The sequence below is a fragment of the Tenrec ecaudatus genome, chromosome 12, assembly GCF_050624435.1.
Source record: "Tenrec ecaudatus isolate mTenEca1 chromosome 12, mTenEca1.hap1, whole genome shotgun sequence".
Taxonomy (NCBI): domain Eukaryota; kingdom Metazoa; phylum Chordata; class Mammalia; order Afrosoricida; family Tenrecidae; genus Tenrec; species Tenrec ecaudatus.
Window position 1 is genome coordinate 20,326,308 of NC_134541.1, and position 72,089 is coordinate 20,398,396.

Here is a 72,089-nt window from a genome sequence, read left to right on the forward strand (position 1 = left end):
AAACAGCAGCTCATGGAAAATTCTTACCCTGAAGACAACAAGGATTCATTCTGGGTGGAGAAGAGACATGGTTAAAGTTTAGGGAAACCTTACTTCATCTACCCTACAGCTCTGATTTCCTTTTGTTCCCAAACTCAAAGAACATTTCAGAGGAACACAATTTGGGTCCTTCGAGGGTGCCCGGACTGCTGCTTTGACATGACTCAAATCAAAGAGCGTAGCATCCTTGGGAAAAGGTCAGCGAGATGGAAACCCTGCCTTCCGAAGGGTATAGACCTAGAGGGAACCAATAGCCTCACATTTTGACAATACTGTTTAACCAAGGTTTCCACGCTTAATAGCAATACATTTTAGTTACCTTGGTGTATTATACATTGGTCCAGAATTAAACACACAGTAGTCAAAAACCAAGAAGCCCCACTGCCCTGTTGGAGTGAGTGAATATTATCTTAGGCGCTTTACTTTTCTTTTTCCTCACATTCTAGACGTCTTTATTTTCACTGCTGCTTCTTATAAGCCATGCTGCTGGCAAAAGGGTGAGGTTGAGTTCAAAAGTGCCTCAAGGAGAATGGAAGTCTCCTGTTGTGTGGCGATGGGGCAAATAAGGAAGCATTTGGGTTGGTTTCTGCCAGTATTGATAAATCAATTTCTCATTTTTAGTTTGCAATAAAAAATACACCTGCAGGAATAAAAATAAATAAACCTTTTTATTGATATTTCTGGAAAAAGAGAAAGGGGGGGGGGACTTCTCGTGGGTCTGAAACTCTCTAACTCCAACCGACACTTTTGTCACATGGAAATAATGGTTTCATAATACGATATTTAAAATGCAGTCTTTCTAATCGTATGCCTATGTTGTACTCGCAAAAACTGAAAAAAGAAATTGGGACAAGTATATGTCACATACAAAAAAATAAGTGATTTGGAAAAGGTTGATTTTTTTCCCCATCGTAGGTAGGTTCCTTTTTACTTGTTAAAAAAATTTAAATAATGCTATCCTAATAACTGCAAAAACTTCAATAAAATAAATTCTGATCATTAATATTTTCTTATGACTAATTTGGAACTTGGAAGACTCTAGGAAACCAGGGCTTGGGTAGAAAATATTGGGGAGAGGGGGAAGAAGAGCCTGTTGTCTTTTGAGTAGAAATACCATAAACCTATTCCAAACTCATCTTGGCACTAATGGAATTTATTGGGGAAATGAAGGGGTGCCCCCTGTAACCGTGGGAATGAGGGACACTCAGTAGAGTGTGTGTTGGAAGCTGCTGGCACCATCATCCTCGCCAGTTTTTCCCCTTTTCTTTCAATGCAGCTGATTCTGCTTGGAATCTGGAGGCAGAAACCGGGGTTGTCCCACTACAAGCCAAGGCCTCCCCTCAGGAAGTTGGAAGCAGATCAAGGCTGGAGGCATGCACAAATTCAGGCCTTTGAGACAGGAAGCCAGTACACTTGAGAGGACCCCAATCTAGGCCAGGTGGGCTTAATTCAGGCCAATGGGGTCAACCAGTACTGTTGACCACGCCTCCCAGTGGAGGGTCCTGAAAAGACAGGCTCCAAGCCCATCACCCCCTCTATTCCAGCTGTTCCTTAGCCAGCTGTGGTTTCTCTGGCCTCACGTGTGGGTGTGACGTGCCCTGAGGGTGCTTGTGTAAAACCTGAAACTGTTTCTCTCTTTTATAAAACTCACTTGGATCACAGACCAGGCTTCAGTGTGAATTCTTTCTCCTGTAAAGCCAAGGATCCAGGTATTTCCACCTGAGAAATCTAACAATTCACTCTGTCTTCCTCATGGTAAGGAGCTTGCTCAGCTGTAATTTCTGAACCCCATCCCATGGCTCCCACAATCCAAAGGGGGCTTGCTACAGTCCGGTACTTAAAAGTAAATAAATCCAGAAGAGACTCAACGAGCTGTAGGCAAGGAAGCAGGCTCCCAGAGAATGACTGCAGCCAGTGGGGGCTCAGCAAGGTGTGTTGGGGGGATTTCTGGAAAAGGGGAGGAAGCAATGAGAAGGAATGACCTTCGGGAAAGGAGCAGACCCCAAGCAGCTTTCCAGGGCATCCATGTGAATTTTCACGGAGCAGCCACTGACCACAGTAACGAAACTCCTCCAGAGGGCAGGAAAGATCATGCAAGAGATTATCTGCTCTGTTTGCAAATGGGCAGAACGAAATACCCAAAACAGAAGTGGGTGGGAGAAAAAAAAAACAACCTTAGGCCATGTTTGCATACTACTATAGTTTCAAAATAATGATAGCATCAAATATAACAAAATGAATGCGTGAAAAGCAAGAAAGGTATTGCTTTTCAAGAGCAGAGGGCTGTTCACTAAGATTTAACTATGACCTGTTTCCTAGTTTAGAAATAATAGTTGGAGAAGAAAGAAAAATGGGAGAAAGAGAAGAAGGGGGAAAGAAGAAGAAAAAGTAGGAAAATATATGTACAGTTACTGAAAATAATGCAAGTTTCTGATTAGGAAGCTCCAGAGAATCAGCTGTAAATGATCCTAACTTATTAAGCTCACTCAGTAAGTTTGGTGGTTACTAAATCAATATTTAAAATATAATAAACAAGTATAGTAACTTCCCATTTAAAAAAAATGCTATCAATTCCAACTCATCGTGACCCTATAGGGCAGAGTACATCAGCCTTATACAGGAGCTGACTGCCGCATCTTCATCCTGCAGAGGGGCCCCTGGCTTTAAATGGCCAACCGTTTGGTTTACAGCTGAGCGCTTAACCTCTGAGCCACCAGGGATCTTTGTATAAACCTATCCATGAGAAAAGAGAGGAAGCAATCCCATCCACAATCATACAAAATATGAAATATCGGAGAGTAAATTTCCCTAAGAACAAATACAATCTTTACGAGAAAAACACCAAAATTGTACTGAGGTCATTAAATACGATCCTGTTCTCCCTAATCCAAGCCAAACCCACTCCTATCAAGTCAATTCCAATTCGTAGCAACCATGTAAAACAGAATAAAGCCGCCCTTGGCGTTAGGTTTCTCAGGAGGGTAATATCTGGGTTCTTGGCTTCCCACGAGAAGGAATTCAGCCGAAGCCTGGTTCGTAATCCAAGTGAGTTTTATGAAGCACAGGAGAAGTTTCCTGTTTTGCAGTCCCAGAAGAGTACAAGCTATTTCAAGGTAGCATGCCAAACCTTGAGTAAGCTGTGCTGGGGCTCACAACTACGCACAAGCAACCTCGTGGGGCTGCACACAAACACGTGGTGAACTGAGACAGACCACCGCACAGTCGAGGGTGCGCAGGAGCAGGGTAAAAGAGAGGAACGAATCCTCTCTGAGCTAGTTAGTTTATTGTGCCAACCTGGCCGATAAACACAGGTGGGTTAATTGAAGGGCGGAGGGATAAATGGCTCAGTGAGCCTCACCTTTCTAGTTCTCGGGTCTCTTGCTCTCTGATGGTTGGTCCAGGGTGCAGCTGCCTTAGCCAGTTCCCTGCTTTAGCTGGCAAGGCTCACTTCCTGCAAGATATCCCTGAGGAGAAGCCACATGGACCTAACCCGATGCAGTCCTGGGTGCTGGACCAGCCGTGTGGAAACTCCTGCCAGCACTGAGATGCTTACACGTTCACTGATTCGGCGTCCCTCCTGCAGTCGGCGTCATTGCGTGTGTTTTGTGAGATGGAGGAGGACTTTGTGGATTGGTGTCGGACATATGGGCTAATGGGTTAATGTTGGACTTGTGGGCTTGGGCAGCACTGGGTTAGGGTGTTTTCTTGATGCACACTTAACCTTTATATAAAACTCTCTCTTCTAAATGAGTTTCTGTGGATTTGTTTCTTTAAAGTACCCAGACTAACACACTCTCCGGCCTGCCACTGACCAGGAGTTGAGGTCAAAGAGCCCACCTTCCCTCTGCCAGAGTATTTTAAACCACTGGCTGGAGAGGTGTGATGGAAGGTATTGTGCATGGGTAGCTAATGCTTGCCTGATTCCTTCCCAACCTCCTTCATGGGGGCCTGTGCAGGCCTGGGAGGAACACAGCCCTCCATCCCTATCCTGGCTACCTACCATTTGCGCTTCCAAGACTGTACATTGTTAGAGAAGCAGAAAGTCTCATCTTTCATCCCTGGAAAAGTTAGTAGGTTCAAGGTGTCGACTGACCTTGTGATTAACAACAAGATATACAATGTTTCTGAGTGGCAAGCCTCAATCGTATAAATATATATGAATTATCCCAAATCAATTTTAAATTTCAAGCTGTTGATTTAATTCCAAAAGCTAGTCTCAAGTTTAACTGCTGCAATGGGCACCTGAAAGAAGTCACTACAACATTTCAAGAAGGAAGGGTAATTGGAGAAAGGAAATATTGCCAAAAAGCAAAACAGTATATAAAGTTTCTATTATAAAACCACTTGGGTACGGTACAAGATTAGACAGGCAGATCAATAAGCACAGTAAAATGCCTTAAGTGTAAATATTTAGCGTATGATAATGGAGCATTTTAAATCAATAGGAAAGAACTGGGTTTAATAAGCATTACTCAAGTTATTTCACTATAGGAAAAGAGAAAGTTCAGTCTCATACCAATTACATACCAAAATGCATCCTTGATGTCTTAAAGATTTAAATGTAGGAAACATAACTATTTAGGTGTTAAAAAGAAAATATAGGTAGAGATTTATATAAGTCTGAGATCTAATCGTAATACCAAAGGAAGAAAAATAACAAGTAAAATATTGATCTAATGCTATAAAAAATGTAATATTTCAATATGTCAAGATACATTTGGAAGAAAATTGGAAACCAAAGGATAAATGAGAAAATTACTTGCGATGTGCATGCCAGACAAAGGGTTAATAACCTTACTATTTAAGGACTTCTTACATATTAGCAAGAAAAGGGGGGATGAAGTAGAAAATTGAGTGCAATACACAAATAGAAATAAACAAACGGGGAATCGATATATGTTTTTTAAAGAGGGTGGTGCAACTTGCCTGGCCTTTTACTCACCGATGCCGTTTCAATTTTTTTAAAAACTCATTTTTCATAGCAAATCTCCATGATTGTCCTGTGCCCTTGGATAAAATCTATCCAGATTACCCTTTAGGGATCCCTAACAACACAATCCCCATGAATACAGTGAGGAAATTGCAATGGATGGGAGAAAATGTACACATTCAAATGTATATGGATTGTTCAATGTAAAACTGATGATCCGCCCTGTAAACCCATTCACAATCAAATGTTTTAAGACTCAGACTGCCACCATTACTTTCAGCGCTAACCACTCTGTCATGAATGTTAATGAGCAGCCCAGCATATGCCCTCAGGAACCACTGTTTTGATTGGACCTCATTTTGAAAAGTACCCTAATAAGACTAAGGCAAGTATATTAATATGAGAATTTATCTGCAGGTATCCACTGATCATGCTTTGTTTGAAATAAACCCATGCATTTATGAATTGGAACCCTACTACCAATACTTCCTGACTTACCCTCATGTAGTAGAGAACGCAATGGACAAAGTTATGAAAACTTCTTAGCCACAGCCCAGCACCTTGAAAGAATCAGTACCTGGGTCTGGGGGATCAGAACCATAGTCTAGGGAGGATACAAAGGTTAATTAGCATAACATTGTCCACAATGGTCTACCCTACTTTGGTGAGTAGCTACTGGACTCTTCAAAGCTTGTGAGCAGCCATCTGAGGTGCATCTAATGATCTCTCCCCATCCAGAGCAAAAAGGGGTGAAGAAAACAAGAGATGTAAGGAAATAGCCCAAAGGACTAGCAAGACCATGTGAATCCCAGTCTCCACAACCCTGAGATTGCACTACAAATAACAGCACTGAAGATACAGCCCAGGGAACGTGGTAGGTCTGCCCTGATCACACAGGAGCAACTAAGACGGAGGGAGGGAGGAAAGAATGGAGAGAGAAAGAACCACATCTTAGTCCACCAAGTGCCGAGGATGGCACTCCTGCTCAGAGCAGTCCAAGCACAGAGAGGACCATAGGTCCGCCCTTACCACAGGACATGGCATCCCCCTCACTGACCCACAGCGCTGCACGGGACAGCACTGGAAATAGAGTTTGAGAATTGTGCCCGGTCTGACACCCACCCTCCTTCCCCGCCCGCCCCCCCCCGCCCTCACACACACACATACACTAGGACGTAACATAAAGGGAATACAACAGAGCAGTAGGGGTACAAAGCCATTAAGTCACCAAAGAACCCCAAAAATAGACTTCAGACTCAGAGAAAGGGCTTGACTTGGAACTATTTATAGCCCTGCCCTTTTTTTCTTCTTTTTTTCAAGTCTATATAAGATAGGCAAGATAAAACAATCCTGAAGTACAAGAGGAAAGTAAAAAGAAATAGAGGAAAGAACTAGGAGGCAAAGGGCATTTATAGAGGTCTAAATATAGGTATGTACATATGTAAATATAATTACAATGATGGGGAAATAGATATGTGTGCATATATTTATAGGTTGAGTATTAAGGTTGCAGATAGACATTGGGCCGCTACTCAAGTAGAAGCCCTCAATGCAAGAACACTTTATTCTATTAAACTGGCATTCCATGATGCTCGCCTTCCTGACACGATCACTGAAGACAAAGCAGGTGCATGAGCAAATGTGGTGAAGAAAGCTGATGGTGCCTGGTTATCAAAAGATATAGCATCTGGAATCTTAAAGGATTGAAGTAAACAAGTGCCCATCTAGCTGAGAAGCAACAAAGCCCCCATGGAAGAAGCACACAAGCCTGTGAGGTCATGAGGTGTCGATAGGATCAGGTGTCAAAGAACAAAAAATCATATCATTGTAAATGAGGGAGAGTGTGGAGTGGAGACCCAAAGCCCATCTGTAAGCAACTGGAAATTCCCTTACAGAGGGGTTGCGGGGAGGAGATGAGCCAGTTAGGGTGTAGTATAGCACCGATTAAACATACAACTTTCCTCTAGTTTTTAATGCTTACTTCCTCCCACTATCATGATCCCAATTCCACCTTACAAATCTGGCTAGTAGACCAGAGGATATACACTGGTACAGATAGGAACTGAAAATACAGGGGATCCAGGATAGATAAACTCCTCGGAGCCAATAATAAGAGTAGCAATACCAGGAGGGGAAGGGGAAGGTGGGGAAGAAAGGGGGAACTGATCACAATGATCTACATATAACCCCCTCCCTGGGGGACAGACAACAGAAAAGTGGGTTAAGGCAGACATTGGAAGTGTAAGACATGAAAATATAATAATAATTTATAAATTATCAAGGGTTCTTGAGGGAGGGAAGAAGGGAGGGTGAGGGAGGGAGGGGGGAATGAGGAGCTGATACCAAGGGCTCAAGTAGAAATAAAATGTTTTGAAAATGAAGATGGCAACAAATATAAAAATGACACAATGGATATGTGTATGGATTGTGATAAGAGTTGTATGAGCCCCCAATAAAAATTATTTTTCTTAAATCCTGAAAACAATGGGACCAACAGTTACAGGGGGACAGGAGAGAGGAGCAGGTGGGGGGAAAGGAGAGAGGAGCCAACAAATCCAGGGACAAGGGAACAACAAGTGATCTAAAATCAATGGCAAGGAGGGCATAGAATGCCTGTTGGGGGTTGATCAAGTGTAGTATAGCCAAGAGGAATTACTGAGCCAGATGAAGAATTAATATGATAGTGGGACAGGAAGAAATTAAAAGTATATAGAGGAAAGAACTAGGAGGCAAAAGACATTTATAGAGATATAAATATAAGCATGTACACATATAAATATATTAATATATAATGATAGGAATATAGCCCTATGTACATATATTTATATGTTACATATTAAGGAAGCAGATGGATATTGGGCCTCTACTCAAGTACTCCCTCAACTCAAGAACACTTTGTTCTAATAACCCAGCATTCTGTGATGCTCACTTTCCTGACCTAGTCACTAAAGACAAAATGGGTGCATAAGCAAATGTGGTGAAGAAAGCTGATGGTGCCTGGCTATCAAAAGGTGAAGTGTCTGGGATCTTAAAAGCTTGAGGTAAACAAGCGGCCATCTAGCTGTGAAACAGCAAAGGCCACATGGAAGAAGCACACCAGCCTGAGTGGTCATGAAGTGTCAATGGGATCAGATATCAGGCATCAAAGACCCAGAACAAAAACCATATTGATGTGAATGAGGGGGAAATTGGAGTGGAGACCCAAAGGCCATCTGTAGACAATCTGACATCCCATTAAAAGGAAAAGAGGAGCCAGTCAGGGTGCAGTATAACACGGAAGAAACATATAACTTTCCTCTAGTCCTTTAATGCTTCCCCCCCACCCACCCCACTATCATGATCCCAATTCTACCTTACAAACCTGGCTAGATCGGATCATATACACTGGTACAGATAAGCACTCAGAACACATGGAATCCAGGACAGATAAACACCTCAGGACCAATAGTGAGAGTAGTGATATCAAGTGGGGGAAGGGGAGCGGGGGAAGGGGGGAAAGGGGGGGGAAATTATCACAATGATCAACATATAACCACCCTCCCAGGAAGACAGACAACAGAAACATGGGTGAAGGGAGACAGTCGTGGGTGTAAGACATGAAAAAATAATAATGTATTAATTATCAAGGGTTCGTAAAGGAGGGGGTAGTGGGTGAGGGGGGGAATGAGCCGATACTAAGGGCTCAAGTAGAAAGAAAATATCTTGAAAATGATGATGTCAACAAATGTACAAAGGTGCTTGATACAATGGATTGATGGATGGATTGTGATAATAGCTGTAAGGCCCCCCCAAATAAAATTATTCTTTTCAAAGCAAACAAAAATAACAAAGAAAAGATATTGCATCTGGGTTCTTAAAGGCTTGAAGTTAAACAAGCAGCCGCCTAGCAGGGAAGCAACAAAGCCCACATGGAAGAAGCACACCAGCCTGTTGCGATCATGAGGTGTTGACAGGATCAGGTAAAGAATCAAAAGACCCAAAACAATCATACTGATGTGACACTAGTACTGATGTGCTCCATGCAATTGATGTATGGATTGTTAGAAGAGCTGATAGAGCCCCCCATAAAATGATTTATAAATTTTTAAAGGAATTTGCAAAGGATGTCCAGAGAGATTTAAGAAGAGATAATGAGTGATGATGATGAATACAATAAGGACTCTAGGTGGAATGTTAATGTTGTTTTCAAACGCAAGAAATTCCTGTCACTTATCTCCATATAATCTGTGACTCCAAATGTTTAGCTAAAAGGTGAACGCTCTTGTCCTATGGGCAGAGATCACAAGAGGCTCCATCACCAACATGGTCCTATGGGCCATGCATTAAGCACTTGCAACATCAATCCAGTAGGTCACATGTTCATCTTCCTTTAACATTTGGAAAACGGCCCTAAAACTTAGCGCCACCGAGAAAAGAGAATGACGATTCTAATCCTAGTGAGACTCTCCTCAGCCCTGCCCGTCCTTTGGCCTTCAGTAGCTCAGGAGGGAGCAGGAGAAGAAAGTCCTGGGGCGGGGGGCGGGGAACCTTCTCCCTCAAGGCAGGTCACAGCCAAGTACCAGACTGTCGTTCTAACAACCTTGGTTCCCCGGGCTGGTGCACGGAAAGTGAACAGGTAGCTATTCAAAACGGCAAATGAGACCTGTGAAACAGAAGGAAAATGCTCAGACCATACAATAAAGCAGGGTCCAGTTAGCCAGTCTGAGGCACCATCAGCCTTGGCCAAGCAGATATTTTTAAGGGTGGAAGGCCATGAAAAGGCTGAGTTCTTTTTCTAGGAAAAGGTCAGAAGGAGCAGATGCATCACAGGAGCTTCCAATCTTCTGGGAATCCTTCGAGGAGAAATGGGTCCTGAGAGAGCCACTTTGTTCCTCTTCTGGGCTCTCTCTCTCCACCTTGGCTCCTGTCCAGGAACTTCAGTCGGTGGTACTGGGCTTCATTCGATCAGTCGCTGTGCAGAGCATGCCAAGGGTAACACCTCTGTGTCGCAGTGAGACCTTCAGCCACCCTGTGCCTGTAAGCTGGATGACTTGCCTCCACCAGGAACAGCCAGAACAGGATGAGCTGTTACTCATTAGAATCTTGGGGGAAACAGGAGTTTTAAACAGCTTGGGGGCACATCACATGGGGTCTTTGGATTTCTCCCAAGAGAATGGCTTGAGGGGCATGGGACTTCCACAGAAAAGCTGGACCACCAGGTGGACAGCCAGAATGGGAAGCGATTCCGTCAGTGAGAGCAACATTCAGCTCTGAAGAGGTGCCGAGCTCAGGCATCAGGAGCATGGGTCAAGACAATCTCCTCCCAGCGAGACCTTTTCTGGACCATAACTCTCCCTTTCCTCTTTTCCCAAACCCCAGCCCTGAAGGAGTCACCCCAGAGGTGTGGCTGCTGGGATTGAGGAAAAGGAGGAGGAAATGGGATGGGGAGCAGAGATAAAGAAGAAAGGACCACCTCTTGATTCTGTAGGTTTCAAACTTGAGGGAACCAGCTGACGGGAGAGAGAAGCTTTCATTTCTCTCTGCCCAATGACTATGGTGCGGAATGTCTCTGCCAAAACGACGCCCTCTCTGGGATTCTGAACACCAAGGAGCTGCCGCGAACCTGCAGAGACAGGGGAGCGTGCAGCCTCAGCAGCAGAGATCTCATTAGGAGCCAGCCAGGCAGTAATCAGCTGTCGTTTCCTTCCAGAATGTCTGTGGGCCCTGCCGCCCAGCGCCTGTCTCCTTCTCGACCTTCCAAGTTCTCTCTGTGAACTACCTGATAACCCACCAATCAATTCCTTTACTGCTTCAACTCTCCAGGATTGATTTCCGTTGCTTGCAACTAAAACCGCTTCTCTTATCTACCCAAGTGTAGTATTTTCCTCTTGTGGATTCTTCTCAGAGAAGCAGAGCAACTTGTGACTACAATAGTCAAGGTCCCAGCAGGAATCAGAGGGCGCTTCTGGGTCATCCTTCTGGGATATAAAGCACGGGGAAGGGTGAAGAGTAAGCGTCGCTACCAGGAAGGTATTTGGAAGACATTTGTCACAAGCATCTAAGGCAGTGGTTCTCAACCTTCCTAATGCCACGACCCTTGAATATAGTTCGTCATGTGTGGTGACCCCAACCATAAAATTATTTTCATTTCTACTTCATAACTATCATTTTGCTACTGTTGTGAATCATAATGTAAATATCTGATATGCAGGATGTATTTTCATTGTTACAAATTGAACATAATTAAAGCATAGTGATTAATCACAAAAATAATATGTAATTATATATTATGAAATATTTATTTCTAGTGATAAATAAATGAAATTTTGTCTTGAAGCATGGTGTGACATGGATAACAGTCTTAATATAACAACAGTAAACTACATTGCTAAATTTTGCGATAGTATGCATAAAAAGCCAAGGTCAGTGCAATGGTTGAGATAGCTTCTTTCTCACCAGATCAGAAGTTCTCGGGGCAGTCCTTGCCAGAGCACAATGAAGATCATCTTCCACAACAAGTCTACTTCTGTATTTAGACTTGATAACCAACAAGCTGGAAAACCCTGTTTCACAAAGATAGGTGTTGGAAATGGAAGGAGGAGGAGGAACACAGTCTCAGACAGAACAGATCTGACTGCAAACACTTGATCCAGAATTTTGTAACTGGCATTGTAGAGGAGTCAGTTCCCACTGCATCACTGTTAATAAGTTCAATGTTATCTTCTTGTGCTGTCTCAGGGACATGTTCAACTTTGAAGGTGAATGGGCTTCTGGCAGGTGCAAATGGGGTGTCAGGTAGATTTGGAAAGTACGATGAAATTTCGTCTGCAAGCATGTGCAAGTGTTCTTTCACAGAAACTATCATCGTAATTCTTTCATCTGGTTTAATGTCATGTTCCTCAAAGTAAGCAGCTAAGGTAGGCAACATGTAAATTTTATTTTCATACAATTTTTTTTTTTGCCAAAGCTAAAGTTTCATTCGGAATGATCAGATCTTTTCAGACAAATTGAGGCATGTTTCATTTGGTCCTTGCAGTGATCAATTTAACTCATTCAAGATGGCAAAGATATCAACCAAGTAAGCTATTTTCTGAAGTTCACTTTTATCACTGAAAAGTACTTCACACTATGGTCTTGCTTTCTGATTAAAAAATGTTTTGAGTTCATCACAAAGCTCAAAAACACATTGTAAAACTTTTCCTCTGGACAACCATCTCACTCCAGTGTGAAATAGCAGAGCATTATTCAGTGCATCCAAGTCATTGCACAGTTGCGATAATAGTCGACTGTTTAAAGTGCTCACCTTTACAAAATGGACAGAACTTATGGCGCTTTCCATTACCTCTTATAACTCTTGTGGCAGCATCTTCATTGCTAATATTTGCTGATGAATCATACAGTGAGTTCTGATGACTTTTGGTGACTTATTCAGTACCAAATGTTGAAATCCAGATTGACATCCAAGCATAGCTGGAGCACCATCTGTGCAAACACCACAAACCTTTTTCCAAGAGATCTTATGCTCTTTCAGAAATGAACCAACTGTTTCAAATACATCACATGCAGTAGTTGCCATTTCAAGAGGTTTGCAAAAAAGAAACTCATCTTTAAAGGCACCATCATTAATATACCTCACATAAACCAGTAACTGAACAGTTTGCAATGTCTGTTGATTCATCAACCTGGATGTTAAATATTGGAAGGGAAGCAGATTTAATTTCCTGGATTACCTGATCAATAATATCAGCAGACATTTCATCTACTCTGTGGACAGTATCATTAGATAAGGAAATTGCACTCACTTTCATAACAAATCCATCTCTGATCATAACTCGAACAATGTTGGCCGCTGGCAACAGTAAATCCTCAGCAATGGTGTGAGGTTTCATAGCTCTGACGATTCTGAGTGCCACCAAATAAGAAGCTTCAATGGCTGCTACGTTTTGTTTGTGGTATTTGCCACCAGTGTCAAGTCTGGCTTTCTTGAGCCCATCAGCTTTGCTTCTAAAATAGTTGGTATCTTTGCCGGCAAAGCTCAGATGCTTGCTATCAAAATGGCATTTTAGTTTGGTCAGCTTCATAGATTCAGTTGATAGAACTTCACAACAAATAACACAATGCAGTTTCTCAATTCCTGCTCTAATTATTATAATAAAACCATACTGTAAAATATCCTTGCTAAGGGTGTGAGGGACGATGCTGGGAGAGTGGAGGGTGAGTGGGTTGGAAAGGGGGAACTGATTACAAGGATCCACATGTGACCTCTTCCCTGGGAGAGGGACAGCAGAGAAGGGGGGAAGGGAGACTCCGGATAGGGCAAGATATGACAAAATAACGATGTATAAATTACCAAGGGCACATGAGGGAGGGGGGAATGGGGAGGGAGGGGGAAAAAAAAAGAGGACCTGATGCAAGGGGCTTAAGTGGAGAGCAAATGCCTTGAGAATGATTGGGGCAGGGAATGTATGGATGTGCTTTATACAATTGATGTATGTATATGTATGGATTGTGGTAAGAGTTGTATGAGTCCCTAATAAAATGTAAAAGAAGAAAAGAAAAAAATGATTAGGGCAAAGACTGTACAGATGTGCTTTATACAATTGATGTATGTATATGTATGAACTGTGAAAAGAATTGTATGAGCCCCAATAAATTGTTAAAATAAATTAAAATATATATATATCCTTGCTAATATTTTCTTTTCTTTTTTAACTCATTTTATTGGGGGCTCATACAACTCTTATCACAATCCATACATACATTTGTACATTCGTTGCCCTCATCATTCTCAAAATATTTACTCTCCACTTAAGCCCTTGGTATCAGCTCATTTTCCCCTCCCTCCCTGCTGTCCCCCCTCTCATGAACCCCTGATAATTTATAAATTATTATTTTGTCATGTCTTACACTGTCCAATGTCTCCCTTCACCCACTTTTCTGTTGTCTATCCCCCAGGGAGGAGGTTATATGTAGATCCTTATAATCAGTTCTCCCTTTCTACCCCACCTTCCTTCCACCCTCTAGTATAGCCACTCTCAACACTGGTCCTGAATGGATCATCTGTCCTGGCTTCCCTGTGTTTCCAGTTCCTATCTGTACCAGTGTACATCTTCTGGTCTAGTCATATTTGTAAGGTAGAATTGGGATCATGATCATGGGGGGGGTGAGGAAACATTAAAAAATTAGAGGAAACTTGTATGTTTCATCATTGTTACACTTCACCTTTACTGGCTCATCTCCTCCCCACGACTCTTCTGTAAGGGGGTGTCCCATTACCTACACATGGGCTTTGGGTTTCCACTCTGCACTCCCCCTCATTTACAATGATATGATTTTTGTTCTTTGAGGACACTACTAGAGGTCAACAAACAGACCTTGAACTGTTTTTTATTATTTACTTATTTTGGTCTTGGTTTACTTTGTTGTCATCATTGTGTTCTCTTTTGTCACTTTGTCTTGCTATGCTTTGGTGTGTGTGTGTGTGTGTGTGTGTGTGTGTGTGTGTGTGTGTGTGTGTGTGTGTGTGATTATCTCTACAGGTCTATCTAGATAAGAGAGGCTGGATTAACAGTCTGGAGGAGAAAACAATGGGACAGATGGCTCCAGGGGGACATGGGAGAGGGGGAGGTGGTGTTGACCAACCCAAGGACAAGGGAACAACAAATGATCCAAAATTAGTGGTAAAGAGGGTGTGAGAGGCCTGGAAGGGATTCAGCAAGGACAATGTAACCAAGAGAAATTGCTGAAACCCAAATGAAAGCTGAGCATGATAGTGGGACAAGAGGAAAGTAAAAGGAAATAGAGGAAAGAACTAGGAGGCAAAGGGCATTTATAGAGGTCTAAATATAGGTATGTACATATGTAAATATATTTACATAGGATGATGGGGAAATAGATCTGCATGCATATATTTATAGGTTTAGTATTAAGGCAGCAGATGGACATTGGACCTCCACTTAAGTACTTCCCCAATGCAAGAACACTTTGTTCTATTAAATTGGCATTCCATGATGCACGCCTTCCCAACACCATCACTGAAGACAAATGTGTGCATAAGCAAATGTGGTGAAGAAAGCTGATGGTGCCTAGCTATCAAAAGATATAGTGTCTTGGGTCTTAAAAGTTTGCAGGTAAATAAGCGGCCATCTAGCTCAGAACTAACAAAGCCCACACCAGCCTGTGTGACCATGAAGTATTGAAGGGATCAGGTATTGGGTATCAAAGAACAAAAAAAATCATATCACTATGTACCCACCTCCCGATATGATCACTGAAGACAAATCTGCACATAAGCAAATGTGGTGAAGAAAGCTGATGGTGCCAGGTTATCAAAATATATAGCATCTGGGGTCTTGAGGACTTGAAGGTAAACAAGCGTCCATGTAGCTCAGAAGCAACAAAGTCCACAAGGAAGAAGCACTCCAGCCTGTATTTTCTTTCCTTAATGTTCTTCTCTACACGATCGTTGTCCTGGAATGGTTTGCTAATGAAAATAATACATAGCAATAGCTTTAATAATACAAAAGATGATACATGGCATAGTTCAGTCAGTACAGTTCATTAAAGTTTCCTATGACTTACCATTCTCTGTGTTTTGGGTTTTTCATTTTTAATATACCCATTACTATCACAAAGTATTCACATCAACCACAGCTGTATATAAAAAGTATTCACATCAACCACAGCGGAATATAAAAAGACCAATCAGCATCCAGATTAATTTCCCAATGCACAGATATATTTTTTGTTGTTGTAGTCATTGATGATTTTACAGTACATGATTTTACATTTACCCGGTAATTATACTTCTGAAGTGTCATTTTACCTCCAATGCTGCTGCTTTCAATGCAGTAGCTGCTTTTAACTGAGCAGCTACAGTCAACACAGCAGCTGCTTTCTACAAAGTAGCTGCTCTCTAAACATGTGTGAATGGTCCGAATAAGTACATTATGGCACCAACCCTGTCACATACACATGCATTTGTACATGGTGTATGTGATGGGGTTGGCACAATTATGTCATCACGCCATGTACTCGTATGGGGGCATATCTGCATGTGGGCAGACCCGCCTGGAGACAGATAGGGGAGCGGTGTCTCGGTTCCTAAGACCATTGGAAACAGGTATTTTCAGATGACCTTAGGCGACCTTTGTGAAAGGGTCATTCAATCCCCAGAGGGGTCATGATCCACAGGTGGAGAACTGCTGATCTAAGATGTAAAAGAGCTGCAGGTGGTCTCCACACAGGAATTCACCCAACCTAAGTTCCATCATTCCAGACATTTCCCAGACAACTCCAGGTCAAAACCCCATGGAGATGTAGGAACATACTTACAAAGCAATGGGGTGCTTTGCCTCAGCTTCCTTTCTCTCTTCCGGGATGACTTTGCAAGAGCCCCTCCTGCTGCCCTGACATCTACATTACAGGACTTCCTTCTGTCCTTCCCACCCATTCCATGTTCCTGACTTTGGTGACCGCAGGAAAAATTCCTGAACACAGAACAGAGACTGTTTCAGCTAAAGAAAAACCCAGAAGTTAGCTTCTGTCCCCAAAGCCAGGGACTGTAAAACCACAGAGGGTCTCAGACAGCTGAACAACACAAGCCTCAGATCACAGAACACTCAGATCCAAGGCATGGAACAGGGAGACAAAGCATGAAAGCCATTGGCCATTTCTCTATTCCACTGTCTGCAGGCATTTCACTAAAGATATTAGAGGAATACAAGCTTGCCTTTAGAACCCAGTTCAGCAAAAGCCTACACTTGGCAGTATGAAGACTGTAAGCAAGTGCAGATGGAGATATGGAGAATTCTTTCAACAGAAGTACCACAGGCTCAAATACAAGGAAACATCTAGCATGTGTCATCGTGTGATACAACATCTAATGAACATGGACCTAAGATTCTTTCATTCAACATTGTACAAATATTTATTGGGTACTGACTATGTCTAGGGTGATAAAAGATCATTTTAATGGCCCAAATCACCCAAAGAGACACTTCTCTTTGCTATATCTGATTGACTCTCTTCCTCCATCTCAGGTGCCCTCAAACTTTTTAAATAGGGGGACAGTTCACTGTCCCTCAGACCCGTTGGAGGGCTGGACTATAGTTTTAAAAAACCATGAACAAATTCCTATGTACACTGCAAATATCTTATTATTTTGAGAGGTGAAGGCAACAAGGAGTTACTCAGACCCCCATCCAGAGAGGTGCTCACTCACAAAGCAACACCAAACCCAACGCCAGGGGTGCATTTGGACTCACTGTGACCCCACATAAGGTCCTGAGACGCTCCGTATGGGAAAACCGCCCATCCTTCTCCTGCTCTCTTGGCGGTAGACCTGCATTACGTAGACTCGTGGAAACAGGGTGAGATCACACAGGCTGAGTTTCTCATTCAAAATGAGAACGCCAATGACGCTGAGGTGGGCTGCTTGCACCCACCCAACCGGTGCCTTCTTTCCTTGCACACGGTGGGGGGGGGGGGCTGGAGAGGGGGATTTGGAGGGGGAAGCCAGGATTTTCTGGAGACATGGGTCAGAACCTAAGAAACAACAAAAGCAGCCTCCCACGGAGGCATGCTTCTGAAACGTGGCGGGACCTGGGGCCTCGCTGGCCTCGCTGACAACCATCCTTATTGCTGAGGCCACAGGGGGTGCCAAGTCAGAGCCTGTCCATGTGGGAGACACAGCACCCCCAGGCACACTGGCGGGCCCATGGGTTTGAGAAAGCGATGCCGGCAGTGTGCAGAGCAGAACCCCCTCACTGCCCTGGCCCCAGCCACTGTCGGGGGTGGGTTGGCAGGTCAGAAAGGGGAGAGGTGAGTGGAGCAGCAGGGTGGGCTCAACACGGGGTCGGAATCAGTCATGCCCCTGCTCTGGGCCCAGGATGCGCTGTGATTCTGGAGCCCTGGCCCATCCATTTGTCCTGTGTGGGGCAGCACATCCGAGGTGGGTGCAGGTTGAGTGGGAGGCAGAGGCCACGCTTCATCCGAATGTGCCAGGCCTCCGTCCTCCCTCCCACCCTCTCAGGCAGCCCCTCTCTAGGGAGAGGGTCAGAGGGGCCAGGCAGTGCTGAGCTCCTTCTCCAGGCCCTGGACGAACTGGTCACTGAGGAAGAGCAGCTGACCATGGGGCAGGAAGCGGGGGAGGGTGGTCTCAATGCGGTCCGCCCGTAGCCGAAGGTTGGTGCCAGGGGCCAGCAGGCGGAGGTGGTCAGAGAGGAGGTGTGCTAGCTATCAAAGGGTGCTCTCAGCCAGTAGCAGTTTCTCATGGGCATCCAGGACCAGCACGAAGCCTAAGGAGAGCACCCCCAGCCACCCCACGGTCCGGGGCTCCAGGAAAGGGTCCCCTGCTGCCAGGCGGAAGGCCCATGTGGGGCATCGTGCAGAGTCGTTGGTTCATCTGAGGAAGACGGAGGTTACAGGTCCACCAATGAACAGCCGGACGCTTGCTGCTGCAGCTGCCACATAAGACTCCGCCTGTCTGACAACGGCCAAGATCTGCTCCTTGCGGAGGAGTCTGTCCCTCTCGGCCCCGTTTGGCCTTGGGTCATCGGACACTTCTCGACACCAGAGACACAGGAGTAGAGCACTCGGCAGAAGCCTGTGTCCTCGTCACTCGGGGCCCGCAGGGTGTGGCTGAGGACGGCACGGACTTCCAGCAACAGGCCGCTCCCCTTGGCGGCGGAGTGAGCAATGGCTGCTGCGCCGCCCTTTGGCGCCTGCGCACGCTGGTGTGGGCACGGGCACGCTGGTGTGGGCGCGCGCACGCTGGTGTAGGCACGCTGGTGTGGGCACGCGTACACTGGTGTAGGCACGCTGGTGTGGGCACGCTGGTGTGGGCACGCACACGCTGGTGTAGGCACGCTGGTGTAGGCACGCTGGTGTAGGCACGCTGGTGTAGGCACGCTGGTGTAGGCACGCTGGTGTAGGCACGCTGGTGTGGGCACGCGCACGCTGGTGTGCGCACGCGCACGCGCACGCGCACGAGTCTGGGTGCACACAGTGAGTGGGACGGTCCAGTCTGGGTGGTGGCAGGTGGTTGCGTCGAACCTATAGTCCGGGGGCAACGTTCACCTTCCAATCGCAGACCCCAGCCCCGAGCCCCGTGGGGTGGGGCCACGCTGGTCACTTGCAGGAAGGGAACACTCGAAGTCGTCGCTGACTCTCGGCGCCTGGGAGGGGGCCCATCAGCCCGACGACGGCAGTCCCGCGCAGGCGCATTGCGGAACTTTCCGCCCAGTGGCGGTGGATTGGCGGAGATGCCTCCAGCCTTGTGGGCCTGCGGGGAGACACTGGGCACGAGGAGCGCCAGCAGCTCTCCAGGGTGTCGGGCTGAGTTTGCCAGCCAGCCAGTTAGTAGGTGGATCTTTGCTCTTTGCCCTTAGGCTCCAGTGAAGGTCTGGAGAGTTAGTAACACGTATCTTATTTTGAAGTAAAAAGCAAATTGGGGCAAAAACACCCGGGCGGGCCGCATGTGGCCCACGGGCCGTAGTTTGAGGACCCCTGCTCCATCTCCTTGGGGAAAAGGAAAGGGAGCAACAGAGCCACAACAGCAGTTATGTTGTTGGTGGTGTTGGTGTTGTTGTTACACTCCATCTACTTGATTAAAGTTAGTCTTAATGGGTACAGATCACTAGATCTCTTCCCCCATCTAATGGCTAGTGGGTTCCAACCACCAACTTGTTTGTGAATAGCCAAGCACTTCAATCGTCCCAACAGCATCATTTACTAGACCTTGTGCCGAGCTTTTCCCGTGGATTCCCCTCTACCGTGTAGCTCTGTAGACAGATAGGATACTTATCCCCAGTTTTCACGAAGAGAGCACAGAAGGCAGGTAGCTGGCCACAGTTACACGGAAGCCCAGGCAGAAAAGATGAGACAGGGAGATACTATTAGACCCAGGACCACAAGGAACCGCATTTCATTGGATACACATGATGGCGTCTGGGTGATGCACAACATCAACCTGCTCGGCTACTTGCTCAAACGGGAAAAGGTCCAAGTCCCACGACAGGTGCCTCAAAAGAAAAGCCTGATGATCTCATTCTAAAAGACCAGCTATTGAAAATGCAACGATCTTGCCATGAATCAGAATCAATAGACAGCAACTAGTTTGATGACAATCCATTACATAATACGTATTTTTTAATACATATTCAAAATGCTGTGAAGAGCTGGAGGAGCCCTGGTGGCCTAGGGGTTACTCGCTGGGCTACTACCCACAAGGGCAGCAGTTTGAAACCATCAGCAACTCTGTGGGAAGAGGATGAGGCTTTCTACTCCCATGAAGCTTACAGTCTTGGAAACCCATGGGTGCAGTTCTACCCTGTCCTATCAGGTTGCCATGCGTCAGAAGCGATTCTTTGATAGCGCGTTTGGTTTTTGGTTCATGGAGATCTGGCAGTGGAAGTAGACATGCAAGCTAGTCATAAACACTTATTCCTGGGGTTCAACTAAACTTTCCATGCTCATTGATTCCTGCTTCTGCATTTTTTTTTCACTCTCGATTAACCAAACCTCTGCCATGAGATACACTGACAATGTTTTGTCAGAGAATATTGACGGGTAGACGTTTAAATCAATTAATGCCTCCTTTTCAATTGCTTCATCTGTCAGGAATACCAAGTGCTCTTGCCAAAGTAAGTACAGAGAAAGAAGAAACATGGAGTATTTATAATTTGTTGACATAATGAGCTAATTATCTCTAAAAAAATTTTGAGAAATCCAGGAGAGTCTTATAGGGACTCCTGACTCAGACCCACTGAGGCTCAACATCCCAAATCCAACTCATCTTAGCTCGAGTCCCCAATCTCTCTGGACCTCGTGATACTTTTTGGGGGTGCCATTGGCTTGATTCAAATTCCTAGTGATTCATGGTGCTTCTTGACCAGGTTTTTCTCCAAAGAGCAATCAAGGAAGTTCGAACCAAAGCCAACAACCTTTCGGTTAGCAGCCAAGTGCTCCTTCTGAACCTCATAGAATCAGTAATACATTGGTGTAAGATCTTAATTTAAACCAACATTTCTCTCCATGAGACTAGCTGACTGAAGCCCAGGAGCCTTGCATGTCCAGGGTCAGTACGTTATTGCCATGCAAGCACATTCACTTCTGCTTCTAAGAGTTGGTTCCAAGCCTATCTTTGTCAGTTACCTTTACTACTATAATCACAAACACTGGAATAATTCAATGCTGTACAAATGTGCTAGACACAATGGATGGACGGATGAATGGATAGTGATCAGAGCTCAGCTTTAAAGCCTGTTAATAGTGGGACAATAATGATAACATCTCTAAGACAATGACCTCAGAAAATACCCACAAACCAGTGTTGTCCAATGGATCTGACTCATGGAAACCCTATAGAACTCCTCCACAGAATTCCCAAAGCTGCTCCGTGGAATTCCCAAAGCTGCTCCGTGGAATTCCCAAAGCTGTACAACAACGAACTACTACACTTTTCTCCTATGGTCTAACTGGCTTGGGTTTGAACCACCAACCTTATAGTTAACAACTGAGCCCAAGGCTCCTGGGAATATGCCCACTAAATATTACCTAAGGAGCCCTGGTGGTATAGTGGTTGCATATTGGTCTGTGATCGGCATGGTTGGGAGTTCGAAACCACCAGCAGCAGTTCCATGGTAGAAAGACTACTTTCTACTCCTGTAAACAGTTACAGTCGTGGAAAACCACAGGGGGTCCCTGTGGGTCAGCATTGGCTCGATGGCAGTGAGTAGAATAGTTACATTACCCGTTGGGATTGGTAATGGTAATTACAGCCCTGTTCTGTCACTAACTAGGAACGCCCATCAAGTTATTCTTTTATCAATAGTATATGGAAGTATTTGGATTCGAATAAGTGGTACTCAAACTTGAGCCAACATCAGAATTACCTGCAGGTTTTGTAAACTAAAAGCTGACTGTGAATCAGTGGGTTGTGTGCAGCCAGCAACGCTGCCTTGATAACAAGCTCCTGGTCAATGCTAATGCTTCTCTCTGTGGACCACCCCTTGAATATCAACCAGGACTTTAAACTGATCCATTCTGGTTCAACTTTCTGCAGAGATTTCACATATCCAAGATATATTCACTCAGAATCTACAGTTTAACAAGATCCTCAAGTGGTTCTTAAAAGATCCTGAGTTGGTTTGTGTCTAGCATTAAGAATCCCCTAGGGATCTTGTTAAAATGTAGATTCTGATTCTCTGCTTTAGTCTAGAGGGTGGAAATGTAAATTCTCATCAAGGGATAAAACTGAAATGAACCTGTTCAAAGCCCTGGTATCAAGTACCTATCATGTAATTCATCCAATTTAATGTGCATCAGAAAACTTGGTAAATGTGCATACATTTATGGAACTAGGGTAACTAGGGTAGAATTAAATGTTTGATACAAGGATCACCGGGAAAGCCTTGTAACAACATAGATTGCTGGGCCCTACCCAGGGGTTTCGGATACCTTGGGTTCTGGTGGAGCCCTTTAATTTGTCATTCTGCCCAGGGCCCAGGTAAGGCGGATGCTGCTGGTCTGGGACCAGGTTTTGCGAATCACTGACATATCTGATCTCTAAGTACTCTTTCAACTGGAAGCAGAGACTGATAATAGTACCTGACCATTTCAAACCAAGCAAAGTACTGTTGTGTCAAAGATGGAGGAAAGCAAGCCAGCTCTCCGCCTTCATCATACGGCCAGAGGCCGTATCTGGAACCAGAAAGAGGCAAGCCCAATTTCCACCTTTCACCATCCTTGTGTGAGTCACCTTGCCTCTCTCTGAACCATCATTTCCCCCTCAGTCAAGAAGGCTCCTTTTCCCAATCCTTCTTTACTATTTTCCCCCAGCCTCCTCCTTTCCTCAAGAAGTTCACGAGAAATTCTTTGAGTGGGGGTAGAAACAGAACTTCAGCTTTAATCCTAGTGTCTTGACAAGCTCAGAGATGCAAACATCACTTAACTTGACAAGCAAACCCTCAATGCAGAGAGAAAACACGGGTAGTCAGGTAAAGAGATAATGCACATAGAGCATGCTGAGCAAATAACAGCCCTTTGTGAATCAGTATTAGCATAATTACTGAACATCGGTAATTGCTGAAATTATGTTCACTAGGATCATTTGTAATTCTTAGTGAGAGGCTTCTTGCGTATATTCTCTCAGCAGGGAGGTGAAGGTGGCTCGCCAGCGGATGTTAGACACTCAAGAGAGCCCTAGCTACCACCCAAGAGGCATCCTAAGGCAAGGCTTTACAGGCTGTTACCCTGACTCTCTGTGAAGGTCCCTGCCTGTGCACCTTGATTCTGCGCATGCTATGCCTTTCCTCTGGAATTTTACCTTTTGCCACTCAATGCATCCAGCATTGCCTGGGGAGCAAGACAAGGCTAGATGGGTAAAAATTTATAGAAAGCAGGGTTCGATTATGGCACTGAACATGTCCAGTGGAATCTGGAAGGGTCAGGTTGCACCCGGAACTGCCTCCTGCTACTTTCTGCAGAATATGAGGCCTTCCATTGGAGGAAAAGAGAAAGGGGCTATGTGATTATGACTTCCTTAAACCCCAGCATCATGTGAAGCTGTGCCATACTGGGGCCATCCAGGCTGAACAAATAAAGACTCTGTATAAAGAGTAACCTTTGAGAACTAAGGTGTTAGAAACCCAGAATAGGGTCCAGAGCCTCACAGAAGAGAAGAGGGATTGGAGTTGACCAGGCAAGAAGTTACTCCTATCTGTCATTATCTGTTGAGATGGTCCCAACCATGGTGACCCATACTCGAGAGAACAAAACACTGCTCTGCCCATGACATCCATATGACCTATTGTGTATCAATCGACTATGATAGGGTTTCGTTGGCTGGTTCTTAGAAATAGACCACCAGGTCTTTCTTCCTGGTCTGGCTTAGTCTGAAAGCTTTGCTGAAACCTGTTCATCATTATAGCAGCGCTAAAGTCACAACGGATGGATGGATGGATGGACGGATACCTAGAGGCAAGAATTCTACCAAGGTCATCAAACTCCCATCATGGAGCAAATAGCACACCATCCCTTGGGGCAGGAAACTTGGAAATCATGCTTTTTACTCCCTCTCCCTCGCCTGCATTTACCTCCCAACAGCATTGTAAGGCACAGAAGCACATATTTTGCTTGTTTTGTCTACTGTTCTATCTCAGATCCCTGAGCAGTTAACTTAATGAACAGAATGAATAAATCTGCAAGTTGGAAGACCCCTAAAGCATGACTTGAGAAGAGCTGCCTCTTCGAAGCAGAATCAAACTTACTGATGCAGATGGAGGGAAAACTTCAAGGATTTTCATTTACAGATGGGGCATGACACCTAATAATCGCAGCATGGAACATACAAAGTATGAATCTTGGAAAATTGGAAGTTGTCGAAAAGATCGATATCTTAGGAATGAGTGAGCTGAAATGGGCTAATATTGACCATTTTGCATTAGACAACTTTATAGTTTACTATATCAGATATGTCAGAAATTAAAAAGGAATAGTGTCACATTCATCATCAAAAAGAACACATCAAGATCTATCTTGAAGTACAATACTGCCTGTGATAGAATAATATCGATATGCCTTTAAGGAAGACTAATTAATATTCATAATTCAATGACTATTATTCAAATGTACACACAACCACTAATGCCAGTGATTAAAAAATTGAGGAATTCTACCACCTCCTTCACTGAAATTGATCAAACATGCACTCAAGATGCGTTGATAATTACTGGTGATTAGAAGGGAGAAGTTGGAAAGAAAGAGGCGAGACCAGTAGTTGGAAAATATGGTCTTGTCCTTGGTGATAGAAACAAAGCTGGAGATCACAGGGTAGAATTGTGCAAGACCTATGACCTATGATTACAACTACCTTTTGTCAACAGCGTAAATAGTGACTATACACAGGGATCTGTCATCAGAGATAATGGAGAAGTACATATCAACACCCAGACAAGGCTAGGGACCAACTGTGGAACAGATCATCAATTGCTCATGAGAAAGCTCAGGGAGAAGCTGACTAAAGTTAAAACAAACCCATGAGAGTCAGCATACAACTTTTGTTCTATTCCACCTAAAGTTAGAGACCATCTCAACAAGCCTGATGGTTGCAACCTAATGGCTGAAGACTAGACTTAGGTGTTGGATAATATTAATTTTTTTTAAAAAAACAGTATATGAAGAAAGCAAAAGGTCATTAAAGAGATATGAAAGGGGAAAAAAGTGGATGTCAGAAGACACTCTGGCACGTGCTCTTGAATGAAGAGTTGCTAAAGTTAATGAAAGAAATGGAGGGAAATCCAAAAAGAAAATCCCAAGAATTTTTTTAGGAAACAATGTAAATGATAGTGAAGTATGCAAAAACCTGGAGTTGGAAAACCAAAAGGGAAGCACATGATCCACTTTACAAGCTGAAATTGCTGGAGGAAGAAACATTGAATGATGCAAGAAACATCAAAAGAAGGTGGAATCATCTGCGCATTTGAGCTGCTGGGCTCAGATACCAGCTGCAGATAGCTCCTCTGCACCCATATTCCCCTTCAGGATAGAAGGAAATAATTTTCCAAGCTCTGATTGCACAATGGGTTGATCAACTGGTCAACCTACTGTTCCACCAGGTAGCAGCTGCCAGTCTCCTCTGCTGAAAAGCCCTGCCTCCTCCATGCTTGCATGCCCCTCCCGGGGCAGCCTGTAACTTCTGACTGATCAATGTATGGGTACTGGGGCTTCCTCAGATAAACTGCCTCCTCAGTCCATTTGGGGACTCCTATCCAACTCCAGAATTCCTCATGAGGTCCAACTGAGGCCTCAATGTGTCTGCACCACAGCCCATTCTTTCCTCTGCCAGCCTTAATTGCTTTACCCCCCTCCCTTCCCCTTCTCCTGGGGTGGAACCCAAGAGCACTCCCAGGAACCTTCCTTCAGTGACCTGGGCTGCTTCCAGGAAACCCATCAGCATCAAACTTGAACTCTGATTTAGGATAGGGGTTTCTAATGATTTAGTGGGGTGGCAGATTGTGCCTGTACGGTGTCAGACACAATAAATACAAATTAGGTAGACTTACTATTTATTCTTGTACTATTTAGTTTGTACATGTATCAAGAGGCAGTTGTGTGAACAGAACAAGTGAATACTCCGGATTTAAAATCCAGAAAATTGTTGTATCCTCAGGGATGTGCCCTCTCACCACACTTATTCAATCTGGATGCTGAGCAAATCATCAGAGAAGCAGGATTATATGAAGAAGAGTGTGACATCCAGATTGGTGGAATTGTTATTAATGTGCAGATATTAATGCAGATGACACAATTTTGACTCCTGAAACACCACAATATGCAGATAATATGATTTCCTTGCTGAAAGTGTAGAGACTGGAAGCACTTGCTGATGACAATCAAGGATTGCGTCCTTCACTCTGGATGACAACTCAGTGTAATGAAGACCAAAATCCTCACAACTGGACCAAAGGGTAACATCATGATACATGGAGAAAATTCGACACTGAAGAATTTCCTCTTGCTTGGATCTACAATCAATGCTCATGGAGGCGGCAGATCAAAAAGCGAGTTGCATTAGCCAAATCTGCTGCACAAGACCTCTTTAGAGTATTTGAACATCCTCTTTTGATTCAAATCCTCTTGAGCATCTGAACAAGACCTCTTTAGAGTATTTGAACATCCTTGCTTTTGATAAGGTGTGCCTGAACCAAGCCATGGTATATTCAATGGCCTCGTGTGCATGTGAAAGTTGGACATTGACTAAGGAGGACCACAAACGAATCAATGCATTTGAATTGTGGTGCTGGTAAAGAATGTTGAAGACAAACCCATCTGTGGTGGAAGAAGTGCTCCTTAGAGGCAAGGATGGTGAGACTTCACCTTACTTACTTGGGACAAGTTGTCAGGAGAGCCCAGTCCCTGGAGAGGACAATATGCTTGGTAAAGTGAGGGGCAGAGAAGGAATGGAAGGCCCTCAGGAGACTGATTGGCACCATGGTTGCAGTGATGAGTCCAAGCATCAGAACAATTGTGAGGATGGAAAGGACCAGACAGTGTTTCATTGTGTCGTGCATTGGGTCAGAAGAAACTGGATGGCACCTAACAACAACAATTATTTATTCTGAATGTGGATTTTCTCTTTCTTCTAGATGCAGAGCTTATGTATTCTGTGGCATTGCCAAATAAAAGGTTTGCACTGAATCAAACAAACAAACAAAAAGAAGATGGAAGTAAACACAGAATCATGCACCCAGAGGTAGCATATGATCCAGAACAGGTTGTATTGAATAAAGAAGTCCTAGTTGCACTAAAGGGATTTGTGAAAAACAAAGATCCAGGAATGGACAGAATATCAACTGAAACGTTTCAACAAACTGATGCAGGGATAGAAGCACCTACTCATCTACACCAAGACATTTAGAAGACAGTTTCCTAGTCAACCAAGTTGAAGAGAGCCATATTGATACACATTCCAGAGAAAAGTGACCCGATAGAGTGTGGAAATTACTGAGCAAGATCATTGTGATCACATGCAAGGAGAGTTTTGTTAAAGCTAATGCAAACTTTTGTAGCAACATATTGAAAGAGAATTGACATAACTTCAAACCTGGTTCAATAGAAGACATGGAATGAGAGATTTCATGGCTGATGTCAGGTGGAACTTGACTGCAAGCAGAGAATACCAGAAAGATGTTCACCTGTGTTTTACTGTCTACATAAAGGCATTTGACTGTGTAGATCATAACAAATTATGGATAATTATGAAAAATTGGGATTCCAGAACCCTTAATTGAGCTCATATGGAACCTGTACATAGTTCCAGTGGCAGTTGTTTAAACAGAATGGGGATAGAGCATGGTTTAGCATCTGGATAGCTGTGCTGAATCCTTTCACCATACTAATTCAATCACCTATGAAACATTGATTCGCAGCCTGTGCTATGCAGGTAACACAACCCTGCTTGTTGAAAGCCGAGACGACTTGAAGTGCTTCCTGAAGATCAAAGAACGGAATCTTCAGGACGCTTACAACTCGATGTACAGAAAGCAAGCATCCCCGCAACTGGACCAACAAACAACGTGATCATCAGCATCATGATAAATGGAGGGAAATAGAAGTTGTCAAGGACTTCATTCTGTTATTACTCACCCCAATCTGTCCCTATGTCACACTGCAGTAGCTGTGTAGTGCCATGGTACTAAAAACGTTTATTTCACCAGTTGTTTTCTCACCTGTTTTTAAATGCCAGCAGGGTCACCCATGGTGAACAGGTGTCCATGAAGTTTCCAGATTAAGAATAAGTAAGAAAGAAAAAAGGCTTGGTGATCTACTTCCAAAAGATACCCAGTGGAAATCCCATGGATCACAACAGAACGTGGTCCACCTGGAAACAGACATGCCAATGATCCCAAAGATGGCACAGGACCCAGCAGGATTTCACTATGTCACACACGGGTTTCCATGAATGACCACCGGCTCAATGGCAGCTAACAACAACTCTAGTATCCTAATCTATTAGATGAGGCTTCTGATGGTCTGGAAAGTGAAATAATTTTCATAAGGTCACACAGCAAGTCAATGAGTGATGGCGGCAGGATTGAAACCCAGGCTTCTGAACCCCACACTTTCAGCTACTCTGCCATGTCCCTGCCTCTCTAGGAGACCCCAGAGACTATCCAGGGACTAACTGGTGACACACCCCCGACTGTCAGAGCTGAGAGGGGAGCCTTGGTGAGATGAAACTTCTATACCATCCACAAAATCACAAACTATCTGTCTTAGAGTGACAGCTGGCAGTTGATAAAGGTCGGCATTTTCACATCAACTTCTGTTGATTTCTGAGAAAGGACAAGGACTTGCTGGATATTCCAGGGCCTGGTGTAGCTGGGAACGCAGAGAAAGACCGGGCATTAGTTGTGCAGAGGACAGCGGGAAGGCAGTGGTGGCTGTGGGCTGTCTGTTAGGTAGCAGGTTTCTTGTCAGAGGCTAGCTCTGACGAGGCTGAACACAGTGGCAGGTAAACAACAGCAGCTTCATTTTGATGTCAAGAGATGTTTCCTGCTGGCAGGCTGGTGAGGAAGCAGAAGCCATGGTATGTGCGTGCACACGGCCGTGAATGGATGAATATTTATGTGGCTGACACATGCAATCCCATTTTAACAAATACCATTCTGATGGATTTAACAAGTTAATCTGAGTGATTTCCACATCCCGGCGGATGACTGCAAGCGACGAATAGATTGCGTTCCTGTAAATTCTGTTGAGCACGGAAACGTCTGAAACAGATATGTGCATAAGCCCTTGTTCATTTGGCAAACATACGATTCTGCGTGCTTGTGTCAACAATATGTCTTGAGCCCACACCCCGTGCCTGGCGTGGTGCTGCTATTGGTTCCTGGCATAGACTCTTCCTAGTCGCACAATAAGGCCTTGTCTGAGATGAGGATAGTGGCTATGGACATGGGGTCACAGCCCAGGTGTGTGCATGTGGGTGTGTAACATAGACTGTGTGTAGCTGGTCAACCATCTACCCACCCCCCCCCACCCCCAGCAGGCAGGCTTGAGTAGGGCAGAGGGACCGCAGCTGCAGTTCGTCTGCCTTCTCCCTCTTTCTGGCTACCAAAGGCAGCTTCTCCCACAGGCTTCTTCCATGGCTTGAGTTCTCCACAGAGCTCTCCCATTTCATCCAGCACCTGTAAAGGATGCTCGAGATGTTGGCCTTTAGCACCTGTGGCCGATCTCAACAGCATCTCCCCCGATCCTCCCAAGAAATACCTGTATCTTCACCTTGATGATGGAGAAAAATGAAGTTCAGGGAATTTATGGAGTTCAATCACAAATGCGTGGTTTGGAAGGTCCAAGCTGGTCAAGGACAAACCAGGTACTGTTGCCCTTGAACCAACCTCTTTAAATTCAGTCTCCTGGGACCTGCTCTTTGGGTCATTTTATTCCCTAAAGATATTCTCTCGAGGTGGAGCAATTCTCATTTGCTCCCTGCATCAAAGTTGTACCTCCAAGCCCTTTACCATAGGACTGTTAGTTTCTACCACTGCGGCAGCAGGTCCATGTCTTCAATCCAGGGACATCAGGCAGAGCCATGTGACTGGCTTTGGCCAATAGGGTTGAAAGAAAACAGAGAAGCTTCTCAAGTGTTTGTATGGTTGGGCTCAGTCTCTGGCGCTCCTTAGGATTTCCCCTGAGAAGAGCAGTCCCCAGGTAGCCCCTGATTGAAGGAGAAGGAGAGACCTGGGGTTCCGACTGAGTCAACCCACCAACTTGACCCTCACCCAGAGCCATGACCAAGATTCACTGACCTGCATACCCCCAATTAAAAGGAAATAAATGTTACCAGTTAAAAGCCACTGGGATTTTTGAGTGTGGTTGTTAACACTGCAAAACCTGGCAACTTTACCATCAAATGGTGACAGAGAAATCTTCATAAGATGCCAAAATCCTCTACATGGAAAAGAAATGAGTCTCTCTAATGACAAAGGGACAAATATTCTATAACATCACTGGTGTAAGGGGAGAAAAGTAAAAGAAGACAGACTGTCACACCAAAGGGAACAGACTTGAGAGTTGGCCAAAGTGGGGAGTGTGGGGGAGGGAGAATGAAGCAATGGACTGGACCGTTGAAGGGTGCTGGCCTGGGTGCAGCGGAGGATGGTGATCCACCGGAGCATGTGCGTCAATCAAGGGGCTGTGGAGGGAATGGATTGATTGTTTAGACAGAGGGATGCAGGGTTGAGCATCTGAAATGCAAACGGCCACTTAGGTTATAATTTCCTTAAAAGGTAACAATCTCCCCCTAAAATCACACCCTGAACCAAATAACTACAATGTTGCTTTTGCCTTATCAGGTAGGATAGTTTACAATTACTTTAATTCAACAACTTTCAACTCATCACAGTGGCCGGACAAACCTAACGCAGAAAGATAATTCTGACACTGTCTGCACAGGTTCACAGCCTAATGGCAGAGAGAGACCCACGCGTAACAGTAATTCAGGAGCGTTGAGTAATGACGGCATTAGGGACCAAATGACATCTTGCGGCTCCCTTACAAAGTCAGTATACCAAGGTGACATTTGAGGTGCACTTAGGTTAGATGGGATTTCCAAATGGACAGAATGGAAAGGAGGAAACCAATCCAGGGAGAAGAGCAATTGAGAGAAAGCTAGAAAGCCATGCTCACAAATGTCTTTTTGCACAACTGACCAACAGCAAGGGTAGTCAACATGGAGAAATGTCATACAAGCCTTTGATGTTCAACTGAGGGTTTTCTCGGCACTTGATGGGCAGTGGGGAGCCACGGGAGGTATGAGAGCAGGGGAGTGGTGGGTAAGAGTTGTGCTTTAGGAGATCATCATGGCTGAGTGTTAGATGAAAGGATTGGGGTGTGGGGAACGGAGGGTATGAGCCTTTTACCATTGGCCAGCTTGGGAGTATCCAGGCAACAGGGACCAGACAACCGGACACAGTAGCAAAGAGCTAGCTGCCTGAGGAAGCACCGTGGGCAAGGTCGAAACAGGAGTGTCTCATTGACTCTGATTTACACTCCACCTCTCCTGTTCAGTTCCCCTGCTTTCCCCAGTTATTGCTGCTCCTCTTCTGCTTTGGAGCCTGTGGGCTATGCCTGCTGGGCACTCTGTCACTCCAGCAAAGCATCAGCAGAAGCCATCCATCCCTCTGCTGACTCCACAGAAGCAGTGAGTGCCAGACCCACAGACAGAAGCGGGAGGGAGGGGACACTTCCCTGATGACAATATGTTATCCTCAGGTGTTGCCACCATCTGTCAGATTTGCTAACCTGGCAACAATGCAGGGACTGGTCTGCAGGGAGGAGAGGAGACGTCCATGACCTAACATAGCTCCCTCGGAAGTTTGGGAATTAGGAGGGTGGGCTGGACGTCAGGGTGACAGGGACTGGAGGAGGCCGAGAGAGCTGGGTCTTGGAGTGCAGTAGAGAAGGCTGGGCAGGGGAATGGGGAGTCATCGGGGCTAGGAGGGGGCCTGGATTTGCTTCTTTGAATAATCGCCCAAAATTAGCGAAGTCTTTTGTGAACAAGTTGCACGCAGGCTTCTCCTTCCAGGGATGGCTCCTCCCCACTCCAAGCAGAGGGCCAGCCTCTGTCTTTGTGCGTTTGTGGGCCACCCTCCTCCTGGGATGCTCCCTCCCCCCATTACCCCCCCCCCAGTGATAGCCCCCGCATGTTAGGATGGGGATTTTTTTTCTGCGAGCCAGGGCCCACATCCACTGTGTCACAGTGTCTTCAGCACCTCCCTGTTGTGTCAAGATGACAACAGTTGTCATTATGGACAGCTGACAGAGGCACTTGCTCGTTTCCTTCCCAGAGGCTGACCTCTGGCCCAGTCTGCATTGCTTTGAGAGGGGAGCTTTGGCACCTCCTTGCCCATGGCTTTGTCTTGGGCCATGTCATCTCAATAGCCCCCCCCCCACTCCCTTTCCTTACCACTCACACACCACACTCGTCTCGCGTTCCTGAAGTTTGCATCTACATGTGAATCCTCCAGCAGAGACCTTGGCTCACACATGCCCTTCAGGCCATTTCCTGCTTCATCTGGCTGAATGGCAGCCATCCCCATCCTGGCTGGACCTCAGTACTCTCCGCACACACCACACCCATGTCTACACACCATGTGGACCATGTGCACATTCCTTCTGTATATAGTTTCAAGCACCTGTCTCATATGCATAGATGTATACCACATGCCCACTCCAATCACATGTGTACACATGTACACACACCACACTGTGCACGCGCACATATACACGCCACATACATCTATATCTCCATGCATGTACACCCCACATACATGGTTCATATAGGCCATGATGCACATGCATGTACATACCATATCCATACAGACATACCACACATATGCATACACATGCCTTAAGTATACAAATTCCATGTAGACCACATGACACGGTACACACCTATGCATACCACATATGTCTCACACATGCGTTTACACTCGAATGCGCTTGCTTGCACACACACAGCATTCTCTGTAACTATAATTCCTCTGTAGTCAGTCTGGCTTATTTCCTTGGAAGGCATCCTAGAAACCTATTTCTGGGCCTCTTTTTTAAACCAAATCCAAGACCTTTGTATAAATGACTGGGCTTTTGACTTTCAGATCAAGAAAGAGGAAAGTTATACTGAGCCCAGGAGAAGCAGTGGACTGAAGCTGGGCTCACTCTGACATCTTAAAGGTGGCAATGGAGACAGACTGAGCTGGGAGGTGACCTGGGGGAGACACTGAGGTTAGTAATTGTGACATCCTCTTCTCACCTGGGCTGGAGCTGACTTGGCTGAGCTCATCAAGAAACCAGCCAGGATGGTAGCTTCCACATAACTAAATCCAGGACTGAACCCAAGATCATGGTGATCACTGGGAGCACCAAGGGAGGCCAGGCCCAAGGTCAGCCAAGGCCAGCCAAGGTCTAAACACGAAGTCATGAGCATACTCAGCCCAGAACCTAGGCCCAGAACAGGGATCCTCATCCCAGAGCTGAGCAGAGAAAGGACCAATAAGTTGTGGCACAAGGAAAGAGAAGAATGGATGGACAGAAACCAATCTAGACTCATTTTCCTGGACCAGCGAGTGCACAGGAGGGATAAAGGCAGGCTGGCCTAGAAGGTAGAATGAAGCTGGGCAGATGGCAGTGTGGAAAGTAGCTAATCCTTCAAGCAGTCAACAAAACTGACTGAGTTGCTATCCCGAGGCCAGGGACCGTGCTGGGCACTGGTGCTACAATGGCAACAGGCAAGTTCCTGCCTTGATCGAGTATTCCAAGCCACTGTATTTAAAAGCTGTGCTAAGGGATTTGGAAGTGGGTTTAATTCTACAGAGTGGTCTCTCTGGCAAGAACCACTGTTCATTTCTAAACCTAAAGTCCTAAGAGTTGATCTATTAACAGCATCTCATGCACACACCCCAAATTTCCCTCTACAGACACCCCCTTGCAAACTCATTCTATCTCCCAACCAGCCTGCCAACCCGTTCCTAATTTAGCCCATAGAATAAGCCGGGTTGTCAGGTTGCTATTCCCTAATCCCCTCTCACTGCGGCAATTGAAACTGATGATTGCAATATTGCTGAGTTCCTTGTTACTTGGATCTATTGTGCTCAGCGTGTCAGTAATCACGGCCTCCAACAGCTTACGGGAGCGCACAGAGCCGAAACCAAGTAAACAACACCCGGCCTCGGCCCTGGTTACGTTTGTTGGCACCATCGCTGATGGAGCCCTTGTGGCAAGAGAGGAGCCCTGGTGGCACTGTGGGTTAAGCCGTGGACTGCTACTCACAGGATCAGTGGCTCAAACCCACCAGCTGCTCTGCAGGCAAAAGAGGAGGCTATCCGCTCCCATCAAGAGCTGTCATTTCAATAACTCTGCAATAGGGTCACTATGAGTCGGTATCAGCTCAGTGTCGGAGGGTTTGGTCGGTTGGTTCTGGTTCGGTTTGGTGTTGAAAAGTGAATAGAACCAGCCCTTCCCCCTAGGAAGCGATCATTCTTCAGGAAAGACTAACCCTCACGGGCTATTTGAGCCATACATACTGAAGCGGACCAAGAGCCCCGGGGATGCTGTGGCACATATGTTAACCACAGGACAGTGTTTCAAAGCCAGCAGCCAGGCTGCGGAAGACAGATGCAGCTCTGTGCCCCCACAAAGACTGACAGGTGCCAAAGCCCCGCATATGGCCACAATGGGGCAGGGTCGACTGCGTGGCAGTGGGCTTGGCTTTGGGGGGAACGAGAACAGGTCCCTAAATGTGCAAGCGGCTTACTCAACTTTGCACCCAACTACCGGTGTGGTGTTCCATGCCTACTGTGGCAGCGCAGAAGAAAGGTGTGGGGATCTGCAAGGCACCAAGTCGCCATGACGAGGACTCAACTCAGCAGGAAGGGCTTTGGTTTTTGAAGGAGGCTGCCTAAAGCAGGGGGGCGAGCAGGGAGAGGAGGCGAGCCTGGGATCACTTCCTGGAGGTGGGGGTGCCTGAGCTGAATCTTTTTTCCTTTTTCTTTTTTCGTACTGGGAACGTTTATAATTAGCAATGGCCAGCTGGATTCGGTTTAAATGATTCCGCTTTTGCTTGGCAACATCGGAAGGGTCAGAGTTAGGAGCCAGTGGACCATATGCCTTCTTGCTCAGGCTTGATCACGCTGTTGACCTTGGCTACGTCACCATCACGGGGCTTCTGAACAGCCTGTTGGATCGGATGCTTGTCGGTCTTGAGGTCCATAAGGAACACCAGTGTGCTGTTACCTTGGATCTTCATGGCGGGCTCTGTGGTCAGGAAGCTTCATGATGGCACAGTGGTCCAGCTGGGGGCGCTCTTCTGAGGGTATTGAGCTGCCTACTTAGCCTCAGGGTCTTGGGCTGCAGGATAGTGGGTGACATGCGAATCTTCTTTTTGTTTTTGTGGCTGTGGATGCCTTTCAGCACGGCCTTCTTGGCCTTTAATACCTTTGCATTGGCTTCTGTTTATGGGAGAGGCAGGGGCTTCCTTCCTTGAATCACGTAGGAATGGTAGAGTTCGTGGTGGCTGATGTGGTGGGAGGAGGAGTCCCCCAAGCAGAGGAGCCCCCCACGCCCCGGAAGAGGCGGCAGCAGCACAAGGAGGCTGGAGGCGTATGCAAGGATTGTGGCTGCTGGAGAGGGAGGGCAAGTGGGGCTGGAGGGACCTTGGGGACAGATCCTGAAGGGCCTTGTCAGCCGGGCTAAAGAGCCTGCGTTTATTCGGGAGCCACCAGGCAGTCAGTGTGGGATGCTCTACAGAGAAAGAGGCTGGTTATAGGATTGCCGCAGTCATTCCAGGGAGAACCAAGGGAGGGATGGTTTAACCAGGTCACTCAGATGCAATTTGTGGGCCCTCCTTAGACACGCTGAATCGGGTTATCTGATGGCAGGGCCCCGACCAGGCCGTTTTAATAAGCTGCCCTGCTCTTAAAGTTTAAGAGGCCCAGGGCGCGATAAAACAACCCCTATAAAAGTGCCGGCCAAAGTGTCACTTGGCTTATAAAGCAGGGCCTTATCCAGGCCTGGGTCCAGCTTCCTAAGAAAACCCTTAAAAAGGGCCACCCTGGCTTGCAATCTCAAGTATCACAAGGAATGCACCTTCCCAGGGAGGACATCTGTTTCCTGCTAAAACCAGCGCACTGAGGACTGCGTCTGAGAGGCATGCAGCGACTCACGGGCACGCATTTCACTCAACCCAGCTAGAGGCTCAGTGGAAGGGGTACAAGGAAGAGCGCGGGGCCCAGGGTAACTGATTCACATTGCACTCATGTGACCAGGGACATTCCTTCCCAATTGCTAGGTGCTGAGAACTTGAAGAACAGACCAGGAGTCCCTTGGGAGACATGGGCTTTATTATTTATGAGAAGGTTACTGGCAGAGGTACAGTACTGCCTGTCACCCATGGAGACCGGCAGGGAAGGGGAGTGGGGATATCCATGAAGGAGGCGCCGAGCAGCTCCCTAAGAATTGCCCCTGCAAGGCCGCTCCACAAGGGCTTCCTTGAAAGAGCCTTTGCGATCATGCGTCCTCGCAGTGGTCAGCTCTGACATCATGCTCTCAGTGGGAGGGGTGGGCTGCGGGGAGACCATGGATTCTTATTTAACTCTTCAAATCCTGATCATACCTCTGGCTCACTGTGACATTTGGACATGTTGCACAACCTGTCTGCACCAACTCATTTTGGTTCCCCCTGTACACCCCATTTTCCAGGAAACTCCTCAAAATCCGCTGCCGGGGAGTCAGCAAGCTCCAGTAGATAAGAGTTTCTGAGGCTATCTGTCTTCACGGGAGCAGACAACTTTATCTTTGAGATAGCCTCTCAGTCTCCAGAAGAGCAGCAGGTGGGTTTGAATTGGTTACTTTGCAGTTCATGGTGGAAAGTACCCAACAGTGCCACCTGACTCCTTAGAAGACCTCTGGCCCGGGGGGGGGGGGGGGGGGGGGAAAGAGGCGTGAATACCCTGCTGTGGTGTCCTCCTTTTCAAAAGAAGAATGCTGATATCTGCCTCCAGGGTCTCTGTGGAGCTCAGATGCCGTAGTGGTTATGGGTTATGGGTTAGGCAGGAATCCACGAGATCCAAAATCCGAAACCACCTGTCATGCCACAAGAGAAAGACGGGGCCTTCTCCTTCCGTAAACAATTCCAGTCCCCAAAATGCACAGGGGCAGTTCAATCCTGTGTATAGGGTCGCTATGCGTCTGCATTGACTTGATGGCAGTAAGTTTATTTTTTGTTTTTGTTTTGTTTTTACAGGGGCTCTGCGAGGACTCCCAAGCATGAGTCTTCTTGGGCATCAAAGCATAATTTAAATTAAAAAAAAACTCACTGCCATTGAGTCCGTAAAGACTCCTAGCGACCCTATAGGGCAGGGTAGAACTGCACCTGTGAGTTTCCGAGACTGTACAGGACCAGAAAGCCTCATCTTCCTCCTCCATCGCGGCTGTTGGTTTCAAACCACTTACCTTGCGGTTTACAGCCCATCGCCTACTGACCCCACTACATGGGTCAATAAAAGGCTAGCTACTGTGTTGGCTTTTTTTTCCTCTGCACTCAGCCTTTCTCCCCCAAGTTGGTAAATAAAAGTGTTCTATCACCGTGGTTTGGGGGAGGAGGGGCGGCTCCAATGATAAGCCATGTGCATGGCTGCTATCTCGTTGATTCTCTTAGACCCCCCTCCCTCCCCAGTCAAATGTGTGCTCATTGGAGAGATGGGGAAATGGAGAGTGAAGACGGATACAATGCATTCCCTGTAGCTCTTCATGTTCCTAGCCAGACTTTCAAGGAGTCCACTGCAGCCACTGCCCACTCTCAGGCCTGTCCAGAGGAGAAGCTCATGGGACCTGTCGGGGTGTGGCATTAACTGGGTCCCCTTTCCCTGGCCCCTGAATGTTGATGCTCCATATGCCGCCCCTTCTGCCAGGGCCTCTGTTCTCCGGTTACAGGTTTATTTGGTACAACACACTCAGATTGAATAAAAAAGACCAGAATTTAGAAAGTCTAGTTCACCTTTCTGACCAGAGCCGCCTTCTTCAACTCAGCCGTGCCCAGAGGGCTATGAATTGTAATTCTGTGCAGTTGCCCAATTATTGATAGACCTTGGGCTTTGTTTCTCGTGTAGCTATTGACCCCTGGCCAGCAGACATAAGTGGGAGAGAGGGATACATGGTTGCATAACAACCAGACCCCCCATCCCCACCCCCTCTCCCAAGTGTCTAACAACTGGCCCAGGCTCCTGTGCCAAACCAGAACTTGAACCCCCAGCAACAGCTTCAGGCTCCAGCGCACGCTTCCCTACACCTGATGGCCACGCTGGAGAAACCGCACCTCATAGACAATCAATTCTTGTTAACGCTCTCAGGCCAGACAGCAGCTTTGAAAAAGCTGGTTTAGGCAACACTATCAGCCTTTTGCTGTCGCTCATTAAGGGTTGAGCAGCTAGGTATTGATTTCCTTGCAGCTGCCTCTGAACTTTAATTTCTGCAGCAGAAAAACAAGGCTATGTCTGCGACATTTCCTGTCCAACTGGCCGCTAACAACCAGTTCCCGGATGCTGATTTCCCTCTTGAGCTGCGAACCCCGGGAAGCCCGCATCATGTCCTTTGTCTGTTTCCCAGAGCGGATTCTGTAGCTGCAGGGGTTGCTTCAGATGTGTGCTACAGCTCAAGTCAGCAGGGCCTGCCAACCAGAACCGGTTCCTTCTGGTTCAACTCCCTGAGAATTTGTGTTTCTTCCCCAGATAAGACTGAGTCAGAAGCTTCATTTATGTGTATATCTTAGGTTGACCTAAGTATCACCTACCTCTTCTCCTTCTGTGTAGTTTGCCAAGTTACTGGTCCATCTGTAAAGTGAGGATAAAAATTGTACCCATCTATTTATTGGAGCCCCGGTGAATAGTGGGTTATGCATTGGGCTGCTAACCATGAGGTCTACAGTTCAAACCACCAGCTAGTCCTTGGGAGAAAGACGAGATGTTTCTACTCCTGTAAAGAGTTAGAGTTCCAGAAACCCACAGGGGAAGTTCTACCCTGTCCTTTAGGGTCACTGTGAGTCTGAATTGACCCGATGGCAGTGAGTTTGGCTTTGGGGATTTGCTTATTAGAACGGAAGGGAGTAAATGGGAAATGTTGAGTCAAGTGGTGGGCATTTTGGTAGCACAGTGGGCTAAGGATTGGGTTGCTAACTACAAGGTTGACAGCCAAACCCATTAGCCATTCCATGGGAGAAAGATGAGGCTGATTGCTTCTATAAAGATCTACCATCCTGGATCCCCAAAGAGCAGTTCTATGCTAACCTATAGGGTAACCAGGTGTCAAAATTGACTCAATAGCAGTGGGGTTGGTTTAGTTTTGGTATGGGTACTGCGGTTACAGCACTTGGCTCTTAATCAAAACATTGGCCGTTCGAACCTACCAGGTAGTCCATGGGAGAGAAGACCTGGCTGTCTGCTGCCATGAAACTCACAGCCGAGGAACCCTCTGGTGCAGTTCTCCTGCGCGGTCACCATGAGAAAGGCTCCTTCCGATACAGCCTGAGCTTCCATTCCTTCCAGTCTGCTCCCCTGCTATGAATCTGCCTTTCCAGCCGGACACACTGACTTAGAATCTACATTTTAGCAGCCCCCGGCTGGTTCTTATGCCCACACATGCCCAGTGGACTGTGGCGGTAGGACTGGAATGCTGGAATTCAGGGGCATATCGTGTTACCATATTCCTATGTCCATATAAGAATCACCTGGGGATCTTGTTAAAAATGTACGTTCTGGTTACTGGCTCCAAAAAGTTAAATAACTTCCCAACGATACACAGAGGAAAATGGGGGGCAGAGCCAGGATTTGACCTTAGCGTTGTCTTCTCCAGAGCTTGTGTTCTCTTTACTATTCTGGTCCTCCTAAAAATAGAGCAAGTCCTTGAAGCTGTGACGTGATGGTCTAAGAACCTCAGGAGACCCCCTACTCTGGATACCGCCCTTCCAATCTCTGTAGTTTGGAAGCATGGGAGTGAAGCCTATGTTAACAGATGAGAGTGCCGTGAATTAAAGGGTCACTTGGTGGCTGTGGGTGATGGGCCTAGAGGAGCAAGGTTCAGCCCTACAAATGACAGGCAATCTTGGTTCCATGGCACAGCGATGGGGATGGAATTCTGAGGATGGATAATGGGATCCCACGCTCACCAGTCTGAATCTCGGCTACTCCTAGGCATTGGCCCTGCTTTTGCTCTGTATTCTAAGGCCAACTCCAGGATGCTAAATTCTCACATTGCTCAGAGATATTGAACTTCCTTGCTCCTGCCTGTCTTCCAACCTCAACATCCTAGGGAAATCCTTTTTGAGGCTTGTTACCCACCTGGATTATAACCATTCTGCAAACAGACCGTTGCCTAATGGGTGGGTCTGAAGGTAGACTCATTGCCTTACCCACAAAGCTAGAAAGATGACGTGAATGGAAAGAGGAAGAGCAGCTAGGAGGCTTTTGTGAGGACAGTCATATATGTACAAATGTCCAAAATCCTACGGTGATAATAATAGGATAATGGGATTCAGGTGTCCTTTCACCATAGTTATTCAACTGTGACAAAAACCCACCGCATTAAAATTGGAGGAAGACTCATCCACAACCTGCATACTATGGCCTTGCTCAATGAAAGTAAAGAGGGCTTGGAGCACTTGCTGGTGAAGATTAAAGATGACAGCGTTCAGTGTGGGTTACACCTCAATGTAAAAAAATAAAATAAAACTCCTCACCACTGGACTTATAAGCAACATCATCGTAATTGGAGAAACTACTGAAGTTGTCAAGGTTTTCGTTTTGCTTGGATCCACAATCAACGTTCATGGAAGCAGCAGCTAATAAATTAAAGTATGTATTGCATGTGACAAATCTAATGCCAAAGACCTCCGGAAATGGTTTAAAAGCAAAGATATCACCTTGAGAAATAAGGTGCCCCTGACCCAGACCATGGAATTGTCAACCACCTCATTCACCTATAAAAGCCGTACAATGATTGAAGAAGACGGAAGGGGAATTGATGTCTTTGAATGATGGTGTTGCTGAAAATATGAAATATAACATAGAGTGTTACATTTAGAAGAATGAACGCATATTCATAGAAGAATGAACAAATCTATCTGGAGAAGCACAGTCGGACTACTCTTTCAAAGAAAAGATGACAACGTGTCGTCTCGTGTGGTTAGCCAGGCTATCAAGAAGGGCCCATCCCTGGAGAAGGACATCGTGCTTCGTCAAGCAATATGCCAGTGAAAAAGTGGAAGGCCTTCAGAACATGGGTTGTCACAGTAGCTGCCATGATGAGTTCAAGCCTACCAATGACGGTGACGATGGCTAAAGACCAAGCGGACAATGTTTCACTCTGGGGGTATGGGTCAGACCAACTCAAGGACACCCAACAACAACAACTGGAATGGAATGCAATAACCAACAGAATGTTCCAGAAAACCCACAGCCATCTAGTTGATTCTGACTCATAGTGACCCAATGGGACAGGGTAGAACTGCCCCTGTGGGTTTCCTAGACGGTAAGTCTTTATGGGAGTAGAAAGTCTCATCTTTCTCCCCCAGAGTGGCTGGTGGTTTCGAACTGCTGACCTTGCAATTAGCAGTGCAATGTGTAACCACTCCAGCACCAGGGCAGATCATTGTAATTGTTGGGGCACTATGGCACACAGCTTCTAAGACGTTCCCTGTGATCCTGGCTGTATGGTGCATGTGTTTTTGATTCGTACAACACCCTCACTTGTATAGGGGCAGGGTTTAGTCACTTGCTTCTAAAAAATCAAGTACAATAAAAATGATGGGTTTTCACTTTTATGATTGGTTCCAAAAGAGCTCCTTTTCATCTTCTCTTCCATCTCCCTGGCTCTAATGGAAAGCAGGGACCACATTGGAACGTTGCCTGGTGGAGGGGCACGCACAGCAAAGACCTAAAGGGAGCCCTCCAGTGATTAGCCAGCAGGGAAATGAGTCATGCTAACAACCACATGTGTGAACTTGGAAGTGGATTTTTCCTCCAGCAAAATCTTGAGATGACTGCACCCCAGCGTACACCTTCCTTCAAGGATCCTAAGAAGCTTCTGACCCGAAGGACCTAGCTTAGTCACTCCTGGAATCCGGACCCACAGAAATCATGAGCTAAGAAATGTTGTCATTGGCTGCTTGGCTAATTTGTTGCACAGCCATACATAATTAGTAGAGACAGAGTAAGTAAGAAGGTGTGGTTTTTTAATGCACAGTGGGTTTGGAATAACCAATTAACCACAGAGGCTAAAGGATAAAGTGAAGTTCATATGGTGCCTGTGTTCTTGTGCTGAAAACTGACATGGTGGTCAAAGCCACCTACTGAGTCTGGAGACCCAAATGGTGAAGAAAGTGTTGAAAGAAAGAAACCAAATGGGCTTTGGCTGGGTTAACATTGAAATACCTGTGAGACCAGCACATGGAAGAGTCCAGAGGTAGTTGAATTTATGATACCAGAGCTCGGAAGAAAAATGTTGGCAGGAGAGAGCGATTTGGGGCTCCCCAGGCTCCTCGAGCCAGAGCCATTTGGAGCAAGTTTATTTCCATGTCCACGTGACAGTTTGGGAAGTATTTTAAAAGCAATCTGATGTCTCCTATAAATCCGGCTTAGGCAGATCCAGTTTCCTCCACGTTTTCTCATAGGATGTGGTTGTATGTGCCCACCCTGCCTCTGAACATGTCAGACCTGCGTCTTAGTCCATCTGCTTCACCGATGCTTGAAAGAGCCCTGGGGCACCGCATTGGGCTGCGAACTGAAAGGTCAGGAATTCGAAACCACCAGTGGCACTATAAGCAAAAGATGAGACTTTCTACTCCCAGAAAGCCTCAGAAAACAAGAAGAGGAGCAGCTCTACTCTGTTCTGTAGATTCTCTGTAGGTCAGCGCCCGCTCAATGACAGTGAGAGTGAGCCTTATCATTGAATGCCTCCGGGCAAGTGCCTTTACCATTGGCTTCCTCATCTGTAATACGTACTATTTTGAGGAGTCAAAATACATCCTGCAAAATACTTAGCAATGTGCCTAGCACTTAGTAAGCACTCAGTGTCTGCTACTCCCATCATATAAAAATTAATAGCACTTAAAACAGCAATGAAGAGTCCTGCTGGGATCATCTAGACCAGTGGTGTGAGTGGCAATACTGAGAGGGTGGAGGGAGGGTGGGTTGGAAAGGGGAAACCAATTACAAGGATCTGCATGTGACCTCCTCCCTGGGGGGTAGATAACAGAAAAGTAGGTGAAGGGAGACGTCGGACAGGGCAAGATATGACAAAATAATAATTTCTAAATTATCAAGGGTTCATGAGGAAGGAGGCAGTGGGGAGGGAGGGGAAAAATGAGGAGCTGATGCCAGGGGCTTAGGTGGAGAGCAAATGTTTTGAGAAGGATGAGGGCAACGAATGTACAAATGCGCTTTACACAATTGATACATGTATGGATTATGATAAGAGTTGTATGAGCCCCTCATAAAACGATTTTTAATTAATAATAATATAATGAGTAGCCCTGGTTCTCCTGCACTGTCCTCTGACAGACGTCCTCAGAGTTGTACTGTGAAGAATTTTCAAGATAGTCTTTGCTATAAATTGAAATGAAAAGAAAAGTTACAACAACAAAAATGAGTCCTGCTGGGGTGGTGGATTACATGTTGGGCTGTGAACCACAAGGTTAGCAGTTTGAACCCACTAGCTGCTCTGAAGGGGAAAGATGCAGCTGTCTGCTCCTGTACAGATTTACAGCCTTGAGAACCCACAGGGGCAGTTCCACCCTCTCCATGGCAGTGACTGACTGACAACAGCAATATCCGTATTGTACTAGAAAGGTGCATCATTTTTAATATTCTGGTAGCTAGATCTTAAAAAGTAAAAAGAACAAATAATAATAATTTATAAATTATCAAGAGTTCATAAGGAAGGGGGAATGGGGAAGGAGGGGGAAAATGAGTTGATACCAACGTCTCAAGTAGAAAGAAAATGCTTTGAGAATGATGATGGCAAAAAATGTACAAATGTGCTTGATGCAATGGATGGATGTATGGATTGCGATAAGAGTTGTATGAGCCCCCGATAAAATGATTTTTTTAAGTAAAAGAAACAGGAGAAATAAACTTTAATAACATATTTTACATAACTCAATATTCTTAAATAGCATTTCAATATGAAATAAATATTAAATTTTTTCATGAAGTCTATTATCGTCTCGTTTTCATTCAGAATCCTTGAAAGCCAGGGTATGTTTTGCATTACAACACATCTCAATTCAGACACAAAATTCTCATCAGAAATATTTGATCTGTATCTAAAGCTCAGAGAACATACAATGAAAAAGGAGACTCGCATACCCAAATTATTCCAAAAATAATTAAATTTTCCCAATAGCTGAATTGAGTGTCCTTTTTAAATTTGGAAATTAATTAAATTGAAAATGCAGTGCCTCATTCATACAAACCACATTTTAAATGTTCAATAGTAATATGGGCTATGCATTAAAAAGCCATTGCATCGAATCCATTTCCATATAGAGCAACCTTATAGGGCAAAGTACAGCTGTTCCACAGAGTTTCCAAGGCTATAACCATCATGGAAACCAACTGCCACATCTTTCTCTCATGCAGCAGTGACTGAGTTCACACCAGTCACCTTTCTCTTGCACTCCCAGGGCTCCTTTCTCATGGGGCTTATTACTGTTCGGTGGTTTGTTAGGCCTGATTGACTAGAGGAACAAAGTCATTGACACTCACATATGTGTAAGAAAGAGCTTTATTTCAGGCGTAATTGGATATCAAGAAAACATCCCAACCCAGTCCAAATTAAGTCCATAAGTCTGATACTAGTCCATAAATCCCTCTTCAGACTCAGGCAGCTGCATGCAAAGATGGAGAATGCAGGAAGATCAAAGTGGTGGGTGCAGAATCTTGTGGATCCAATGGTGGTGGAAGCATCACAGGTCTCAGCCCCGTGGCTCCCCAACTGGAAGGTGAAACAGAGAGAGAGAGAGAGAGAGAGAGAGAGAGACCTGCCCCCTGAGAGCCATTTATCTTGGGGTCACCTCTGAATGAGGTCATCAAGCTGCGACCTGATTGACAGGCTAAACTCCACCCACATCTTCTTGCAGGTGCCATATTGGCACAAAAAAACTGTCACAGGTGGCATCCTTTTGGTTCCAAGTCATAGCAACTCTGTGTACAATGGACCAAAGTATTATCTGGTCTTGTGCATCCTCGCAGTTGGTGTCAGGTTCAAGTTCATTGTTGACGCCTCAATCCATTTTTGAGGGTCTTCATTTTTTTGTTGCTATTCTTTGTCACACATGATGTCCTTCTTGATAATATATCCAAAGTACATGTGACAGTCTCCCCGTCCTCACTTCTGGTTGTTCTTATTCCAAGACACATCTGTTCATCCCTCTGGCAGTTTCTGGCATGTTCGATGTCTTTGCTGACACTATAATTCAAATGCACTTTTGTCTTTCTTATTCATTGTCCAAGTTTCACATGCATTCGAAATGATTGAAAATACCCTGGCTTTGGTCAGGCCCAGCTTAGTCTCCAAAGAGACCAGTCTGTTTTATTAATCCTTTAGAGAGGTCCTTTGCAGGTAATTCACCCAATGCTCAATGAACTGTGGCTTCCTGACTACTGGGCCCATCAGCATGGACTGCAGATCTAAGTACAATGAAATCCTTGACAGCCTTCCTGTTTTCTTAATTTGGCATGATGTTGCTTACTTATCTAGTTGTGAAGATTTTGGTTTTCTTGTGGTTGAGATGCAAGCCATAGTGAAAGTTATAATCTTCAAACTTCATTAGTAAGTGCTTCAGGTCCTCTTCATTTGCGGCAACCAAGGTTGTGTCATCTGTTTATTGCAGATTGTTAATGACCCTTCCTCCAATCCTGAGTGTTTGCTTAGCACACTGGTCGAACAAGTATGGTGATAGATAACACCCTGACACACACCTTTCCTGACTTTGTGCCGTGCACCGTGTTCTGTTTAAACAACTGACTCATGGGCTGTGCTCAGGCTCCAAATGATCAATATTCTGGAATTCTCATTCATCTCAATGTCATGCATAATTTGTTATGATTCCACGCAATTATGCCAATGTTATCCACAACTTGTTATGATCCAGACAATTATTTATTATGCTTTTGCATAGTCAATAATACAAATGGAAACCTTTTGCTGGTAGTTTCTGCTTTCCACCCAATAACAATAATATCCCTGTTTCTATGTCCTCTTTCAAATCTAGTCTGACTTTCTGGCAGGTCCCTGCAATGTACGGCTGAAAATATTTTAACTATCTTCAGCAAAATTTTATTGAATATTATTAATTATATTGTTCAAAAATTTACATATTTTGATTACCTTTCTTTGGAATGAGCACAAATATAGAATACGGATCTCTTCCAGTCAGTTGACCAGGGAGCCGTCTTCCAAATTCTTGGCATAGGCAAGTGAGCATTTCCAGCATGGAATCCATATGCCAAACCATTTCAATTGGTATTCCATGAATTCCTGAAGGCTTGTTTTTCATGAGTTCCTGAAGGCTTGTTTTTCATGAATTCCTTCAGTACAACTTGGACTTCTTTCTCTGATATCACTAGTAAGGGATCATGTGCTACCTCTTTCGATGGCTGCACATTCACCAATTCTTTTTGGTACAGTGATGTTGTGTATTACTTCCATTTTCTTTTGATGCTTCCTGTATCATTCAATATTCTGCCCATAAGAAACTCACTGCCATCAAGTCAGTTCAAACTCATAGTGACCCTATAGGACAGAACAGAACTGCCCCTCAGGGTTCCCGAGATTGTAACTCTTTATGGGAGGGAAAAGATTCATTGTGCTCATGAAACTCAAGACTTCAAGTTTTTCGTTAGTTCTTTCAGCTGGAGAAACACTCAATATGTGCTGCCTTTTTAGTTTTCTAACCAGAAAATACTTTCTTTTCTTTTTTCTTTTTTTAAACATTTTATTAGGGGCTCATACAACTCTTATCACAATCCATACATATACATACATCAACTTTTTTTTCTTAAGCTGTCCTTTGAAATTTTTAATTTAGCCCTTTCACTTCATCATGTCTTCTGTTTTCATTAGCCTTCTATGTTCTCAAGCAAATTCAGAGTCTCTTCTGACCTTCACCTTGGTTTTTCTTTCTTCTCTTTTTAGTGGTCTTCTGGTTGCTTCGGGTGTGGTATCCTGGATCGTGTTTCACCACAGGTCTGGTCTTTGGTATTTAGGATTTAGTGCATCATGTCTATGCTAGAGAGGAGTTCTCTACTCAGATCGTATTTCCACTCTTGGGGACTTGTCTTACTTTTCTCCTGCTTCAATTTCCACTGGAATGTGAGAATTCCAAAGTCTATTCCACAGTTGGCCCCTGGTCTTATTCGGAGTGATGATATTGAGTTTCTCCTTTTGTCTCTTTCCACAGATATTGTAGATTGGATTCCTGTGTATTCCATCTGGCAAAGTTCACATGTATAATCATCAATTATGCTGTTGACAAAAGGTATGTGCAATTAGTAGGTCATTGGTTTTTCTCTCAGGCATTCTCTAGTGTCAGTTCTATCACCAACTTTTTTTTTTGTTTTTTTAGAAATGGTTGTAAAGTCTCCTAATATTTTTAAATACTTTTATTGGGGGCACTTATATCTTTTATCACAATCCATACCTTCATCCAGTGTGTCAAGCACATTTGCACATATGCTGCCATCATCATTTTCAAAGCATTCTCTTCCAACACTTGAGCCCCTAATATCAGCTCTTTATTTTCCCCTACCTCCCCCACCTGCCCTCCCTCACAAACCCTTGATAAGTTATAGATTATTATTCCCATATCTTATATTTTCTTCACCCACTTTTCCATTATTTGTTCCCCTGGGAGGGGGGGTTCTAGGTTGATCATGTGATCAATTCCCCTTTTCTTCCTCCGCCCTCCCCTAATCCTCCTGGTATCTCTATTCTCATTGTTGGCCCTGTGAGGTTTATGGATTCTGGAGTCCCGTGTTTTGGGCTCTTATCTGTAGCAGTGTTCATGCTCTGGTCTAATCCGATTTGTAAGGTAGAATTGAGGTCATGATAATAGGGTGAAGGAAGCACCAAAGAACTAGAGGATGTTATGTATTTCATCAGTACTATACTGCACCTTGACTGGCTCATCTCTTTCCTGTGACCCCTCTATGAGGGGATGTCCAATTTTCTACAGATAGGCATTGGGTCTCCATGCCCATGCCCCTCCCACCCCCATTCACCTTGGGTATGGCTTTGTTCTGGGTCTTAGATGCCTGATACCTGATCCCATCAACACCTCATGACCACACAGGCTGGTGTGCTTCTTCCTTGTGGGATTTGTTACTTCTGAGCTAGATGGCCGCTTGTTTATCTTCAAGCCAGACGCTATATCTTTTGATAGCCGGGCACCATCACCTTTCTTCACAGCTGCTTATGCACCTGCTTTGTCTTCAGTAATCATGTTGGGTCTATCACCAACTTTTGACCCTCCTTTTTGTTTCCAATTTTGGCATTCAAATAACAAGTAAATTTTCAATGCACCTTATTCCATATTTGATTGATTTCAGGTGGCAGAAGTTGGTGAAAACCTTCCATTTCTTCAAATTAGGCATTTGTGGTTAGTGTGTAAATTTTGAGTAGTCATGATAACAGCATATGGGTGTTATGCTATCAATGATAGCATTGTACTCCAGTATATATCTTGAAATGTGCTTGTGGATGATGAATGTGATACTATTCCTCGCCCATTTATGAGTCCTGGCTTAATAGACCACATGATTATCTGGTTCAAAATTGCCAACACCCGTTCATTTCAGCTCATTAATGTCTAGGATATGAATCTTACTATGTTCTCCACTTCATTTTTTATGGCTCCCAATTGTCCTAGACCCATACTTCATGCCTCCACATTCCTTTTATTAACGGACATCTATACCTGTTTGTCCTCATTCTGAGTCATGCCACGCGAGCCAACAAAGGTTCCAAAAGCTTTGCTCCATCCATGTCATTGAAGTTAACTCTATTTTGAAGAAGGAGCTCTTCTCCAGTCAGATTTTGAGGACCTCCCAAACTGAGGGGTTCATCTTCTTGCTAGAGGCATATCAGACAATATCCCATTGCTGTACTATTCGTAAGCTTTACAGAGGCTATTTTTTTTCCTGTGTGGATCATCAGGCCCTTCTTCTTGATTTGTCTTAGTCTGGCAACTCCACCGAAGCCTAACCACCATGGGTGACCCTGCTGGTGTTTGAAATACTGGTGGCATAGCTTCCAGCCCCAGTGCAACCCACAAGCCAACACAGTTTGCCAAATTGACAGAGGAGTGGTGGAACCTGGGACTCGTGACCACAATATTAAACAGTGCAGCTCGAAAACTTACTTTAAGCCTTTGGTTTCTTTGTTACTCCTTTGTGCTTACGTCTTCAGAGAAGCAAATATCCAGGTGGCTTTAGATATGCAGAGATGCATTAGGGGAACACCGAGGGCAGAAATTGAAGGATGAGCCGGAGGAGGTGGAGAGTTACAGCTGCTAGACTGTCATGCAGGTGGATGTTGATATTCGGACACCATGAAGGGCAGAGGGAAAGACAGTGATTGGATAGAAAGAGTCTTAGACGCCAGTGCAGTTACAAGAATGTTTAGCAAAGTCGATTGGGAATTATATTAGTATTCTATTGCTGCTATCACTACTTGCCACAAATATAGGAACTTAAAGCAATTCAAAATTAGTCTCTTACCATTGTGACACAAGTCTCAGTGGGCTGTCTATAATCAAAATGTCAGCATGGTGGCACTCATTCCTCCCTGGAGGTTCTGAAGGAGAATCTGCTTTCTAATTCTACAGATCACCTGCATCACTTGCCTCATGGCCCCTTCTTCAAACTTCCAAGCCAGGGACGGCATGTCAAATCCTTTTCCCATTACATTTCTCAGACCCTTCTTCCGACATAGCCTCTCTCCCTCTGACCACAAGTGAGAAAAGGTCTCTGCTTTTATCAGGGCTTTGGACCAGCTCATTCCGACTTAACCTTCTGCTGAGAACCTTCCCTTTCACAATCCCAGACATACTGAACCAACATCTATATTTCAATAAGATGCTCAAGTGATTCTTAGAAGAACCCTGGTGGTGTCGTGGTTACGCACGGGGCTGCAATCCACAAAGTTGGCAGTTCAAAGCCACCAGCTTCTCAGCTGGAGGAAGAAGGGACTATTTACTCCTATAAACAGTTCCAGTCTCAAAAAGTCAAGGGGCAATTCTACCCTGGCCTATAGGGTCTCTGAGTCTGTATTGACTCCAAGGCAGTGAGTCAAGTGATTATGTGTACCAAACCAACCAAAGGCCAGGTAATCATTATAGATACCTGGTGTTTCTTGTGCGTAATGAAAACTACCTGGGCCTCTTGTTCGACTGTAGACTCTGGTTCGGTAGATCTGACGGGTGGGTGAGGGAGAGGGGGAGGCAAATTCTCAACAGGGAGTTGAACCAGAATGTTCCCATTTGAATACCTGCTTGTAAGGAACTCATGTGATTACACTGGCCCCACTAGGAGAATCCAGGTTCATCTCCCCACTTCAAGGTCAGCTGATCAGCTAAACTAATACCATCTGCAACCTTTTATGACTTCTGCTGTGGAATCACACATATTTACAGGTCCGTGGGGTTAGAACAACTCAGACATCTTTGAGGAGCCGTTATTTGGCCTGCCACAGGAATCTTAGTGCCGAAGCTGCTCAGTAAAAGAGCCCTATGTCTTGTAACAATGGGTCGGCCTTAAATCCTTGCCACTGTTATTGGGATGTTGGTGAAGAATTTGAATAGACATACCATGGGCTATCCGAAAAGCAAACAAATCCATCTCAAAGGAAGGTTAGCCAGAATCCTCCTTAGAAGAGACAATGGCTTTGGAAATCTAATCAAGGTGAACTAGTGCCTGGAGACGGACATCATGGTCGGGTAAGTAGAGGGTCAGTGAACAAGGACACCGATGATGAGATGGATTGACACAGCGACTCCAACAATAAGATCAACAAGCCTCCTATTGTGAGAATGGCTGGGGACTGCTTGCATTCTGTCACACTTAAGACATCAATGAGTCAGAAGCAGCCTGTTGGCACCTCACAACAATAACAGTCTGGGCGGGCAGCCTGGGCAGAGACGCAGTGATGAAGTCAAAGCAGAACAGCAGTTGCCTGTGGCCAGTTACATTTCCAGAAGCAGGAGACCTGAAAGGTGCATTCCCGTAGCTACTCCATTCCTCAGTTGTTGTTGTTGGGTTTGTTTTTTCTCTCCCTTTAATTAGCTGAAAGATAATAACTTTTTCCTTCTGCAGCTCCTTCAGAAAGTTGTGGGACTTTAAAAGGAAACTGTCAGCGAGCAGGCAAAAGAGAATAAGAAAATCCCGTCAAAAAAAAAAGAAAATCCCATCAACACTGACGGGCCGAGAAGCCCTGGGAGCCCGGAGCCTCACAAAATCGGAGTAGCTATTACAGATAACCTTTAGCACAGGTAATCACAGGTAATAAAACCACCACCAAAATACAGGAATTAAGAGATTTCAGAGATCAATAAAGCACACACCAAAGGCTGGAATTATCTTTCCAATCATACTTTGATATTGATGTTGGACATCTTGCTAGAGATGAGTCTAGCCAGGAGCAAGTGGGAGGCACTGTCTATTCACCTCACAATATGCTCCTGGACCGAGCCAAAGGGGCAAAGGGGACTCTAGTGGTTCCTAGTCCAAGGAGGACCAGCTGAGACAAGAGTCTCTGAATGGCAACTCAGTGCTTGCAAGAGCTAGGGTGGCAGTAAGACAGGCTGAGCATCTGTGAGGAAGGGGCAATGTTGTGGTAGAAAGGGTAAGATCCTTGGATTCTCAACTGTGATTCTAGTTCAGCATGTCCCCTGCTTTCAGCAGATTCCATCACCACCCTGCGTCTCTGTTCCCTGTCCACAATGTGAAGTAACAACACTTACCTCCGAGGACGGCTGTAAGGGTCACATTTATCTGTGAAAGCCACCACCAGCGCCCAGCATCTAAACCCAAACCCAACCCAACTCCTGGCAGTCCCACAGGTTGCTGAACAGAGCCGAGTTCCCCAGGGTTTTCGGGAATGAGACCTTCCAGAAGAGGATTGCCAGGACTTTCTTCTGAGAAGCCTCTGAGTAGGGTCAACCCCCAACCTGTCTGTCAACAGCTGACCACTTAACAGCGTACACCATGGAAAATGCCACGGGCTTCCTGAAGAGCAAGCGCATCTGTGGTGGAGGAAGTCCAGCCAGAAGGCTCCTTAGAAGTGAGGCTACTGAGACTGTCTCATGCTCGTTGGAACGTCATCAGGAGAGACCAGTCCCTGGATAAGGACATCATGCTTGATGAAGTCAAAGGACAAAGGGAAAGAGGTAGCCCCTCAGTCCGACGGATTGACCCAGTGGCTGCAACAACAGGCTCTAACAGAATAACCATTGTGAGAATGGAGCAGGACCTGTCCTTCAGAGAGTGGCTCCGGGTCAGAAGTGACTACTGGCACAGAACAAAACCCACCTGTGCTTGGCACTGTTCTAAATGCTTGATGTATAATTAATTCAGCTGTTGATGTGTCTACCTCTAAAATGCACAAGGTTGGTATTAGATGCAACTCCATACGCCAGGTATCTGGCCAAGGACTTTAGCTCCGATACCTGACTTAATTTTTACAAGCTTATAGCGTGTATACTATTTTCAGATCCATGTGATGAATAAGCATATGAGTCTTGGAGAGAAAAGAAGCTGACAATGATATATTTTTACCTTACTGGAAGAAAAACAGGTTTAAGTGTAAATAATGTATTCCTAGAGCATTCTGTTGTTAAATGTTATTGTTAAGTGCTGTTGGGTGCGTTCCAAGACATAGCAATCCTGTGCGCTACAGAATTAAATGCTGACCAGCTCTAGTCCATGGTCACATTCGTTACTACGTGTGAGTTCATTACTGCAGCCACTGTGTCCATTCATCTTAGTGAAGGTCTTCCTCTTTTTCATTGGTCCTCTGCCAACACAATGTCTTTCTCCATGGACTAGTCCCTCCTGATAATACGACCAAAGGACGTGACATGATCCTTGCCATCACCCCTTCCAAGAAGCATTTATACTGGTTGTGCTTTTTCCATGATAGATTTGTTTATTCTTCTGACAGTCCATGGTATACTCTGTATTCTTCATCAATGCCATAATTCAAAGGCATCAATTTTTCTTCAGTCTTCTTTATTAATTGTCCAGCTTTTGCATGCATATACGAGGCAACTGAAAACTGCTTGGGTCAGGCTCACCACAGCCTTCAATATGACATTTTTTATGTTCATCGCTTTAGAGAGATCTTTTCTAGGTGACTTGCTCGATGCAATATGTAGTGTGATTTCCAGCCTGCTGCTTTCATGGATTTTGATTGTGAATCCAAGGAAAATTAAATCCTTGGAAACTTCGAAATATCCATTTACCATAATGTTTTATTAACCCAATTATGAGAGGGTTTATTTTCTTTACATAAAAGAACTGGACAGAATATCTCAAAGGGTATTTCAAGAAGACAAAGTACATTATTCTAAGGAAATGTGTAAAGACCTACGATTAGAAACAAAAGAGAGTGACACACACTTCTCAACTTGAAAGAACAGAAGAAGAAAAATGTAACCCTCAAGCTGTACTATGGAAGGGTCCGATGGTAAAATATAGAGCAACACAAGAAGTATCAGAAGAAGATAGAAGGAATACAAAGTTACTGCACCAAAAAGACTTGTTACCATTCAACCAGTTCAAGAGGTTGTTGTTCATGTGTTCCATAACCATCTGTATTTGAAGGAAGAAGCCCAAGATACCAGGAAGCCATTGGTGAAAAACAAGACTCCAGAAAGTAATAGGATATCAATTAAAATGTTTTAACAATGATATGATTTTTGGTTCTTTGGTGCCTGATACCTTCGACACCTCATGGTCATACAGGCTGGTGTGCTTCTTCCATGTGGACTTTGTTGCTCTGAGCTAGATGGCCACTTGTTTATCTTCAAGCCTTTAAGACACCAGATGCTATATCTTTTGATAGCCAGGCACCATCAGCTTTCTTCACCACATTTGCTTATGCACCAGCTTTGTCTTCAGCGATCATATCGGGAAGGTGGGCACCCACTGATATAATTTTTTTGTTCTTTGATGCCTGATATCTTTTCCCTTCTACACCTCGTGGTCACACAGGCTGGTGTGCTTCTTCCAATTATCAAGGGTTCATGACATAGCGGGGGAGCAGAGAGGGAGGGGGAAAATGAGTAGCTGATATCAAGGGCTCAAGTAGAAAGCAAATGTTTTGAGAATGATGATGGCAACAAATGTACAAATGTGCTTGACACAATGGATGGATGGAGGGATTGTGATAAGAGTTATACAAGGTTCCAATAAAATGATTTAATTAAAAACAAAATGTTTCAACAAATAGGTGCGGTGCTGGAGGTGCTCACTCATCCATGACAATAAATTTGGAAGATAGCTGCTTGGCCAACCAACTAGAAGGGATCCCTCTTTGTGCCCATTCCAAAGAAAAGTGACCCAACAAAATGTAGACATTGTCGAAAAATATAAAGAATATCATATGCAAGTAAAATTTTGCTGAAGATAATTCAAAAATGATTGAAACAGTATATTGACAGGGTCTTTATCCAAACTGCAAACTGGATTCTAAAGAGGACATGGAAGAATGTGCTATGCACCAATGAGACAAGTTTCCTTGCTGAAAGCAAAGAGCACTTGAAGCGCTAATAAAGATGAAAGACTACAGTGCATCGGACATAGGGTGAACAAAAGAAGATGAAGTCCTGATATTGTGAGGTTTATAGACTCGTGTGTAGAATCAAGACCCTGAAATAGGACTATGCCAATGTGTTTGAGGAACCGGGATATCAATGACATTGAAATAGAGAGAGGTAAAGGGAGACCGACAGGTAGTGAGGTTAGTGGCCCAGATTGTGTAGGCTCTTGTAGGTCATAGCAAGGTTTGGGTTTTGTTTGTTTGCTTGGACTTTTATTGTGAATGGTATAGGAACCAACAGGAGGTTTGGGAGAGAGGAGTGACGTGATATGACATAAGTTACAAAAACTGAAACATCCCTCTGACTGCTATCTTGAGAAGAGAGTGCAAGAAGCCACAAACTAAAGCAGAGAGAGCTGTTAAAAGGGTTATTTCAGTAACGCATCCACGGGAGGGATGCGGGTAGGCTTGGTCTGAGATGATAACAGTAGAACTTGTGTGACTTGGTAGGATTCAGGATGTATTTTGAAGGTGAGACAATAGACCATGTCTACTTAGCCTAAATTCAGGATGTGCCGGAAAGACAAAAGTCCAGATGAATCCAAGGATTTAGGCCAAGGAAAATGGAGGAAGAGAGTTTTCACGTTCTAAATAAGGACAGGGAGCTCCCGTGACACGATGATTAAGTGCTGGCTGCCAGTCAGCACCTTGGTAGCTCAAGCTCACTAAAGGTTTAACGAGAAAAAAGACCTGGAGATTGCATCCCTTGAAGACTGCTGTTTTTGTGTGCTTTCAGGTGGATTCTGGCTCATCGTGACCCTACAGGACAGAGGGGAAATGCCCTTCAGAGGGTCTCCACGGCTGCACTCGTTACAGAAGCAGGTTGCCACACCCTTCGACAGCAGAGAAGCAGCTAACCCCTCAGTTAGCCATTGAGTCCTTAACTACAGTGCCGCCAGGTATTTCCCATAAAGGTTGTTGTTGTTGACTTGAGTCCAACTAATAGAAACATCTGTGTGACAGATTGAAACACTGCCCTCACATGTTGCTATGTTTAAACTCATCGTGGCAGCTGTTGTGTCAATCACCTGCTTGAGAGGCGCCCTCTTTTCTGCTGACCCTTGACTTTACCATCAGTGACGTCCTGCTCCAAGGAATGATAGATACATGCTAACATCTCCAAATGGCCCTTCCTGATAATATGAGATGAAGTCTCACCGTCCTCACTTCTAAGGAGCACTTTTTCCAAGACAGGTTTATTTGTTCTTCTGGAAGTTCATAGTATAGTCAATATTATCTACCAGTGTCATCATTGGGGGTGGGGGAGTCTACTTTGTCATGTGGGGTTGCTGTGGGTCAGCACACAACTCCACAATGGGAAGAGTTAAGAGGAGGAAGCAAAGCAGAAGAAGAAACCAGGAAGGTGACTTGGGAACATAATATCGAGGTGCCTGCTAGACATTCGTGTGGTTGAATAAGGGAATTTCTAATTCAGTGAAGAGATCCAAGTTTCATTGAGGAATGTGGGAGCCCTCAGCCTTTGGGCCATCCATGGTACTCTGAATATTCTTCACCAGCACCATGATTCAAATTCATTAATTCTTCATCAGTCTTCCTTATTCATTGTCCAACTTCCCTATACAAGCGATGCTGTTGGAAAGACAATGGCTATACCAAGAAAACAATTCCATCCCCAACAGCCACACAAAAGATGAAATACTTAAAAACAAACCTAGCCAGAGAAACAAAGGATTTGTTCAAAGAAAACTGCAAACCCTACTGCAAGGAGCTAAGAGACCTACATAAATGGGAGAATGTTCCATGCTCACAGGTAAGAAGGCTTAACATTGTGAAAATGCTAATACTGCCCAAAGCATCTATAAATATAATGCCATTCTAATCCATATCCCAACTTTATATGGAGAGGAAAGAGGCCCAGGAGAAGCAAAGCACTGCTTCTGAAGAACAAGGTAGGGCACCTCTTACTCACTGACCTCAAAACCTATTGCACAGTCACAGTGGTTAAAACAGCCTGGTACTGGTACAATGACAGACATGGAGACTGATGGAACAGAATACAGAACCCAGACAAAGGGCCAAAATACATTAAGTGGGGAAGAGGGACTTTCTCCAACAAATGATGCTGGCAAAATTGGATTTCCATTTGCAGAAGAATGAAACAAGACCCATCTCTCACCCCACATATAAAAATGAACTCAAGATGGCTTAAAGCCATAAATCAAGACCATCAGTGAGAAAATAGGCACAAACTTAAGGACCCTAAAATAGGACATGAACACATCACCAAATCTAACTGCACACCCCACTCACCCCACCCCATACATAGCGGAAGACAAAATCAATTACTAAGACACTTATGTGCATTCAAAGAGAACCCACAGACTGAAGGAGGAGTGGGAATTGGCAATGATACATCAGACAAGGGACTAATCTCTAAAATCTATAGAAAATTGTAACACCTCAACAAGAAAAAGACAAATAATCCAATTTTTGTAATGGGCAGAAGATATGAAAAGATATTTCACCAAAGAAAACATCCAGGCAGTCAACACATACGAAGAAATGCTTGTGATTACTAGGCAACCTAGAACTGGCTGGGTCGTGTCATTTCTAGTCTCCGTTGTTTGAGAAAGGGACAGGCTGCTTTCCACAGGAAGTGCACCTTGTCACAGTCCCGCGAGCAGGGTAGGGGGCTGCAAAACAGTGAAGAGAGAGATATCACCTTAGGCCGCCATTGATAGCAAAATTCTTAAAAGCAGAAAAGAGCAAATGTTAGAGAGGTTTCAGAGAGCTTACATGCCTCACACATTGCTGGTTGGACGGTGAAAATGAGCAATGCTTGTGGAAACTAGTCTGTGGCTTCCTCCCACAACTGGAATAGAAATATCAGATGACCCAGCAATCCCTTTGCTAGCAAGATCCCCTGAAGAAGTAGGAGCCCAACACAAACAGACATCTGTAGCCTCGTGTTCATTGCAGTGCTGTTCCTGAGAGTAAGAAGATAGAAACAGGCTTACTGCTCACCAGTGGAAGATGGGTCAGTCAGCTTTGGTGCATAACTACAACGGAACACGGCGCAACGTTAAAGAAAATGATGGAACGGAACCCACTGGTACCAGAAACGGGCTTGGAAAACATTGTGCTGAGTGATATTAAACAATCACAAAAGGAAAAAAATATTCTATGGGACCACTGCTATAAAGGGAAACCAAGACAAAGGATTTCCTACCAAAAGAAACAAACTTTGATGGTAGGGAGTGTGGAGGAGGGTAAAGTGGTAGGTTGAATTCTAGAGGGTACGCAGGTGCTAACTTGGGTGAAGGAGATGATGGATTCTACTACCCTGAGAAAATGAATCAAAGGGGGTGAGGGGCAGGACAAGCTATTGAGATGTTTGGTAAGTAGTTTAAGTCGCTGAATACAAAATTGATCATCTGAAATGTAAACCCCCACCTAATTCACAATAATTTTTTTTAAAGTACAATGGCTTCAGTCAGGCACATCTTAGGCCTCAAACTGACATCCTTGTTATTCAACACTTTAAAGAGATCTTATGCAGCAGATTTGCCCAATATAATAAACCATTTATATCTTGACTGCTTCTTCCATGAACATTGATTGTGGATCCAAGCAAAATGAAATATTTGATAGCTTCTATATTTTCCCTGTGTATCATGACATTGTCTATTGGGCTAGCTGTGAGGAAGCCTGTATTATTTTATTTTCATCAGCAAGTGCTTCCATTTCTCTTTGCTTCCAACACTCAAGTTTGTGCCCTTGGCAAATCATACGTCCTTAATAAACTTTCAGGCAACCCTGGTGCCACATTTTTCTTTATGTAGTAAAGATTCTCAGATTATTTACTTAGCATATAGATTGAATAAGTACAGTGAAAGAATACAGCCCTGACACACAACTTTTCCTGATTTTAAAACACAAAGTGTTCTCTAGTTCCGTTAAAATAACTGCCTCTTGGCTTATGTACAGGTTCTACATGAACACAATGAATGGTTCTGGAATACACATTCTTTTCAGTGCCATTAATAGTTTGTTAGGATCCACACAGTTGAATGCCTTTTCAAGTAAATATCTTTCTGGTTATGCTCTGATTTTTAGCCAAGATCCATCTGACATCAACAACGATATCCCTCATTCTATATCTTCTGAATCTGGCTGCTCTCTGTTAAAGTACTGCTGTGCTGTTGTTGAATTATTTTCAGCAAAAATTTACTTGCATGTGATATTAATGATAAGGTTCAATAATTTCTGCATTCTGTTGAATCATCCTTCTTTGGGAATGGTTATAAATATGGATCCCTTCCAGTCAGTCGGCTAAATTTCTTGGCATAGACAAATTAGCACTGTCAGTGCTTCATAAATGGGTTGAAACATTGCTGGCGCCTCGTTTTTGGCGAATGCCTTCAGTGCAGCTTGAACCTCTCCCTTCGGCGCTACTGGTTCTTGACCTGATGTCACTTCTTGAAATGTTGGCTCGTGTGTTCCTTTCTTCTTCTTTGGATGCTTCATGCGTCATTCAGTAATTTGCATACACAATCCTTCGGAATTACAATTCAAGGCTTGAATGGTTTCTTTAGTTATTTCAGCAGGTTAGTCCTCAGCCCGGATCTTTGTGCATTCCATGATAACACTTGACCTGATATTCTTGACCTGCCCTTTGAAATTGTCCACTCGCTCTTTTGCTTCGTTGTTTCTTTATTTGCTTTAGTTACTCTATGTTCAAGAACAAGTTTCCCGACTCCTCTTGATCTTTCCTTTCTTGTCTTTTGACTGTTGCTTTGTAGTGTACTTAAAGTCAAGTGAAGAAAATTCCTTGAGGAAGAAAAAAAATAAGCAACCATGTCAAACATAGTTGAAAATCATCCCAAGTCTCTCCTGTGGGTACACAGTGACCACCAATGTGACCAGATGGGCCCCGAGTCCACTTTTCTTGACACTTTGGAGACAAGAGTCAGAACACATGGGGTAGCTTCTCAGAGTTGGCAGGAAAAGAGAGAGGGGGGCAGAGAAAGGGCTGCCAGACCCCGTCCTAGACGTGGAGTGGCAGAGAGGGCTGTAGAAAGAACTTGGAGTCCACCCGACCATGTTGCGAAGAGAAAACAAAGACTAACTGAAGCTTACAAGGAACCAGCAGGGTGGACTTGGGACTGGGACGGATGCAGAGACGTGTCAGCTACTACTATGGGACTCCCCCTCCCACCGAAAAAGATGTAGACAGTTTAGCTTAAAGTGAAACAAAGTCAGGATCATGATATATGCAGCATGATTGCTACATGCAAAAAAAATGAAAATTCCAGGAAAAAAGACAATAATGAAACCCAGCAAAAATGTAAGATGATGACACTGTTAATGCAGCCGAATCGTGGGTGAGTACTTACTTACTCTATTTTGTAACTTGTTAGATAGCTTTTATAACACAGGGAGAAAAAATAAGGGGATAATAATCCAAGCCTTTCTCCCAGAGTTGTTATGAAGATTATATAATGACTAATAGTTGAATCGCTTACAAAGTGCCTTTCACACATGTAATCTCATTTAATCTTCACAACCAACATGCCTTCCCTTGGCACTCGGTAAAAGCTTTCATTAGTGCACGGAGCAAATAGCGTCGCGATGATCTCTTTCTCTCTTTTTCTCGCTCTAGACTTGAAATATCTCAAAGACAAGACCCATGTCTTTTCTGCATCATCCTCACATTCATTGCAATGTCTTGAGCCCAGGCTTGCAGCCACCATATCAGTCCATCTCAATCAAAGGTCTTCCTCTTTGTCACGGACCCTCTACTTCACCAGCCTGACCCCTCGTGATAGCGGGAGGGCATGAGATGAAACCTCACCCTCCTCATTCCCCAGGAGCAATCGGATGATACTTTTCTATTAAAACAACAACAGATTGATCCATTTTTCTGGTCATCCATAGTATAATCAATAGTCCATGGTATAATCAATAGTCTTTTCCAACACCGTGATGCAAATGCACCAATGCTCCAGTTTTCCTCCAGCTTTCACATGCAAATGAGGAGATTGAGAAGACCAGGTCTTGGGGCAGGCACACCCTAGTCCTCAGAGTGACATCTGTGCTGTGTACCACTTTAAAGAGCTCTTCTGTAATAGATTTGCTAATGATTGCTGACTTCTTGATCTCTGCTTCCAGGAGTATTGATTGTGGATCTAAGAAAAATGAACTCTTTGACAACTTCAGTCGTTCCTCAGTTGATCATGATACTGTTTATTGGGCCCCTTGTGAGGACTTGGTGTTTTCTTTACATTGAGGATTACTCCATACTGAGAACAGTAGTCTGATTTTCATCAGTGCTTCAAGTCCCCTTCACTCTCAGGAAACAAGGATATCTTCTGTATATGGCTGACTCTGTGTATTTCTCCTCCCCTGAAGCTCTGTTCGTCTTCATGTAGTGCAGCTTCTCAGATTAGCTTGTTTTATTTTTTTCAGCATGCAGATTGAATAAATATGATGAAAAGATACAACTCCGACACACATATTTTTTTAAATGCCGTAACTCCTTGTTCTGTTTGAAAAACAGCTTCTTGGTTGTTGGTTTTTAACAGATTCTAAATGGGCACAATTAAGTATTTTGGATTTCTAATTTCCATACTCTGGTTACTCTTCAGATTGTACCAATCTTTCTCCTCTTACTAAAAATGTCTAATTTCTCACAATGTTCTCCATGATTTGTTATTCCCCACACAGATGAATGTCTTCAAAGAGTCAATAAGACGCAATCAAACATCTTTGTAGTATCCACTGCTTTCAGCCAAGATTCATCTGACATTAACAGTGATGTCCTCTTCTTCTGAATCCAGCTTGAGTTTCTGGTAGTTCTCTGTTGATGTACAGTAACCAGACTTACTATCTTCAGAAAGATTTTACTGGAATTTATCTTAAAACAAGCAGTAAAGTCAAGTAAAAAACAAGCTAAGTGAAGTGTCGACTAAGTCTACATGGAAGAAGCACATCAGCCTGTGTGATCCAAGGATTGTAAATAATAAACTCAAATCTAAAGGAGGGAATGGTATCAGAGCTAAATTCCTGAATACCCAGTTTGAAGAAGGCTATGGCTGACAGTGGAAGCCCAAAGTCCATTTGTGGGGTCCACACATAGGTTAAGGCCCCAGTGAATCCGCTCTGCACAGCTTTGCTTTAGGACATTGTAAAGTCAATTGTGGTAGATGTAGTTAGATTAAAATGTAATACCAGATCATTTGATCTAATTTTTGGACCCATTTTAAAGTTGTTTCAGTTTTTAATATTTTCTGCTGTCTTCTCGATTGAGATTTGTCTCTGTTTTGTTTTGTCATTGTTGTTGGGTTCTTTCGTTTGTTTGCTTGTTTCTTGCTTTTACTTTGCATGATTTTCTGTATAAAGTCCAGGTTAGGTCACTCTATAGAGCCAGTAACTGGATTCATAACTACCTACGGGCATGGCAGGGGAGAGTGTGAGGGAACAGGGAGCTAACAGCAATGAGTATGAGAAAGAGGACAATGTTCTGAAATTATTGTGGTGATGATTGTACAACTCTTCTTAATATGATTGAACTATGAAATTGCATGATATGTGTATTGCATGCAAAATGCAATGACTTTTAAATGTTTTATTAGTGTGTGATATTAATGATATTGTTTAATAATTTCCACATTCTGGTGGGTCACTTTTATTTGGAATAGGCAAAAAAATAGGTCTCCTTCTGCCCCTTGCCTAGGTAACTGTCATCCAAAGTTCTTGGCACAGACGAGTGAATGTTTCCACAGCTTTATCAGCTTGTTGAAACATTTCAGTTAGGATTTGATTTTTCACTATCACCTTTGGTGTCGCTTAGACTTCTTCCTTCAATACCATCAGTCCTTAATTACATACTGTGTTAGTCTGGGTACTTTAGAGAAACAAATCCACAGAAACTCATGTATAAGAGAAAGTTTTATATAAAAGTTAAGTGCACATCAACAAAACATCCCAACCCAGTGCTGCCCAAACCCACAAGTCCAACATTAACCCATATGTCTGACACCAATCCACAAAGTCCTCCTCCATCTCACAAAACAGATGCAATGATGCCTACTGCAGGAGGAAAACTGAACCAGTGAGTGTGTTAGCATCCCAGTGCTGTCAGGGGTCTCCACACGGCTGCTCCAGCACCCAGGGCTGCATTGGGGTTGGTCTATGTGGCTTCTCCTCAGGGATGTCTTGTAGGAAGTGAGCCTTGCCAGCTGAAGCAGGGAATTGGCTAAGGCAGCTGCACCCTGGTCCAACCATCAGAAAGCAAGAGACCTGAGAACTCAAAAGGTGAGGCTCACCGAGCCATTTCTCTCTCCACCCTTCAATCAACCCTGCGTGTTTATTGGCCAGGTTGGCACAATAAACTCTAACTATCTCACATACTATCTCTTGAAATGCTTCCATGTCAGCCAGTTCTTTTGGTACACTCATTCTGTATTCCTTCCATCTTCTTTTGCTGTTTCCTGAATCATTCAATATTTTGCCCATAAACTCTTTCAATATTGCAATCAGAGACTTGAATTCTTTTTCTTCATGTCTTTCAACTTCAAAAATGCTGTGTTCTTCCCTTTTGGTTCTCTAACTCGAGGTGTTTGCGCATAACACTATAATGCTGAGCTTAGTCTCGAGAGCTGCACTTTGAAATGCTCTCCAGTTTGGGGTGGTTTTTTTCCCCCTTCGTCATTTCTTCCAATCACTTTAGCTTCTGTAACTCAATGGCAAGTGTCATAGCCTCTTCTGACATGCACTTTGGTCTTTTCTTTCCTGTCTTTTTAATGACCTATTGCTTTCTTCGTGTGGGATGTTCTTGGTGTGCTCCCACAGCTCAGCTGGTCTTCTTTAGTCAGCAGTGTCCAATGCATCAAGTCTAATCTTCTGATGGTCTCTACATTCAGATGGGATAGTCCCAAAGTCATATTTTGGACCCAGTGGGAATTTAAAATATTTCTTCAGCTTCAAGGATGGACGATTGGGAAGATGGATAGATAGGTAAATGGGCAGCTAACTGATGAAGGCATGATGAAATCCACACATTACTATTTGAGACATGAACACCTGCATCCCAAGATCACATAGGTACCCCTTCTCCCTACACACTGAGCCAACCACCACTACAATTCCTCTAAACGAAATACTTGTAAATCCTCGCCACTAGTTAACACTCCTCTGGGTAACTTCTCATAGCTCACATTTCTTAGCTTTCCTCTTCCAGTCTCAGCTTCCACACTGCTCTGTGCTTCCTCTTTCCTGAATGAACCCCACACTGCTCCTTTCCCAGTCAAACTTTTACCCTCAATAGTCAGAACACTCTGAGCCATGAAAAAAATTGTCTGTATCCTCAAATTCTCTTTCAGTTTCCCTAGTTCCCCCCCTTGCCCCACCCTCCCGGTAACTCTCTCTAAGATAATTTCCATTTGTCTACATACCTAGGGCAATTTTCTAAGACACCGCCAGCACATACCAAGCCCATCCATGTCTACATTAGGTACTCAATTGAGCATTGTCACATAGAGTTATGGGGAGTGTGGATCCCTGAAAATAAAACAATGTTCACCCCACTATTTGTCCAAATCAATGGCATATTGAATCAGGACAACATGGTTTGGATTTGTGTGGATATATTTCTGTGTTTTTATCAGTTTCCACCATGATATCCCGAAGTTGTACATATAAATCCAGAAGTTCTCTGTAGATGCTTCGGTCTCGGTCAAATGTTTCAGAAGATTTTTCATGAACTGTAACACAGTGTGTGCACTGGGAAAATCTTGAATTTGAAGTGACAGAAAGCCAATTCTAAAGTGACTCATGTGAAAATAAGGGTGATGTATTGGCTTGCACAAATTGGGAATTCCAATGTTGGCTCTGACCCTAGGTCTTCGGGGCGCTGCCTTCTTTCTCAGGCAGGTTCTTTCCATGTGGTGGGAAAGATGACCACTGACAACCTCAAGTACATAGTCCATAAGGAAGAGGTCTTTGTTTTCTAGCATCTTCTATTAATTACATAGAAGAGCTCTTACTGGCCCTACGTAGTACTGAGTTCATGATATTCAAAGAAATACCATGTCAGTGAGAGTCCAAGGAGGCACACGTAGAGTTGGAGGGAGAATGGATCCCTGAAAACAAACCAATCTCCGCCTGACAATGAGGCCAAACTATGGCATTCTGAAACAATGGACATATTCCTAACACATCGCATAACTGGTTCTCTGACTCTTTTTTTTAATTATTCTCTGGCTCTTATTTATAGTTGCATCACTTTTCAACTTGCTAAGAATTAGCAGCATCTACATCACAAACAGCCACCTCCCATCAGGTCCGTCATATTGTGGTGGTTTGCATTGTTGCTGGAATTCTGAAAGCTATGCTCCCAGTAATTCAAATGCCCGCAGGGTCACCCATGGTGGACAGCTTTCGGTGGAGCTTACCAACTGACACAGACTACAAAGAAAATCTTGCTGGTCTACTCCTAAAATTAATCAAGGGAAATTTTATATATCACAGCAGAACACCGTTCAAGTCGCTGTTGTTCAACTATGAAGTTCAATAACTTTAGACATGTCCTCAGGAGGAGTCCCTCACGTTTCGTGAAGCAGAGGGCTATCCTCAGTGAACTAGACGGGCACAGCAGGCAAACCTGTGGGTTCTGATGAGAGTGGTGCAGGACCAGGCGGCCTGGCATGCTGTTGTACACAAGGTCACCATGAGTCAGGCTTAGCTCAACCGCAGCTAACTCCACCAGCACCACACTGAGCATGGCAAGGAAAGATGGGTCTCTCGATCACATTGTTAACCATGGTTGCCTCTAGGGGGGTTGAAATAGAATTGGGTGATGATAGAGAGGAATTTATATTGTCCTATGTATATGTTTATGCATTGTTTTCAGAAGGAGTATGAAGGAACTAAAAAATTCCCCATAAAGGAAAGAGAAGGAAGGTGCCGGCGTGTTGAAAGAGAGACTCTGGAGAAAGCAGAGGAAGAAATGAAGGCTCCCAGGAGCTGATTACAGAGCGGCGGGGTCAAGATTCATGCCCTGTTCTTGGGAAAACCAACCCAGACATAAGGCAAAAAATAGCAACATTCTTTGCCGGCATCTGCGGTCCCTTCATAAAGCTAAAGAGCTGGCACAGAGCTGAGGAGAAATTGTTGTTTTTATTGGTGCTGTATTTGTCTACTGTTTAAATCCACACTCTGGTGTATTAGGAATTAATTTGAACGTGGAAACGGCATTCATTTGCTTTTAACAGGATACTGGTAAATGGGAAGTAAAATTGGGTCTGAAATCGGTTCTATCTTTTTAAAAAATAACAGACAAATTTCAGAAAAACTGGCCAGCATTCAAATCGGAAAAGATTAAGTTGGAAATTAATTTTCCTCCAAATTTTATAATTATTGGATTCCTGTGGCTATAAGTTCCAGTTGAATTACCAATCTTATCTGGGCAGAATGAGAATGATAAAAAAAATAGCCTATAAGTCAAGTTGGGCGAATGATGATATACAATGTTGGTATATTTTGGAATGAGGAAAAAGTGAGTGATATATTTGAGCGTCATTAAGGCTGTCACTGGTGAGAAATGAGGTCACTAAATCTGACAGCATGCTCATGATTTGGGAGCCAAATCACCACGGAATGTAAAATTAAGAGAGAGGGACACGGCATACCTAATCCAAGAGCAGGCTCTGGTCAGAGTCACCGGAGCACAATGGCATTTGCTGAGCATGACAGTGTTTAGAGGCCATCAGTCTTGTCTATTTCAGAGACGTGCTGCCTCTGAAAAATGTATGGATAAATTGAGAAAACCTAGCTTTATGGAGACCACCCGATGTTAAATTTTTCACTAATCTGACCGGATGAAATTTCCGAAAGCGAGGTCCCCATTCTTGTCTCAATCCCTGGTGGATGTGCGGAATGGAAACGTGGACACACACGTGTTGAGCATCCCCGACAAGGCAAACCTCTGTGCGTTACTCACTGTGCACCTGCTCACAGGGAAACGGACCGTCACAAGGCTTCCCCACGCCCCCAGGGCAGGAGCATACGCGCCTCTTCTTCACTTTGTGAACAAGACATCCTCCCAAGTGGCACGGCGTGACATTTATCCGCATGGCCAAGGCAAAGCCAGAGGAGACACAGAATCTGAGGAACATAAAGCAACATTAGATTATGATTCTAAGCCAAGTGACTAAGAGGGCAATTACTGGGCATGGATAAGAGGGTCCTTGCTTCCAGCCCTCTTCCCCCACCTCCCTAGGACCCGCTCTAAAAGTAAACTTTTAATTGCCTTCCCTTAGGGTTATACATACAGTCTCAGAGCAAATTGACAAATATGCATCACGTTGCTTCCATATTGTGTCTCATCACCAGGCCCCGCGACCAGGCATTCATGTGCCATGAATTAATGCTGCACTTAAGTGGTGCAGAACATAATTATGTTGTGTTTCAATCTTTGGGGGATGAAGCATTCATTTATGTAAGGTAATCTCTTTTAAGCTCAACCCATTTGTAGATCTGTTTTGACACGACCTTTTCCTTTCTCTCTTTCTTACCTTCTTTCCGTCTTCATTCCTTTCTCTCTGCTTTCTTCTTGTACCTTAGATCGTGAAGAGAAGGCTCAAGTCCTTTTCCTTCTCTGAAAGGCCATGCTCACCAACTAAAATGGTTCAAGAGACCAGATTGTTGATGTAACTGAAAGGAGTAGGATGAAGGAGAATCGATACAGAGCGGTGGAGACCACGGCCGACTGAAGAGGAAGTGGCCTGTTGAAAATGAGCACTCATAGGATTGTTTCCATATGGAAATTCAATCCAGGACTATTAGATTTTCCAGTGTTGTGAAGAGAGGCCATCATTTCAGATTTTTAGTGAAATCTCCCATTTTAAAAAAAAAATGCTGGCTCGTTGTATTTTTATTACACCGTTTACAGCAAACACAATACAGCTTCCATCCAGAGTTACTCTGGAATCACTGACTTGGACCTACAGATGTAAAATAAAGATAGAAGCCCTGCTGCAAGGCATTAAATGCTCTGAGTAATGGACGGATCTCAAGGACAGGAAAATCACACCATGGCCTGTGAGTCTTTGTATAAACATGAGCCAAGATGTCTAGTCAATGAAACGGCCCAGAATCATATAGCGGGCAGGTGCTATTGAGTCAGGTGTGCTGTAAGTTAACTGGGGCTGATGCTATTATCAAGGCACAAGTCTTTCTGGTAGTGACCTCTCATGTAAGCTATAGACTATTGCCTTCTGAAGTGTATAAAATGTTAAAAACCCTAATGTTATTGGACAAAAACAAGTAACAGGCAGGCTCTGCATTATTTAACAGGAGAATGTTCTTCATAAATTGATATAAGCAGGAGAAGTTGAATTTAGAAACCACAAAAATGTGGAACTTGGGCCTCGAATAAATAGTAATAGACAAAGCCATATGATTTCAAGAAAGGGGATATGTCCATTTATTCAACAAGGACGTGCTGAATGACTACTACGCACACACACTGTGCTCAGAGCAATACATGCATATATTATTTACTCTTTACAACAATTCGGTATCTTGGTCTCTGGGTCCCCACAGGAGCAGAATCTGAGATTAAAATTCCAGTGCAAGTCGTTTATTTGGGAGGCGATTTCAAGATGCACTTCGAGGGAGGTAGGGAAGTGAGACGAGAGGGCAGGAAGCCAGTAGAGGGAGGTTCCATAAGCCCTACCAAGCCAATGGGCACTAATACACCTGGGGGCTCTGGGAAACGGTGCAGAACCAGAGATCCTCATACGTTCTTTCCAGCTGCACCTTCTGCTGAGAATTTGCATTTCCGGGGCCTATATACCGAATCAGAATCAGTTGTTAAAGGAATTTTATCTTCAGAATCAGAATCTGGGTAAAATATAGATTCTAATTCAGTATCTGGAAAAGCAAATTCTCAGCAGGGTTTCCAAGCAGAACGAACCCTGGCAGAACACACGTTAGTGTTAACCCACTCAAGATCCAGGGAACCGTGCCCAATGTCTACGTAACAACTCCCTTTTGTCATTGGCTGAAGATTTCTCCAAGGAATAATCTGTTCCTTGGCACGTCCAGTTGTCATCCTTCTAAGCAAAACCATCGCTGGCCACCATAGAGTCTCGGCTAAGAAGTTACGGTGCCGACAGTGAAAGGGTAGGCCAGTTTGCATAAAATGGTGAAAAGCCCAAAGACTGTGGAGAAGGCCCAAAGTGTCTGCTTCCGTTGTTAAGGGAGATCCTATGACGATCTCCACTTTACACATGAACCTGGAGATGTGATTTGTTCACTCTTCAAGGAGAAAACGCTAGCAGTCTCTCTCTCTCTCTCTCTCTCTCTCTCTCTCTCTCTCTCTCTCTCTCTCTCTCTTCCTTTCTCTCTCTCTCCTCTCTCTCTGTCTCTCTTACACACACACACACACACACACACACACACACACCTTATGGAAGCAAGCTAGTCAGAAATCGGCAGTTAGGCCCCCCTTCCAAGGACGGAGACATGGTAGATGAGCATAGCTTGCCAGCTCCCTTGGCAGTCACAGGTGAAGGTTTTGAAAGTCTAAACACTGATCCCCAAGTTGAAGCATCAGCCACACCTCAGGGGGCATCAGAGCACAGTGATGTCAATACTTTGGAGTTACCATCAGAGACGGGAGACGTCACAGTGAACCAAGAAACAGAAGTAGGAAAAGAGAGTTATCTTATGATAAACAAAAGAAGGACTAGTGAGATATCCCCTGGAAACCTCATCTCAGAGAAAAGTAAAGGGAGTGGGTTCCCCTAGACTAAGTGGGGATGGCTTAGGACAGCATCCAGTGACCCAAATTTTATCCATAAGCCCAAGAGGCTAAACAATGTGGGTGCATGGGGCTTCCAGAAATACTTCCCTTTCTTCCATCCAAGGTTGTTACTAATCATTTAAAGTGACATAGCTCAATTTCCAAACTATAAAATGTTAATTCACATCCTTGGACTCAGAATACAAAATAAGCACTGGCTTGTTATAATCCCCACTGTATACAAAAACTAGGCTTAAATGTGCAATACATAAACAAAAGTATTATTAGCAAGCCATTGCTCTGGAGTTGATTAAACTAGAACGTATCTGACGGGATGTCCTTTCCATAACCATTTAGCTATTTCTAGTGTATGCAAATACTGCCAACCTGCCGCCCCCTCCAGTAGACCTAGCACACTTTAGACGGAGGCTTTGCCACCATTCATCCTTTATTTCTCCTACCCGAGGAAGAGTCTGCCCCATTGTAGGGGTTTATGCATGAACGGGAGAAACTACTCTTATGATCGAATACAGTTTTTGTCTTTATTTGGGGATACAGCCTCGTCGAACTGAGTGGAGTAAGCAGAAAAAATGGCTCCAGTCGTCCTTTCCTTCTGTGGGAAGATTCTGATGTATGTTTTACACAATTCCTCGGAGCACCTCCTATGGAATTGAACTCTTGTGGCCCACAGCAATAACTGCTAATTATCAGCTGCCATAGCAAGCCAATGTGAGCTCAGAACCTGTGCTCATAGGATTTTCAACGGCTGATTGCTCCAAAGTTGATTGACAGGTCTCTTGTGAGGCCCCTCTGAGTAGACTCAGACCTCTCTCTCGTGGTTGGCACCTGAGCGCATGAACATGGGGAGCGAGGCAGGGAAAGGAAGAAAGCCTCTGCACGGTGCTTTTCTCAAGCCAGCTATCACTGTGGACAACTGGATCTTAACCATACCGAGGAGCTCACGGAGGCAGTGTGGAACACGCCATTGAGTTTTCCTAAATGACAGGGGAGATTCTGGGGTATTCGTGAACCACGTGGCATTGGTTGAGAACCTTTGCAGGCAGAATGGGCCCTGGTTACCAGAGAAAGCCTCAAATGGTTGGAGCGCAGGCAAGAAGCATGGTCATGGTAAGGTCGAAGGAGATACCAGTAGGGCACTGACAGAGTCTGCTCAGACATAGGACAGGTGGGATGGTGGCTGCCATATATCCGACTAAACCACAGGAGAGAGAGTCACTCCACACCATGCACTGCACGAAGGCCTGGACTATGCCTATCTTGCCCTTTATGGATCTCCAGTTCCCAGCACATTCTCTGGCATTTAGTAAGCACTCTATCCATACTAATGAATGGATGGATGGGTGGATGGACGGGTAGCATTTGCACTAAGTCTTAACGGATACATAGGATTTCTCAGGGCTCGCAGGATGAACTCAGAAGTACGGAAGTAATGCAAGAATGTGCCTCCGGGTTGGAGAAGCTCTCGTGGCAACCCATAGTTTGTTAAAATTTTGCAGCTACTTTGAAAGTGCTTCCTCTTTGTTGTTGTTGTTGTTGTTGTTAGGGACCATCAAATCAGTTCCAACTCACCGCAAATCTATCTGTAATAAAATGAAACGCTTCCTAGCCCGGTGCCATCGTGACCAGTGTTGCTATGTGTGAGCCCATTGGTGCAGCCACTGTGTCAATCCATCTTCTTGGCGATCCTCGTCTTTTTTGCTGCCCTTCACTTTACCAAGCATGAAGTCATTCTCCAGGGACTAGTCACATGCCCAAAGCATATGCGATGAAGTCTCGCCTCTTCACATTGAAGACACATTCAGTCTGTACTCATTGCAAGACCTACGTGTTTATTCTACCGTCAGCCCATAATATATTCAATAGTCTTCACTCATACCATAGTTCGTTTGTATCCATTCTTCTTCGCTCATTGTCCAACGTTCACATGTCTATGAGGTGACTGAGCATATAGCTCATGGCTCGGGTCGGGAGCATCTTGGTCCTCAATGTGACATCTTTGCTTCCTAACACTTTAAAGAGGCCTTTTGCAGCAGATTTGCCCAATACAATACATCTTTTGATTTCTTGACGGCTACTCCTGTGAGTCTGGATTGCAACCTCCAATAATCTGCTTCCTTAAACCTGCCCCTCTCTTCTCCCGTGTGTGTCCTTTGGACCAAAGCAAGCATCTAGCTCATTCATGTCACAGTTTTCATGTTATCTCTGATAGCTTCTCACTACCTCAGATGAAACAGACTATCTGGATTTTTTAACACCACAAAATGCTAGGTTTGGTCCACGAATTAAGTGTGTAGGATACAAGGTTCTCTAGTCACTTTGGGATCCTCCAGACCTGGCTTAAATTCTGGCTCATCCAGTTGTCTAATGTTGGGCAGATCCATCTATTCATCTGTGAAATGAAGATAAGAAAGCTTATCTCTT

At 44.5% G+C, this 72,089-nt stretch overlaps 1 pseudogene; it reads right to left on the reverse strand.

Annotated features, from left to right (window-relative positions):
* Positions 1–18,004: 18,004 nt before the first annotated feature.
* On the reverse strand, positions 18,005–35,258 carry LOC142422326 (uncharacterized; annotated as a pseudogene).
* Between the last annotated feature and the right edge of the window lie 36,831 nt (positions 35,259–72,089).